This window comes from Ornithodoros turicata, unplaced genomic scaffold (assembly GCF_037126465.1).
Source record: "Ornithodoros turicata isolate Travis unplaced genomic scaffold, ASM3712646v1 ctg00000952.1, whole genome shotgun sequence".
NCBI lineage: Eukaryota > Metazoa > Arthropoda > Arachnida > Ixodida > Argasidae > Ornithodoros > Ornithodoros turicata.
Window position 1 is genome coordinate 434520 of NW_026999425.1, and position 72089 is coordinate 506608.

At 45.4% G+C, this 72089-nt stretch overlaps 1 protein-coding gene and 1 long non-coding RNA gene across 2 annotated transcripts in view; both read right to left on the minus strand.

Moving 5' to 3' along the window:
* Positions 1 to 2370: 2370 nt before the first annotated feature.
* LOC135375891 (uncharacterized) lies at positions 2371 to 45704 on the minus strand. Its single transcript, XM_064608522.1, has 8 exons — positions 45650 to 45704; positions 42651 to 42775; positions 26199 to 26334; positions 20849 to 20973; positions 18703 to 18835; positions 13332 to 13456; positions 10816 to 10972; positions 2371 to 2699 (listed from the first exon to the last, which is right to left on the minus strand). Exons 2-8 carry the CDS (start codon positions 42769 to 42771, stop codon positions 2468 to 2470), a joined length of 1029 nt encoding a protein of 342 aa, XP_064464592.1. The 5' UTR covers positions 42772 to 42775; positions 45650 to 45704; the 3' UTR covers positions 2371 to 2467.
* A 17318-nt stretch (positions 45705 to 63022) lies between these two features.
* The window catches only part of LOC135375892 (uncharacterized), a 14215-nt gene continuing 5148 nt past the window's right edge, over positions 63023 to 72089 (minus strand). The window contains exons 2-3 of the long non-coding RNA XR_010417427.1: positions 67451 to 67575; positions 63023 to 63745 (exon numbers count right to left, since the gene is read on the minus strand). This is a non-coding gene — a long non-coding RNA (uncharacterized LOC135375892). The remainder of the gene's footprint in view (positions 63746 to 67450; positions 67576 to 72089) is intronic.

Here is a 72089-nt window from a genome sequence, read left to right on the forward strand (position 1 = left end):
CGTACCTGCTCTATTCAGTCTGTCAATGCATCTACACAATGTTTACGCCTGCCTTACAAGGAGCACTGCTTTGTCATTCCAATATTATAGAAGCATCAAACATTTTCATTTCATCAGTTAGCTTATGTTCTGTAGGAGACACGGTTGTCAAAAAATCAGCACTCCGTGATGTATTCCATCTCAAATGTCCAGATGTTGCATGGCTATTTCTTTTGAGTAAAAAACACATGCAGCACATGGTCCATGCAACTTGCAATACAGTATTCGCACAACACTTTCAAGCGCAACGCAACTGAGTCAATATGAGCCTTGGAACTTCTCACAGAGGGTTTTAGCTAACCATGTCCCCAACAGTACAATTGGTTTATGGCACCGTATGTTACATAGCATTTTTCCAGCATTTATTAAACTGTGGTACGCAGCACTTGCATGCATTTGCTTATAATAATTTGAACAAACACACATGTGTACAAGTTGAAGTGTAGAAGCTATATCTACTATGCTATCTCTGCTATGTGCCGAGTGCGCCAATATGTTGCAGAAACGCTGAACGTTCACTGATCAATGCAAGAAGTCAGGGACCGAGCTGCCTAGTGCCTTGCAGTGGCAAAAGCTATAGTATTACAAAGTAGCTGCATGGTCACAGCTACAAACAATGGGGTGCTTCTGTCTAGGGGAGTTTATTGCTGTGCCTCGTCCTTCATAGTGTAAATCAATAAGCATGCTTTTGAATCTAGCTCATGCATTTCTGCAAGAAAGGAGAAAGAGCATTTTTAAATCCTCTGTCATAAAAAATAATTATCATGTGATAAACTCTAACGCAGCTCTTGAACGTTGGTCCCGCAACTTCAGCATTTCCAATGGTCATCAAATCATCTTTATTTGAACCAAATCTTTATTGGAACCAAAACATCTTTATTTGAAAAATTATGTTTGGGGAGTTTCATAGGTGTTACAGTCACGTCATAAGTCAATCGCTTTCATACCTAAAAACCTGCAGTTTTGAGCTAACTGCATGAAAAATCACTGCAATTAATATTTCTGACAAACAACCTCAATATAACAGTGAAACATTGCCTTACCGTACGAAGGGTGTTGCCTAAGGACAGGAGCCGCCGATAATTCGAACAGAGACTGTTGTTCTTGTGGGCACCGTCCTCATCATTGGCATGGTACTTAAAGGGTTAGGTGTGACATGTTAAAGGTTCATGCGAATTGTGGGTCAACAGCCCGGAGGGAAGAAAGGGTCCATACGGGCTTCTACGGCCGGAGTGAATGGCTGCTTTGTTAGAGTGTGGAGGGGTTTATGTGAACGTAGTGATCTAGGCTAGAGGAAGGTTCACGAACACGTGGACATATTGTGTCGTGCCGTGCCAATATTGGAAGAGTGACGTGCCAATATTGGAAGAGTGACGTGCCAATATTGGAAGAGTACTGGTTATATTGGGCCGGTATATCAGTTATTCAGACAATACTGGGAAACCACCGGGTATGTCCGGTGCATATCCGGTGCATGACCGGATATGCACAATATTCAGCCAATATCGGGAGGACATTAACAATACTGGTCCAATATTGGACCGCTTTTGCCAATATGTAACCAATATTGGGCCAATGATTTGTGCTGCTTGGGCAACGACGAGCGAATATGGGTCCAATATTGTGTGCTGCTTGGGTTGTTATGGCTCATGCAGTGGCACGTTGTGAGAAGATTTGCAGAAAACGTTTCTAAACCGAAGAGAAATATTCTGAGGAATGTATTGTGGCGCACACCTCAATGTTTTGCCGCTGTTTATTTTTATCTATCGTAATGGCCATTATCTCTTAATGACGCTTACTCAAGCGGTGTAGCAAGCACGTAGTGAAAGTGATATTCGCTTGGTTGGAGTGCACTTCACGAAAATGACACTATATTAGCCCGTGTGAGAGGGGGTATTACTTGCAAATTTCCATGTGTTGTGCCCTGCTCTTTTTTTCTTCTGCTCTGATGGTAAAGTGAATGTTGGGACTTTATGCCATACAACAATGAGCGGTGCTCTATTTGGTCCATTTGCTGTGATGGAGCTGTGGGTGAGGATGTGGAGATGTGGAAACATTGTCGTGCCAGTTTATTTTCCTCTCATGGGTCATTCATTGAGAGCTGTTCTGAGCACAATTATATTACAACATGCAGCATGCATCCAATCAGTACTTGAGAAATAGCTAGCCAATATTTGATGAAGAAATTAAGAGTCATTATGTACAGACTAACTTGTACCCTGTTCGTAACACAAAACGTTGTCACATAGGAAATGTTGCTGTGAACCAGAAAGTACTTCCCTGTCGCCGTCGATATTGGATGTCATGGTGTTGAATATGCGAACACTTACGTGCAGTAGGTCGGTCACACAACCATATTTATTGTGATCAGTTGGCCCGAACAAGCGAAATGGAAACCAGTAGATCCTTTTTCTCACTACAACTGACGTCACACTACCTTCATCACTGAAGCCACAATGACGGCTGCTGCCAGAGTCCATGCTGGATACTTCATGCACCCAGCACTCTTGCTTTTGTCGAATTCACAGTCCAATTTTGACGTACCACACAGATTTGCCATTATCTTCTTTTTCTGCTCAAGAAAAGATGCGCTGAATTCATCACCGCATCGTTTGTCCTTTAGTACTTCCGTAACGCAATTCTTGCTGTATTCCATGGAACTGGGAAAGACAGATTTGACATAAAGACTAAATTAAGCTGTTAAAGTCTGACATAGCGCTTTGCAAGGTTGTAGACAGTATTAAACATAATAAGCAGCGAAAAAATCTTCTGCTATAGGATGCGGCAAACTACGTAGAAGAAGGGTAAAAAAAAAAAACAAACAGTGGAGTCCGTGCTGACGCAATGAGTAGAGCGACATCTATCGTTGAACTACTAAGGAAATGTGGGGATAATTGTACGCAATGGTTAGCAGATATGGGACAATTGTAGGACCTCAACCGCAATCAGTCATGATGATGTAATGCTAGAGGGGATAACGCGCGCTGCGTTTGACGTGAAGAAATAAGATTATCATACCGTTGCCTATGGCAAGTGCCTCGAGTGCATCATGCATACATAGCACTGATTTTTTGTCGTGTATATCGAGAGTCATTGGTTTGAATGATCTGAAAACATTTATATGGAACCTGCGAGGATAAGCACAAGCCTAACTGCAATGCCTAGACAACTGCCGCAAACATAGGAAATCCAAGAAAGACTGTTCCTTCGGTTCTCCGTTCGGCTGGCCGACGTCACGGCGAAACAGCACGTCGCTGTCCCACCTTGGCCGTCTCGCGTGTAAGAAATAACAACATAGCATTCCAGCCGCAAGCTGCCTCGTGATCGCCTCACTCAGCAAACACGGCCGGTGCTACGCCTTACTAAGCACTCCTCCTTTCTCAGTCGCATCATATAAAACTGTGTGGCAGGTATGCGCCAGCGAAGGAGGAGGAGTCAGATTGACAACCCTGTCATAAACGCCTCTGCGTCTATGGTTCACGTGGCGCCATCTATCGCCCGAGCTGAGTTTTATTTGTTATCTTGAAAAAATCACCATGGGCGCTGTCTGGAAGAGATCGAACACGAAGTGAAAGTCGCAATCAGCTTCTGCCATGAACTCTATCGCTAGGGAAGAAATGCCAAAACGCGAACGACGTGAAAAATTAATCAGGAGAACGACGAGGAACAGCGTGTAAAAGTGGATTTGATTGTAAATGATAAAATACGGATAAAATAAAAATGAGAAAAATTAGCCGCCCAGCAATTTCGCTCAAGTTCCTCACTCCTTTCATACTCTAGAATTTCATCGACAGCCTGAAGCATCGCGAAGAAAGTGGACCCCTACTACGACTTCTACGACGAGATCTACAATCTACATTCCTCGCCAGCTAACATAGAAATGCTTCTAACGTCAAAGTATGAGCGGAATTAGACAAAGACAGTTAACTTGAACCCAGTCAGATAGAGACGACATCAGAAATAATGAAGGATCCACGACTCCCTTTATTGCGCAAGAGGCAGAGTGAGGAATAAGAAAACAAGTGGGTTGAAGCGGCGTAGTTGGTTGAAGTATACGTTAAAGTAAAAACTGTAAAACTGCAGGCCTATCTTTCGCTTGTCCGCGTCCCTTCGATGCAGTTTTAACTTTCAGGGATAAAAATACTTCGGGAAAGGGAACGTGGCCCGAAATTCTACTGCATGAGCTGCTCAAAATATTACAATCTAAAACACGAACTACCTGCTTTAAAAAGATATACATGAGGCCGAGGAATGGAAAAATGCGAACGTCAAGCTAACATCCTACGAACATCCGACAGCTGGCTAATCTTTTCAGAGACTTTCATCTTTCATTTCGTAGGCAATTTGAGGCTTTGTATGTGTTTGTCCTTCTGGGTTGTTCCAGTCTTAGAACATCAGTTCTCTCAGGATCAAGATATCATGTAAGGGCAAAGATAAACCGGAAGAAGCTTTCTGCTCATCAGTGTACCAATAGCCCTTCATCGCAACGTATATGAGAAGGTACTGAGTATTTAGCTTAACTCCCCCCCCCAAAAAAAAAACATTGAGCTAGGAAACTGTATATTGATGATGAATGATGTAGTGGCCAATTTGTCTACATTCAATGGCGCAAGAATCCACTACCAATGATTGCAACTGATCTTTTTTCCTCCTGGTCACAGTGAACATGGGAGCATTACCAGAAAAGTGCAGTCTGGAAGAGCTTTGGACCATAATCAAGTTCCTGTTTCTCTAAGGGAAAGGTGCGGAACACATCCATGATGAAATATAACGAACTTCGGATGACACTGACCTCTCACATGTGCAACAGTTAAACGTTGGGTCGTCAATTTTAAAACGTTTCGGTGTTGAAAGAAACCCAGAAACCTGTTGTGAGAACCCCACTGGTATGTCTGGGGAGGGGGAGGGGGTTCTCTCTCTGTGCCGGCAAATGTCAGCCAAAAGTATTGCTATTATATATATCAGGGAAACTCACGTGAGGCAGTTGCTGCCATTATCGACAACGACTTGGAAATGATAAAGCTTGAAGCACAGTGGATCCCAAAATTTTTGACAACCCGACAAAATACGGAATAAGGTCGCCTATTAAATCCCAATCCCATTCCAATGAATCGAGATTTGTAATAATTCCATTCCTTTCAATTCCTCTGATTGACACCGTATGGTCAATCCCCACTCCTGGGATCCATTCCATTCCTCTGACAGGTTCAGCCAATTTATTCCAATTCCATTCCAGGCTCTCATAAATCTGATTCCGGAATCATTCCATCTCCGGAGTGGCAACTCCGCAACTTTGGTGGAGACATCGGTGACTGTTTCAGAACATCTTGCAAAAGATTAGTCATGCTTCCACACTGCAAACTTTTTCGCACCTTTAAAGGTGCGCGCCGTGCACATCAAACTTGGTTGCCTAACATTGTACCTCCAGGCTGATATTTTACAAAATTCAGGAACCATTACAAAAGATCAGGTGTCTGTGCAAATATTGCTTTCGTTATGTCTTAGATACTGTAGATACGCGCTAATGCTTATATGCGTCGCTACCGATATTCCAGCACGTGCACGTGTGTACTATACTGTCCAACAATGACTGAATTTTTGGAGGACAGGCGACATGCGACTAAAATAGTGCTAAACCGTACTTTATTATGTTGTTACAACAATTACACCGGAAAGGGCGTGCGCCATGCACATTATTACTCCTTTAAATGTGTAAAAACGGCTACAGTGCAGGACAAACTGGTAGCTGCTCACGGGGAACTATTCGCCCAACCTGACTCCTTTTGAATATCATTTGTTCCCCAATCTAAAGAGACAACGAATTGAGAATGTTCCGGAGGCAAGGCAACTATTGCTGCAAATGTGGTCTCACCAGCAGTCGGGAGAATTTTATTTGCAGGGACTTTTGCGGGACAGATATCGGGATTGACTTCCGGGGGGAAATGTAGAACAGTGTGGCAGTTAAGGCTTCCTAGCTCAATCTTTTTTTTTTTTCGGGTAAGGCTCAGTACTTATCAGCGCAAGGAACACTGGGTTGGTAGAATAGTAGTAACACCCTTTTAATACTGCTATGTACAACCAAGTTGCACCACATGTGCGTGGTTCCCAGAACCGGCTCCAGTTCCGAAACAGAATGATCTTTTTCACAACACGAGCGCGGCGGATCTCAATCCTCTGCTTCTTCAGCTGGCGCCACTACAAACCTCCCCGTCCGTACCTCTGTGCCGGACGATGATTTCGAGCAGGGTATCTTCGGGCCTGAGGTACGGGTTGAGTGTCCTCATCAGCGACCAAGGTAGACTCAGCGTTCCCACCTGTTGTTGCAGGTTCGACTCCATGTGACCAGTCGATATCCGGCAATTCGGGCAGACGCGGCTTGATGTCGTCAGCATGCATCTTGCGCTGTTACAGATCCTCCGTCATGACCTGATATGTTGGGCCGCCCGAAAAGCGAACAATGGTGCCCCGAATCCAGTGGTTCTTCCGGGACTTGTCCTTCACCCAAACTTCGTCGCTGGTGGCAAGTTCCGCAGTCTTGTGCAAGAGTCATAATTGCGCTTTTGACGATCTCTCGCTGGAGACAAGGCGTTTGGATGGTTAGGGCGCGGAAGGTCCAGCTCTGTACGGTAGTGCCTCTTCTTAAGCATTTCGCACGGTGGCTGTCCGGTTGTTGCGTGAGGCGTTATCCTGTACTTAAGCACAACATGCTTAATTTCTTTTGCACTGTCCCTCCCTTCCTTCTGGCGGCGAAGGAAGGCTTTCAGAGTTCGCACAAGATTATCAGCCTGTCTGTTGGACTTAGGGTGATACGGCGGAGTCAAGATGTGTTTAATTCCAAGGCGATCCAAGAAATCTTTCAACGCTGCCGAGATGAACTGAGGTCCATTATCGCTAGCCAGCTGGAAAGGGAGGCAGCGAAGGTGTCCTCAAGGGCTTTTATTGTGGCTGAAGCTTTGGTAGACCTCATCAACTTCACCTCGAGCCACTTGCTGTACGCATCGATTACCACTAGGTAAGTTTTTCCGCCCAACTCTGCCAACTCAGCGTTAAGGTGACACCACGGTTCTTTCGGAACCTCCCATTGGTGAAGAGGAACTGGAAGTTGTTGATTCGAAGAAGTGGCACATGCTCCACACGACTGACAAGTCAGCTCAATGTCCTTGTCCATTCCTGGCCACCATACATAGGAGCGCGCCAACATCTTCATTTTTGTTTGCCCAATGTGGCCATCATGAAGTAGGCTGAGGACAGTGTTGCGATGCTGGGACGGGACGACAACGCGCATGCCCCATACGATGCAACCCTTTTCTGTTGTCAGCTCAGTGTTGCGCAGGTAGTACGGTTGAAGCTCGGGGTCCCGTTCACGAGAAGGCCAACCTTCTATGATGTAACGGTAGACCTTATGTAGACGGTGTAAGAATCCGGTCTGAAGCAATGGCGTTGGCAATTGCAGACGCTTTCAGTGGAATTTTATCAATACCTACTGAGAGGACGGAAGAGAACATTCGGCGATCCAGTGCTCCCCACAAGGAAGTCGTCATCCGAAATCGCAGCATCGAAATCAGGTTCCGGGCCTGGCGGAAGTCGAAACAGGCCGTCCGCATTTCCGAACTGGGCCGTTGGCTTGTACTGAATGTCAAAACTATGACCAAGCAGGGTCAACACCCAGCGCTGCATTCTGTTCGCCGTTGTGGCTGGAATTCCTCTCTTTGAGCCAAAGATTGACGTCAGTGGTTTATGGTCTGTATATAAGATGAATTCCCTTCCCGCAGATATTGGTGAAACTTCTTAACACCGCATATAATGGCCACGGCTTCCTTTTCAATTTGGGCGTAATTTTTTTGAGCCGACGTCAACGTTTTAGAAGCATGGCAATGGGCTTGTCTTTACCATTGACTTTATGGTAAATCACTAAATCACTGCGCCAACGCCTAACGAGAAAGCGTCAGCAGCCATGTAGATAGTTTGACTAGGGTCGAAATGCGCCAAGGAATCGATGGACGTGAGTCGACGTTTGATCTCCTTGAACTCCTGTCTTGTACAAATTATACGCCGAACTTACTCCAGAGCGATTACAAATCAAATGCTGCAAAATCCTATCCATCCAATCCAATCCTATTCAATCTCAACGGTTTTCGTAAGGAAAGAGTAATCGAAGAGTAATCACAGAAACATGACAGCGTCTATGTGATGCCAACGGGGATGAGACTGTCACTGTCAGAAAAAGGGTGGAGCACTTTTTAGGTAATAGCTGTCGCATACGTTGTGCCTAACCGGCTGCAGAGTTCTACATGCTACGTACGAACGATAAAGTTACCGCTTTCGGCGAGCGAAAGGTCCTACGCCTTTTTGTCGCAGTGTGGATATGTGATAATTTCTTTTGACACCCTTTTACACACTATCAGACGCTATGTTGACCTAGGTGGTAACGATGGAAGTTACCACCTTTTCACGTCCTTTTTTTTTTAGAGTGTGGGCGCGAGTGTTTGAATGGCACAGGCGATTCATGTCGCGCAGGGAGTCGGTGGATGATGCCGAGACCGCGCCGGGACTGGAGCTCAGGAAAACAAAAACCGTGACAATGCAAAACCACACGCAGCTCTAATGGTGATGATGAGACACCACGTCCTTCCACATCCCTCCTACTCGCCTTGCATCTCACCGTGACATCCACGAGAACATCCAGGCTAATAGACTCGCCACGCCGATGGGGATGACCATCTTCTCAGAAAGAGGAATTTTCCACCTGCTTCCAGGATTCCAGGAAACGCCGAAAAAAGTGCCTTCACTGCTGAAGTGAGTATTTCGACGGTGGGAGAGGTCATTAGCTGATAACCGGGTATTCGTATTTTTTACAGACTCGGTCTCGGAACTTTGAGGACAAATATAGTATTTCCGCGTTCGTGGTGTCCCCTCCTCCGCGTTGTGTTTTGGTGCTGCTGCGCCTGACGTTTGAACTATGCAGGGTGTTTCAAGTAAAATGTCACGAAACTTTATTCAAAAATCCAGCAGTCCGAAAATTATACAACGAACGTCGTTTTTCTCAGAGGAGACTTTGCCGCGACTAGGCAGCATTTTTTTTTTTTTTTTGAACTCACGAGGAATTCAATGTTCCGAATTTGAATTTCGCGTTTCTTTTTCGGAACTCAAATTTGCCGAGTCAACCTCGCTTTGTTTTTTTTTTCATAAACAGAAAGCACATGTCGGATTTACCCCGTTCCATTGCAAATTACATTTATTACCACAATGGCAATACCAGGAAAAAAATGTGAAACCGTTCTTTCGATGGGCGTAAATTGCCGTCCGCGCTCAGTCGTCCGAAAGCAGCGATGCGAGTAGGTCGTGGGTCTGCCCTTTTACTTTTCTTTTTCATGCTTCTGTTGATTAAGCCAGCTTGGTTACAAAGCTATCGGATAGAAGAGCGAGAAAAAACAAACAAACAGGAAGGAACCTGTCACCGTTTTCCTTCCGCCACACCTCGCAATGAAGCGAGAACAGAAGGCGGCCGACATCTGCGCCCCCCGAAACGAACGTTATTCTTCTTCTTCCTTTTTTCTATCATCATTGTAGCCGTAACTCTCTTTCTTAACGAAATGGGGTAAGTCCGAGATGCGCTTTCTGTTTATGAAGAAAAAACAACAACAAAGAGACACACGCGATGTTGGCTTGGCTTCAATTTCCCTTCAATTAGAATTATTCAATTCAATTCAATTAGAATTGATAAAAGTGCTCTGAAGTCGTGGTAAAACCCCTTCCGAGGTAAATAGCATTGGCAGCATACAGTTCGAAGAAGGTTATCTTTAAATATAACTTTGAGACACGTTACGTGGAAAACTCTGCGTATTAAATACCCCAAGTTTCACTCCAACACTACACCTACAATGAGAACAAAAGAAGATACGCAAAACAGCATGAACTGGCTTCGAAAACTGAACAAAAAGGAAAAAAGAAGAACGCTAAGTATTGCACCTGTCTTGGCCCCCTTACCAGGCTTACGAAATCGTCGAACGGTGCTGAAAAACGAGCACTGTCCTAAAGGCCACGTATGCAGAGACGTCATATGTCTATGTACAGGAGCACACAAGCTAGTGGAGTATCAACAACAGGGAATTGGAACATGCGTTCTATGAACCTCAAACGTGGGCCGATGAAGCCGAAGGCGAAACAGCCAAAAACTGTCCAGACGAAGTCAAGCCCCCATACTTGCATCAAGGCTAGCAGCGCCCCATCAACCCTTTATTGATTTTTTTTAAAGATCTGGATGTCTGTCTAGATTTCGCCTGTGGGGCCTTATAGTACCTGGCCTATATCAGAAAGGACTATGCAAAGCTGAACCTGAACGTTTGGGTGCAGATCACGGAAATTCCCGCGAGGGCACCTCAATAACGCTATCGCATCAGTTAATACCAAGTAAATGAGTCCGAGTGCTGCACCACAGCCCCCTGAGTTTCTTTAGTCTCGACGTTTTGCTGCCATCCTTTTCGTGCCACGGATTTCCGGTTGGGGGTGCTATGTTCACACCACATCGGCGTGGCTGCCCTTGTATTACGAGGCTCAAGTGCACGGCCACACAAATAGGCAAGTGCTATCATTGTTTCTCACGTCTTTCTCAGTCACATACCCATTCAAACACAAAACGGCGGGAAGCGTTTAATGCGAGACACGCGAAATTGATTATTCCGGTCCTCTTACGGGGATGTTGGGTAGGTACAGCACCGAATACAGGCTGTTCATCACGACTGTGGAACTGCCGCTCACACGTGAGAAAGCACTTACCAGCACCGCTGCTTGTCAATCTCGGGGCTCAGACCTGCCGGCTTTTGCTTCTCATCAGGTTTTCGCGTAGTAAGGCCGTACAACTGCTTGTATTTTGTGGCGCAATCGTTCTCTGCATTGAATACTGCTTTTGGGGCGCACTTCGGTACAGGGACGCCTGGAAGCGAAAGATGTGGTAATGAGATATGTACTAACTAATGTATGTCCAACTAACATGCGCCCACCTAAAAAACGAAAGACTACGGGATCTACACAAACGAGAACCAAGTAAATGTTGCTATCAGCATTTCATGGTAGTCGCGAGTATTTTTCGGTGTAGTTCGTCACCCGGACGACTGGGTTTTAAGCACTAGTGAAAGCGTTTGAAAGGTAAATACCGCATATTCGCGTGAAAGAGGGTCATTCGAGGCAACTGAAAATATAATAATCATAAAATTGTGTGGTCTATAGCCCTTTTTATGTGCGTTTGAATCTCACAACCTGAATCACTTCTACAACGTGAGAACCGCAGCCTCGCAAAGTCCAACCGTATTGGTGGTCGCCATCCTGCGAAAGGTAGGAAGCGTTAGGTGAGATTAGGTTAGCACATCTCGGTGTGGCTAGTCCAGGTTAGGCTAGGGCATGTGTGTGTGTGGGAAGGGGGGGGGGTGCCGAGGTGGTCTCGCCAGCACCAGACTGTGCCGCCGAAGTGGCTTTGCCTCCTCAGTCAACGTGACGGATCATGTTGTGTTTTACACAACATATGACCTTCATTATGTAAGCAACAGGGACAGTGGTATAACTTTCTACCTGGTCATTTTCTATGCTTTCAAAAACACAGTGGTCAATATATCTGTTGCCAAATAAAATGTTGTGCATAAATGTTTTGTGGTCCTCCGATTGAAAATAAGCTGCCGAAAATGCAGTCACGCCCACGAAATTGCCATGCAGGAAATTGCCATCAGCGAACTTATACAAAACAGGATAAGAAATGCCAACACCTCAACTGATCTGACCTGATCATAGACTACCCAACCGCCTGCGTGTCCGCCCAGCTAAGCATAACTAACCTCGTGGCCTCATCGGAACCCTACCGCTGAAGTGCAGCATGTCGCCGCCGCCGGATGGCGCTCGCTTTGCTTTCACTTGAAGATCTCGGCGTAGTATATTCTCCGCGTTGTGATCCATATAACGAAGCAATTGTCAAGTACGACGGTGCGGAAGCAGTCTTCGCTGCACCACCAGCCTGCTATTCCGCATTGTTCAAGTGCGGTCGTGAGCTCGAGGCGCCTAAATCACGACCTTCAGAACAAAGATTTGATCGGCCCGTAATTCACTATATCAGCGCAAACTGTCACACTCCTCCTGATTTCATGGAGTTCCAATAATACACTACTAAAATACTTCAACAATAATCCACGAATTTCATTGCGCGTTCGAAAGTGCAGTCGAGTTTTACGCCCGTCATATACGCCCGTTATACGCCCGTTATACGTCGAGGGACGGCTTGAAGAATGTAACCGCAACGTGACGAATAACCTAAAATTCATTATTCAACTATATTGAGGAAATTTCGGGAGGAAGGCTGGACAATCGACGTTCACCAGATCCCGTGGCATAGTGGTTAGGATGATCGCTTTCCACGCTGAGACTGGGAGGTGACACGGGTTCGAATCCTGTCACCGGCTGTGCTGTCTGAGGCACAGTTCCTCCTGAAGTCGGCCCAGATGAGTACAGATCAGTAATCAGAAAGCGCCCACTGGACAGCGCTGCACACGATGCTGCCTGCTGTCCAATACACACGTTCTGATTATTTTTCTTCAAGTTATATTGGTACTGATCGAACTTAGCCTTCCTGATAAGAGTCCATCGGCGAAGGTGATGCTTTAGTAGGGCGCAGTCTTCGTTCCGGCTCATTCGCATAGTGGAATTCAGCGTTGAATACTTCACGGCACGCGCGAGTGATTTTGACACATAAAACAGTTTTCAGCGATTTTAACACAGATTCTGACTGATTTTATATATTAGTTTTGGTCGGAATTCCCTGAGTAAAGATTTAATTAATTAATGTGAGATAGTTCTGTAGCTACATAATCTCCTCGAGGGGACTTCCGTCTGGTGGAATATTTCAGCTGCAGGAACGACTTCTAAGCTGCTCTCGAATATGTGTCTAAACGACAAAAAAGGAAAAGAAAAAAAAAAAGGTGCCTAGAACTTGCGGGATTTTTTTCTTTTTTACCTTACGTTTTTTGTTTCTTTGCTTACATTTGTTGTGGTGAAGCAACCGATTTTCGATTGTTTTGGCGTGTTTTTGTGAAGTCACTCGTGTTTTGCAGGATACCACTACATGGTGTTACAATTCGGGTACGGCGTTTGCGGTTCTGGAATACTGACTCGTTTTGTGTCATGTTACCATATGCCACCCAAGGTCGCTTATCCCCACTGGGGGCAAACGACCTTTGTGACTAGACTGACAACGGCGACTGTTGTCAGAAGCAATGAGCTATGTTAGTATTATACATGGGTATTGTACTTACAGTCCAATTTAAATGTTCCACATTTTCTATTTATTCGTTGGATGAAGAGCTGAACAAAACCTGTGTCGTCACACCCTTGTTGTTTGAGTAGTTCCGGTAGACAAGTCTTGCTGTATTCCATCATACTAGAAAAGACGGTGGAGAAACTGGTGTTTAATTACAGGGACTCGTAACATATCCTGGTGGATAATAAGAAGATAATAAGAAAAAGAAAACTTTGGATCAGGTCGCGTAAAATAAGCAATACAATGGCGCAGGAGAGATGTCAGCTGTTTCGGCGCTGGGAGCGGCAACCTACGTAGACGAAAAAAAAAACAATGTGTATAGGCAGTGTGCAGAGCGACCTCCGTGCTGCCGTGCGGGAGACAACCACAAACATTCTGGGGGTCGTATATTGCGGCTGCATTGAGAGACAGGGAAATTCACAAGGAGTGATCCAGCTACCGTGTCTGTCTATCACCTTGTTTTATAAAAAAAAAGGGGCTTGGATGCTTCGCGCCGCACGTAATGACACGCTGGAAATTATTTCTGTGGAAGTCAGCCGCCACTCGAGCACCCGACGGCTCCGAACTGCACCTTCTTCATAAAAACCGCCCTTAACATGAATGGCAGCGGCACATATAATTTCAGTTTGCACTTTTTATTTTAATGCGTTAGCATTAGAGTGCTCGCTAGACAAGGATTGCGGCGTGGCCACTCTGTAGCGCGCATTCGCAGTTAGTGCGCATTCGCAGTAGCGCGCAGTCACTAGCTGCGCATTCGCAGTTAGTGTAAAGGGAAGAAGGAAGGAAATGGCGCGACTTCTAGGCAGTGCAACCAGCCGCCGGCTCTAAAGCGAAGCACACCGGTTCCAAAATATCTTCGCCACTGGCGCACCTATTTCAGTATCCCTAAGTGGCTGCGTGATATATGTGTAAATATTAGGATGCTCATTGATCTCCGAGAACTGACATCAGTCTTCCTTCGCGCTGATTGGGTGAGAGTCATTTGATTCAGGCGCGAGGATCCGAACGGTCGGTCGAACGGAGGAAACATGCCTGTCCGGCCATGCGTGTTCTCTCGGTCTACAACCGTTGTGCTCGCAAATGATAGCGGGTAGCTTCGAGGGTTTTGAGTGCTTCAGATTTAGCTTGTGGGGAACAGCTAGTGTGAAATGGAATGGCGCATCCAGCTGATCAACACAATAGTGGAAAGACGAACATGACAGGGAATCCCTGCACCTCCAAAGGAAGCAGAAATCGCGAGGCAGTCACTCTTCTTCCGATGTTCCGCAGGTCAATGGTAAGACAAGTTTGGATGCTTCTTGTTTCCGAAGGAAGTAATACAGGTTTATCGTGTGAAGTGTGTTACGTACAACATTTACGAGTAACTCTGTAAGTTAGGGGTGTCAGTGCAGTGCGTTGCCGTTACTTGTGCGTTTCGGATATGCTGCTAATAAATTATATGTGTGGTTATGCTATAGCTGCCCCTCATGCACGTCGCAGCCGTTCATTCAGTGTGATCTAGGAACGTTTGTGGCAGGTGTGCTTTGGTCTTCAAATACGAAAGGTACATCGATTCATAACAGTGATTTTCGTTCAGACTTAGGCATCATCAAAAAACTTTTATTCTATTTTTAGAGCTCCCGCAGCCATCGGCAACTACGACACACCTGGCACAGCTGTTCTCGAAAACTGTACACCTTTACATACTGTGTGCGCGAACTGCTCTTCGGTGTCAAAGCACCTAAAGCTCCAGTGAAACCTGCGTTACAAGACATTAAAAGATATGTACTGTAACTTTATCTGAACAGTTCGCGAGGATAAATAAATTTGCTTTATGAACCACCACCGCTCTTTGTTTCTCTGCTATGGAGCAACACGCATGTTACTCTACAGCAAGCGCGAAAAAAAAAGGAAAGGAAGGAAAGGAAAAGGAAAAATAGAGGAAGCTGTGACGGAGGGGAGGGGAACGAGAAAAAGACGAAAAGCACGGGGAGAGACGGGAAAGGAGGTTGAGAAAGAAGGTTGGTCTGCGCATGCCCACTTCACCTTAGCTTTTTTCTCGTGCAGCTGATCTTGACCGCTGTGACTTGCTCCCTTCATGCGCAAGATGAGCAACATGCGAAATATAGGTACAGATGAGCGTGGGTACGAAATTTCGTACCCGTAGCCGCACAGCGCATGCGGGAGCACGGCCCGCAGCAATGCCATTGGTGCAACCCGTACCCGCACATCCCGACGTGTACTCGCACACGTAATGGCGGCCAGCCCAATGCGTACGAAGGTTTCAGTTATGCCACATGTTCGTCACAGCGCGAGATGATGTATTGATGCTAGGTATACTATCATTTTGAGAGCCACTTTCCCAACGCGCCAGGCGCTGTGGCGACTGCTGACAATGGTTGCAAGCTTACTAACGCGAAGCGTATGCGGAAAAGTTGCCGCAATTAGCCCCATGCGGCAAGTCAAAGGTACAGTCAAAGAGTAAGCATAGAACGCGTTGCCAGTAAATGAGAAAGCTGTCATCATCTCACACACCACGGAAGGTAGTGGTATGGGGGAAAGCGAAGAACGTTTTGGAAAGTATTTTGGGCCAAACATTCGCAATGAATCGGGTCATGTACGAAAAGTCAACGGCTCGCTTCGCGCCTGCGCGTATTGCGGATTCGAGATTTACCACTTCCTTCACCACGCTTCACACACTGAAGTAGGTCAGACAGCTCTTCGTAGCGGAACATATGAAGAAAGAGTTTTTTTTTTGTTTTTTTTTTGGCACGAAATTAATCGATTTCACTGAATTTCGAAATCGATCTACTGATATATAAAGCCTCCAGGTCACAATGCCAGCACAACTGGCGGCCGCGGCGCCGTAGAAGAACGTGGCGCGCCAGGCTAAAATGGCGTGGCGCGTTGTTCCAGGCGCTCCATGGGTTATTAAGGTTGTGCGAAGGAGCTCCCCCTACTAAGCAAGCAAGCGGCGGCAAAAGAAGGCTGACGCAGCGAGATGACGCCGCCAAGCTGAATTGGTGGAACCCCGAAAGGCTCGTTCGGCTGAGAATAATGTCTTGCGTTCGCGTTGTGTACGGTCGTGTGAAGGATTTTGCAGCATTAACACATTTTCGTCTGATCCACCAATGGATCGACCATATTTTCCTTTGAAGGAAGTAGAATTTGACGTCGTGTGGTAATTTGAAATCGTGTTTGTCTGTTATCGTCCTCTATACCTCGGTTTTCCGTTTCCCGACAAGTTAGGAAACTAAAAAATCTCATCACTAAAAAAGGAACAGTGCTAGGGACATGATAAATAACGTAAAATTGTTTCCACTCGATCAGTGCGAAGGCATACTAAGGAGCCTTTTTAGCTTTTCTAATAACCGCGACTTCTCGAACAATGGGTTCGCTCACAAGTCTGGAAATAACTATACGGAACCCAGGAAGATTGTTGCCAAGAAAGAACCTATTTTTTCACGGGTTCAGGGATTGCGGCAAATGGGTCAACATCGGGGCCCTCTACATCTAAAGCTATTGAGGCACTTTGCCTGAATAGAAACGACACACGCGTTATGTGGTAAAAATTACATACGTTTTACCCTTACGAGGAAGCGCCTGCTCGTAAACTGGACACACTATATCTAATATGAGGCAATCCCACGAGAACGCTTGCACGAAACGTAAATGCAAACGTGCGCGGCGTAGTATGCTTGCGCCAAATTTCTCCTAGAGCAGTTGTGCAGTTTCTTCACAAGGGGGACGAGCAGCAGCGCGCCTATAGGCGCTGCACGCCGCCCATAGGCGCCAGGATTCATCCTTTTACTCTCATTGTTTTTGTTTAGCGATTGTGCTTGTGTAGCCTACCGTAGTGGCTTTTACGTAATTATCGTCCCTCAATTGCAATGTTGGACACCTCGGTCATGATTCCCATTCTTCCGACTGTTTCACTCATTCCTTTAAAGGTTCAACCGTATGAGCCGTTCTGTGAGCGGCAGAACGCGAGTTTTTCTCGGTGGCAACCGACGCTGTCGTAAAACGCCTCAAGCTAACCTCACGCAACGTTTCTACAATAACGGATTGACGGCGTCCCCAGCGAACGTTTCCGTACCCTCTCAAGGAAAGGAAATCCTCATAATTTGAGAAACACTTTTATTACTTGTGAAATTCATGAACACAGGTGATGATGGTGATGAGTTGGATTGTTCTGGTCTATATGGCTATGATGCGCGAAGCTAGGTAAGTGATGGTGAAATTACAAGGTGGAAAAGAGTTAAACGAGAACTAAAAACGTATCTATAACTTTGCAGAACGTGCTGTACGAACTCCTTCCCATAACAAATGGCCATAAAACATTACATACTTTTAAAAACTGAAACACAGATATGGTATAAGTGCAGGGGTGCGCACTCACAGAGCCACTTGTTGTGCCTCGCTATTCACAAGACATCCAAATACACGGGGCGAACACAGCATTTCATTTGATATTAATCTGTAGCACTCTTCTCTTCGTGTTTTGCATTTTGCACGCTCACACAAGAATCACGTGGTTAACATCAGCAGCATCTGATCCTCTGCTGAACGCGATCCACGCGAGCAATCAGGGCAGTTCCGCGTGTCGCCATCCACGGCTAATCCCTGATGGGCAACTTGCTCGCGCCGCTTCCGACGCTTCCTTCGTCCAGCAGTCGCCCATCCACGATATCCGCACCCCTCGGAATTCGGTAGTGTCGCTGCTTTTCTATCGTTCTGCCGCTCTCCAAACGCCACTGCAGGCCGCTGGATAACGCGCTGACCAGTGGCGTAGCCACGGGGGGGCAAGGGGGGGGGGGCTCGAGCCCACCCTACCTGCCACGGACCGACCCACACAAATCGTGCAAATCCGAGAACATAATATATGGGGGGGGGGAACCACTGTGACGATCGCGAAAGTTCTTGCAGTTCATGGCGTCTATCTAAGAAGCACTCTTGAATGGTTTTCAAAGTACGTGTGTGAGCTTTTCAAAATACTTCCAACCTCGTGACACCACCTCATTGGTCATGACAGCCTATACATGTAATCGTACTGTGGACGTCTCAATAAACTATTTTCGCTCCTTTTTTTAATCTTCAGTTTGCAGTGTGCACAAGTATGTGTGTGTTGTCGACACAGGATCAGCTGGGGGGGGGCGAGTTTTCGTATGGAGCCCCCCCTACCTTGGAGGTCTGGCTACGCCACTGGCGCTGACTAATGCGGTTGGGCCTTAAAACACGAGGTGAACGGCATCTGAGGCAGACTTCCTCTGGTGCACTATGTGGTGTTGGGTGAACACAGGCGCCGTCTGCTGGTGCTGTTGTGGTCTGACGCTTATCACAAAAATGCTATGGAACTGCGGTTTGCACGTAAAAGAAAAAGCGCTTACCAGCAGTAACGTTTCTGAGCATCCGGGCTCAATTGTCCCGGTTTTTCAGGATTCAGCACATGGATCTGCATATATCTCTCGCTGCACGCAAACTGGGCATGGGATAACGTGTTGTTATTACACTGAGCAGAGCCTGTAAACAAAAATTATAGTACATGTAAGATGGCCCAACCAACATACAGGAAGGATTTCAGAAGGGCGTACGCTGTACGTGAAGGAACCCCAGTAAACTGCTACTAGATGCCCAGTGCTAAGAAATGCTGCTACGGCATTGCACCGCAGTAGCCATTATATTATTGCTCTGCTTGTAGGTTTCTGCGCAGCAGAAGAGGGCGAGGGTGTAAAATCGAGTTTGTGGTGACATACCGCTCTCACATTCGCTAGGGTCTCGGTCCGTTCCACGTCATAACAGCGGAAAGGTAAACAGTGGGAAACGCGCCATACGCTCCGTGTGTTTTCCGTTTTGTTAGGGGGATACGGTGTTTCATACCTTCTGTATTTTTTACTGTACTTCGTCGTACCTGAAATGGGTGTAACGTTCTTCGTTTCTGAAACACATACAGATGAGATGATTGTGGGAAAACGCGATTAACATCCGCAAGTTGCTTGAAGCCGCCACATCTTCTGTGAGGAGGGCAGCGGAGTGTTAATGTGATTGCGTGCTGTGCAGTCTTTTATGGCGGCCAGGGAAGATAGAAAATGCTACTTTGTGCGCGCCGCAAAGCAGCATGATAACTTTTTGGAACACTGCTGTGTCGTGCTATGGTTTACCCCGGCTGACGCGGCTGCCGTGCACACCGGGAGTGCCGTTCTTCTTCCTCTACCTCTGCATGTTGCAGTTTCGTAATGCTTCAAGGCACGCTAGTTCTCATAAGCACTCGTGCACTCAATTTTTGAGGACAGACAACACTCGAGTAAAGAAAATTTGTGCGAAACCGTGCTCCATTATGGTGTTATGAAAATTACACCTAAAAAGCCATGCGCCATGCACGTTATTACACCTTTAAAGGTGTGAAAAGATAGAGAGTGTAAGGTACTGCACGGACTTGCAAAGAAGAGGTTGCGTTACCTATGCACGTACTAGTTCGCAAGGTACCATTCGCTGCTACCCTCTGACTCTGAGGAAGGAATGCGCCAGAGCGTCTTCCGTAGACCTTTGCCCAGCCCTGTGCGTTGTTACGCGCTTCAGTAGCGAGACAAATGCGAAATAGTACAAGTGGGAGGCTTTACCTCCTGAATAGAAGACTGCAGTGTGAAAATTTTAGGTCTCTCTCAATAATCATTTTCGCAGTACGTAACCAATAATGTAATGTGATGTAAGATGATGTGAGCCACTGGAAGGCTGCGCACTATCTGCGAGAGGATGGTCTGTCGTCTACAAACACGGCGTCGACGCTTCTATGTGTTTCCTTTTCTTAGAAAACAACTACAATGAATAAAGTAAATGCACATTGTATGTGAAATATGTGCAGCCATCGGCAGCAACATCAAATATGGAAGAACGTGATCGTGTGCGAGAATCAATTATTATTTTTTCCCCTCCGTTGAGATTAAACGCGTATTCTACATAAGGAGTGTTGTGTTTGGTTCCCGATGGCACTGTTCCTTATTCTCCTGCGCATCCTTGTCATTTGGTAAGATGACGCACTTCCCTTGTTTCTTTCTCTTCTTTCATGCCACTCTGTACTAGTCTCTGGTACTTCTGGGTGCGCAACATAAAACCGCTAAACCATCTGACATTTTTGTTTCAATAGCGGAGTAGCTATTCCGCTAAGATTTAAATTCCTAGAGGAAAAGGTATTTCCGCTAGAAATACAAGCAGCTGAGGGTCGTTTAATGCAAGTGGGAATGTAAAACATAGCCGAGAAAAAGAAAGCGAGGCCCCCCGATAAAACACTTTTTATCAGTTTAATTTCTTGCTTGCATATTGATCTCATTGTCATTGTGATTTCGTTTCGTTGGCATTCAGCTTGACAGTCTGGCGATCCTCCTCGATTTCAACTACCATTAAGTCCCACTGCAATGTCCCAATGTAATGATTTTGATCGCCGGATGGATATTTATCACTGGACTTACAAAGACTACTGTTGTCCCAAGCCTCGTATTATGTGTTATCCCTGCTTCATTCTTGTTTTATTGTACTTACAGAACGACTTGGACGTTCCACATTGAGTCTCAACTTTCCGAGTGAAACCCTGCAAAAAGTCTTCGGAATCGCATCCTTGTTGTTTCAGCGTGTCCTGAAGACAATTCTGGCTGTACTGCATCATACTGGAAAACATCGTGCACAAATAGCTGTTAAATTACAGGGGCGCGTAACATCGGTTCGCGCCGAATGAACAACGCAGTGAGCTGCGCACGACCGAATAAGCAGCTTTTTCCGCCAGTTCGTAAGCGACAAGTAGTATTCTGTCATGCCAAAACTACGGCAGGGCGAAACTACGACATGGACCCCTGGGCCCTGCCCTGAGCCCTGCGCGTATTTTTCCCCGCGCGGCGCGTGTGTAGAGGGTTGTCCACATGCTTATCACCGGGGGGAGGGCTGCATGCGCGCTTACCCTCACATTTTTCAGCCTAGGTCGACTTCTTTCGACATTTTTGAGGCTTGGCCGACTTGGGTCGCGTATTTTTTTCCGCACCCGCAGGGCGGCGCTCGGGTGGAGGCGCTTACCGGTGGGTAGCGCGTGGACGGAGGGCTGCGTGCGCGCTTACCAGCTCACACTTTTCAGCCTGGGTTGACTTCTTTTGTCATTTTTCAATCTGTGTCGACTTCAATCATAATTTTTTTTTTCAGCTACAACAGGTGTACAGTAGGCTGTTTACATGCAAAGGATAGCCATACACAAAAGTACAAGCGAAAATATATTTATTAAAGTCATTAGTGTCAGGAATTATGTTATGACTCTGCGTGAAGGAGAAAAACCTAGCCCAAAGGGGAGAGCTGTGTGCGCGCTTACCGTCTCACATTTTTCAGCCTGGGCCGACTTCTTTCGACATTTTTGAGCCTTGGGCGACTTGGGTCGCGCATTTTTTCCCGCACGCGCCGGGCGGCGCTCGGGTGGAGGCGCTTACCGGTGGGTAGGGCGTGGCCAGAGGGCTGCGTGCGCGCTTACCAGCTCACATTTTTCAGCCTGGGTCGCCTTCTTTCGTCATTTTTCAATCAGTGTCAACTTCAATCATAATTTTTTTTCCAGCTACAACATGTGTGCAGTAGGCTGTTTACATGCAAAGGATCGCCATACACACAAGTACAAGTGAAAGTATATTTATTAAAGTCAATAGTCCTAGGAATTATGCTGTGACTCTGTGTGGAGGAAAAAAACCCAGCCAAAAAACCTGAAGCAGAAGAGAAACAATACGCGTAACAAAGAAATATTTATTACAGGTAAGATATAATAGCATTGAATAGGTATCACAGATCAAACACAATATTTCTTATTAACTGTAATCATACACACAAGTTTTCAGTGAATCAGAAGGGAGAACACGTTTTAACCAAAGAAGATGTTCTTAACCAATACGATTACAATCAAAATTCCAAGTTTTATTATAAAAAGCCTGAGATGTGAGAACACGATAGATGTAAGTAATTTCGAGCGCAATAGGAAATCTAAGTTTCATATTCCAACATGACACAAATTTAATTAATCAATTTCTATTGAAGTTAATAGTGCAGACATCCACATATCCAGAAATCCACACATAGCATTAATATAGAACCAATCATCCAACATGTAGGGAAATAATAGCAAAACGAGAAACGATCACCACATTTAATCAAATAAGATATGATTATATTTCATTATATCATATATATCAATATATATTTGATATTATCAATATGATTATAAACAAAAGTGTAAGTTGTGCTATAAAAAGTCTAATATTCCTATACGTGAGAACCATCAGTGCAATAGTGGGAAGTTCTGATAGATAATTAACTGTGAACAGCGGAGACCTTGGAAGACTATGGGACACGAACACAAGAGGAAATAAAATCTATAGCACTAGAAAGAAGTTATTCTTAAACAAAAAAGCAAAGGAGAATAATTTATCATTTTAATTATCATAAAATCATCCTCGTGACATAATCTAATAGAACACTATACAATTTTCATTCTAAGAGACACTACAAACACTTTGTTTTATGAATCCAACACAGAAAATAGATATGTTAAAAATGAACTTCACCACATAGCACGCTCCTAGCCAACAACCAGCTCTGATGATATCTGCCCTGATTTGTTGAAGATGGGTGCCGTTAGATCTATGGAAGACCACGGAACACGAACGACAAGAACACAAGACGAAATAAAATCTATGCCACTACAAAGAAGATATTCCTAATCAATATGATCACAATCAAATTACAAGGTGTATTATAAATATTCCTACATGTGAGAACCATCATTGCAATAGACGTAAGGAAATAACGAGAAAAAACACAATCAACAGCTACAAATAATAGAAAGCCAAACCTGCACACCATCCAACACATAGAGAAATAATAGCTAATCAATCTGTCAAGAGGAGAAATATTACAATATAGCACAGACTTAACGTTGAAGAACAGAGGAACACTCTAAGCGGCGACATGTAAACAACAACAACAACAGGAAAACAATCTATCATTGAACCATCATGAAATCGAACAACATACAATTTTCATTCTAACAAACACTACGAACCTTGATGGAGGTATCCAAGACATAGAAAATATGCAATGTTTACATCTCGGTTTTCACTCTTTTCCTTAAAGCCTGGAGACTTGATGTCTCTATCTAAATGACCAAGACGAAGCAACTCCCATGCTTTACCACTCAAAGGGTTGGGGGCTAATTCCTTCGTCCAGCAAACAGGGCGTTCTAGAGGTCAGATAAGATAGTTCAAAGGCGATATATTTTATTGTGCCGCGCAAATAGATGTCGATATTATTCGCGGGAATCACTATATTTTCGTATCCTTTCCTTGAAACGGAAATATTTACAAAAAGATGTGATGAGTAAGAAAAAAATGTGCGCTTTCAATGATTCTATGCACAAGGCCATACTAGAGCCCGTCCCTCCCTAACTTGATGTTGGTGTTGGGGGTCGTCGGGTTTCATCACACTTTATCGCTTGAATCCACTAGTTGATCATGTTTATTCATTGAAAATGGCAAGTTTCTGTACAGATTCTACGGTGTGTTCACGCTGCTAGCTTAGAAATGATTTGTCTGAATTAATTATTGTTTTGTTTCAGGTTCGACTGATATTCTATGAGTTGGACATTATGTATGCATGATGAATTAATTGTGTCATATTTGTTTCAATTATTCACTCGATTGAGATAAGTAAAAATAATGTCTGAGTTGGGAATGCCTGATATTTCTGAGTTGTGTTTCACATTTGATTTTTCTGTGTGGTTCATCTATATAGAACTTTCTGCTGCAAGATATTACCAAACTTGATGTAATTAAATTTGTTTCTCGTTTTTTGATTGAGTATTGTTGCTACCATTTAATAATTTGGACTTTCTCTAGATGTTCAATAACAATACCGCATCAGTACAAACTTAGTCGACTTCTCCACCACTTTGATTGAAGATTTCCGTTTCAAGGAAAGGATACGAAAATATAGTGATCCCCGCGAATAATATCGACATCTATTTGCGTGGCACAATAAAATATATCGCCTTTGAACTATCTTATCTGACCTCTAGAACGCCATGTTTGCTGGACGAAGGAATTAGCCACCAACCCTTTGGGTGATAAAGCATGGGAGTTGCTTCGTCTTGGTCATTTAGATAGAGACATAAAGTCTCCAGGCTTTAAGGAAAAGAGTGAAAACGGAGATGTAAACATTGCATATTTTCTATGTCTTGGATATCTCCATCAAGAATCGTACTGTTTGTTAGAATGAAAATTGTATGTTTTGGTCGATTTCATGATGGTTCATAATAGATTATTTTCCTCTGTTGTTGTTTACATGTCGCCGCTTAGAGTGTTCCTCTGTTCTTCAGCGTTAAGTCTGTGCTATATTGTAATATTTCTCCTTTTGATAGATTGATTAGCTATTATTTCTCTATGTGTTGGATGGTGTGCAGGTTTGGCTTTCTATTATTTGTAGCTGTTGATTGTATTTTTTCACGTTATTTCCTTGCGTCTGTTGCAATGATGGTTCTCACATGTAGGAATATTTATAATACAACTTGTAATTTGATTGTGATCATATTGATTACGAATATCTTCTTTGTAGTGGTATATATTTTATTTCCTCTTGTGTTCATGTCCCATATTCTTCCAGGGTCTCTGCTGTTCACAGTTAATTACATACAACCATCAGAACTTCCCGCTATTGCACTGATGGTTCTCAGGTATAGGAATATTAGATTTTTATAACACAACTTATAATTTTGTTTATAATCACATTGATTAAGAATATCTTCTTTGATTAAATGTGGTGATCGTTTCTCGTTTTCATATGGTGTAGCTATTATTTCCCTACATGTTGGATTATTGGTTCTGTATTAATGCTATGTGTTGATTCGAATTATTGCCTTGTGCCTGCGCTATTCACTTCAATAGAAATTGATTAATTAAATGTGTGTCATATTGGAATATTAAACTAAGCTTCCATATTATGCTCGCAAATTACATCTATCAGGTGCCCACATCTCGGACTTTTTATAATAAAACTTGTAATTTTGATTGTAATCGTATTAAGAACATTTTCTTTGATTAAATGTGCTACTGCATTTTAATTTCAGAATCTAAGGACTGGATATAATTAATAAATTATGTATATTATTCATATGTACTGCCTTGTGTTTTTGTTTCTTCTGTTACAGGTCGTGAAGTTTTCTCGGCTGGGTTTTTCTCCCTCACCTGATCGGCATCACAATCGGCACAATTCCCAGCACTATTGGCTTTAATAAATATATCTCAACTTGATTGGCATTACAATTGGCATTAATAAATATATTATATTTATAGTAAAGTATAAAATAGTACTTTTTGTGTATGACCCTTCTTCGCATGCCTCTGCATGTTATAAGCGCGCGGAAAACCCTCCGCACACGCGCCGCGTGGGGAAAAATACGCGCAGGGCTCAGGGGCAGGGCCCAGGGGTCCAGGTTGCTGAGTGGACCGGGCGTAGCCTGGACATGACTGAATACTACTGCGACAAGCTACGTCAAACGACAATTCAGGAAAACGCCAATGCGCGTGGTGGCAGGGTTCGAACTTTCACTCTCCGGATCTCCGTCAAGCGATGTCACCTTTGTAGCACGTCAGCTTGGCTTTCACCTGAATTATCTGCCTCAAGTGCAGGGCCGGACAAATCAGTCATGATTCCTGTCTCGTCACGCGTTTCTAAGTCACTCATCCAGTGAAACACGAGGTGGGCGGTATCTGTGGCAGACTTCTTCTAACAGGGTGTGGGGTGAAGACAGCCTTGGTCCGGATAAGTATCTCAAGAAGACTGTGGAACCGCCAGTTGTACGTGAAAAAGTCCTTACCAGCAGTACCATTTGTTCGCCTCTTTGTTCACATATTCGAGGGGAAGGACGAGGCCGTGTTCCCTCATAAAGCTTTCTTCGCAGACAGTCTGTGCAAGTGATAACGTTTTGTTCGGGCACTTTGATGCAACGTCGCCTGAAAAGGGAAACAATTATGCATGTAACGTTGCCCCAACTAACTTGTACAAATAATTTCAGAAAGTCTATCTCCCTGCTTTCAAGAAACCCAGTAGAAGATTCATCCAACAGTGTTTACGTGGTAGTCAATTTTTCATATGACTTACGTTTTAAGTTCCTACAGTTTGAAAGATTACTGTTCTCTTGCAGACTTTTCGCGATGACCTGTCTAGAATACAGACAGGTCATGGCGAACAAGTGCATTCGTGTACATTTGTGGTCGTTGCCAGTGTTTAGGGCTTGATGCTTCTTCCGTAAAATCGTTCCGGTGCGACGCCGTTTTATTAGGAAGAGCTCAGAGTAAGTGCCCCATTACACTCGCGTCGTGCAGTTTTTTTAACATGTGTTATCTTGCAGAATTCGAGAACTCCTTGTTGACATGAGAAAGTAGATTGGAAGGCTTGTACAGGACATCCCGAATTAAATGACATTCAGGACAGGTCCAGCACCCCCTCCCCCCCCCCCCCCCAACGTTTCCCCTACGCGCTTATGAAGAACTTATACGACTTAATAGCCAGTTTGTGAATTGTGAATTGAGACACAATCGGTTTAGTGTTCACGTCTTTGCAAGTGTGCTTCCTGCAGCATATGGATCTTCATTGCATCTAAAGTATCTGTATGGTATCTGGATCCGATTGCAAAAATATTCCACGAGGTTTGTACGGCTGGTCATTTGTCTGCATTATAGTCTTTCTTAAACATAATTTTCAATCATTGGTGAGATAGCATATTGCCCCACGAAGTTACAGCAGGCTCACAACACTGGGCACACCACCAATCAGAGTGCGACGTCGTAGATATTATGCATAGCAATTGGGCCAATCAGGAGCTTCAACGTTTTGGTGAACTTTCAGCCGGTCCTGGCCACCATGAACTTCTATACTGGATTTCACGCCTCCCGCCGTTGTACGTTATTGAGTAACTGAAGCGACCTTTGGCTAAAAGAAACATTTTATCCACACAAAGCACAATCGGAGAGCGCACACAGTCTCGGCCAATGAGCTTCCAACGTTGTAGATGGGCGCAGTGGTCCATATTCTACAGCCGCATCCTCGGGTACCTGAGGAGGACTGGCTACAGTACGTTTTCAGCTGTCACTTCACCTCTTGTGATATCATTGCTCTTAAGGCCTCCTGTCCTTCCCCAGTGCTCTGATGCTAAAGACTTTGATTCTCTGTTGCGCACTTGTGTATCTCTGTCAGGAATATATTCATCCAGTTGTGTAATTGTTACGTATACATAATTCATCATGTCTTTATAAAACGTTATTCAGATTGCTTCTGCTTTTCGTTCATCAATTCGTATAAGCAAAAAAAAAAAAAAAAAACACCGGAATGCGTGGAGGGCATGGTAATGGGACACTGTCGGGGAAAGAGTCCGGAGCAGGCATCGGGAATCCTGATCGGGCCTATGTCTTCCCAGTATTGCCAAACGTGCGTAGGACCATTGCCTGGAGGCGGCACGCGCCCGATTTGTCAGGATCTTCGCCCGTCATCGGTCTGCGCGTCTGCCGATGGGCTGTGCTGCTTGGGCTGTATCGCTCAACTGCAAAAAGGCATCTACACTGCTCTATCCTTACGATCTTTTTTACAAAAATCTATTACGAATGAAACACTGTATGTGACAGGTGTAGCCATTGGCACTGACATCATGGTCGTTATCATCCTTGAGACTCAATGGTTCTTTTGGATATTTCTCTTTGTTGAGATGAAGCGCGTGTCCTTTTACCTCGCCTGTTCTTCTACACTCTTCTATTCACTCTATGTGGCTTCCTCTATCTCCTGTTTTTATATTTCTCCGCACTGTGTCGTGATGAAACACAGAGGAAAAACAAAGAGAGAGAGAAAGCGAGACACCAATAAAATGATCTCTGGAAAGCTACTGTATCAACCCTTATTATGTACAGGGTGCTTTTATTGTTTACAGATTTTGGTTAAAAAAAGAAGCAAAACTGAGAATAACAGAGACGCCATCTTGCAGGCATGTTATACGAGCCGTGGACATCCTCTCAGGAACTACAGGATGGCTGATTACCTGAAATTCAACTTATTATATTTTGGGGGGTAAAATGCGTGATGTACTACGTATCCTTAAACGAACACTTACTTTGAAACACAAATCGCTAAAGTTTGCTATGCATATGAGGAGTAACTGAATCCCCAAAACTCTTGTGTCAAAAAAGAGCGACGCCCATTCCACGTCAAAGGGCCACGTGGTTTCGGGCGATGAAGCTGATTGGGTTGAGGGGTGATCTGCTGTTCAGATAGATCGGCCCTATTTGTGGCCCATATAAGCTGCCGACACCGAAGGTCATGCCGATTCGGATTATCTCTCGTACGTGCTTGTCTTCAGATCGCAGAAAAGGAGCTAGGATTTAAATAACGGCTGGCTGAAAATCTGCTATCTTTTACTTCTCCGAAAGCAGTCAATAAGTGAACTGACGTATTTTAGGCAATTAGTCGTGCAGTAGATGCACGCGTTCTCCCACAGGTCGTACGCCTGACCGCATAACCCCGGTGCAAAAACCATGCTTACACCTATGCCGCTCCACAGCCTTATTGTAAACAAATTCTGTAGCGAATAAAACCATCGGGTTGTTGAACAAATGCTGTCTCGTAAACGGCATGTTGGGTGCAACTAGAGTATTTCATGTCGCACGCCGTGTTATTGAGGAATATAAGTAACCGACCGTCGACAGACACGCATGAACGCCGAGGTAAGTAGCGGGATAACAGCATAACAAAAGCATTTGCGTTACTTTGATTTGGTACAGGTAGCGGTCTCGAATTTCTTTGTGCGACCAGATTCCTTACTGTTGAAAGTACACCGGGATATTCGTTAATGATTGATTGGAATTTGTAAATTCTTTTTTTTTTATTCTTTCTAATTCGAATTCGAATTCCTTTTTTATTCTTCAATCGAACTTTAACTCCGTAAAGGCAGGGAACAACACCAGTCTTACCTCATTTACAAATTTCAATCACTCATTAACGAATATCCCGGTGTACTTTCAACAGTAATGAATCTGGTCGCCTAGATGGGATATACTTTCCCTTTTTTCCTCTTTTTTTTTTCTTTTCAGCTACGCCCTCAGTACAGCTCACCCTGAGCTGGCTCACTAAGAAGAATGACATCACCAAACGGACTTGAACTTGCGGAATGTTCCAGAATATGACTCACCGACAACTACCACGTGGCACATCTGCACCGATTGTGAAGTCACTTACCGAACCTATTTAGGCATTTGCAACCCTTGTACCTCTTTCGTCCTGACGAAGACAGTGCCACTGTCGAAACGTCGACCATTCTTTTATAATCTATGTTTTAAATTACCCATTACATAAATTAGTTTTTGTTAACTTTCCTGTAATCTGTCGTCCACATCTTATTGTTTTACTTATATATATATATATATATATATATATATATAGGGTGTCTCAGAAAACGTGTCATTGAATTATAATAAAAAAACTACACCACCTAGGGTCATGCGGTCAATGGCATTTGTTCTTGCTGGGATTTTTGCCACCTCCTCATGTGAATGTCGTGTAACCTAAGTTTAATTTTGTAAATTTTTGCTAGCTTAAGTCGAAAAGTTGCCTAGTAAAGGTCACTTTTTTACCCCACCAATGTGAAGAGCGTGTCTAATTTAGTCAAATTAATGATAATTGACAGGGATATTCAGGAGCTATCCCATCGGAAAAAATAGCCGAACATCATGCTCTACGGAGGTCGCACAGAATAGCGCACGATGAATTTTTCAGCGCAATCTTTGTCAGTCCGACGAAGGGAGGTTGGAAACCCAGCCCTCCCCGACACCGCAGAAAGAGATAAAACAGGCACGGCTTATCACGTCCAACTTTCTCTGGGATAATGCTTTCCCTCTCCCAATTTTAGGAACTGTTACTTTTTCTACTATCACTCTGTGGGCTGGCTTCGGAACCTCCTTTCGTCGCACTGAGAGCGATTGCGCTCAAAAAGTCATCGCGCGTTATGGTCGGGTGCCCCGAAAAGCATGATATTCGGCTATTTTTTGCGAGCTCGTGAATATCGCTGTCAATTATCATGAATTTGAGTGAATTCGGCACGCTCTTCATATTGGTGGGGTAAAAAAGTGACCTTTACTTGGTAAATTTCCGAGTTCAGTTCGCAAATATTTACATATTTAAACTTGGAGTACATGACATTCACATTAGGAGGTGGCAAAAACCTAATAAGAACAAATGCTGTTGACCGCATGATTCTAGGTGGCGTAGTTTTTTTTATTATAATTCAATGACACGTTTTCTGGGACACCCTGTATATAGATACTCATGGAACGATGCGACAGCACCAGGGGACACATGTTTCGCCGTGTTTGCGGCTCGTCAGCCCTGGGTAGCTGCGCATCGTTCGGGATTGGCAAACCAGGGGTCACTCACCGAGCGATATACACCTGGGAGGGTGTCTGAGCACTCCTCAATGCCACAGTGCAAGCCAGTGAATTATAAAAATGGGGAAAAAGCCATTAAAGAAATAAGTCATTTAAGTCGTCATTTACTTATTTCTTTAATGGCTTTTTCCCTTCTATATATTGTTAGGAGAAGAATCGCAAGAGCAGGCACTTGCTAGGCGGTAGCCCAAAAGAATGATTTATTCTCGAGCGCGTTTCCCGCGCTTCAGACCAACATCTTCTTCCTCACATTACCCCCCCTCGGCGAAGGCGGCTATGTCCTCATGCCGCATGATATGGTTTGAGCCGGATAACATGCACGGTCTGGATGGCGGGCGTTCTGCGGTCGGCGGGGGGTGTGCATGGCTCTATTTGATAGTTCAGCTCAGATATACGGCGGAGGACCTTATGAGGGCCTGTGTAGCGTGGGAGGAGCTTCTCGGAGCGCCCAACTCGACGCGTTGGCGTCCATAACCAGACCAGATCACCGGGGTTGTAAGATACCGGGCGATGCGACGCGTTGTATCGGGTAGACTGCAGTTGCTGAGAGTCGTGTGTGCGGATTCGTGCGAGCTGACGTGCGTCCTCGGCGTTGCACAGAGCGGCGGCGGAAACGGGATCGAGCGGATCGTCGCTAACCCGTGGGAGGAGGCAGTCAAGAAGGGACAAAGATTCGCGGCCGTACAGTAGGTAGTAAGGGGAAAAGCCTGTGGTCGCTTGGCGGGCGGTATTGTAGGCATAGGTGATGTATGGCAGAATGACATCCCAATTTGTGTGATCCGCCGTCACGTACATGGACATCTCGGCGAGCGTTCGATTGAGTCTCTCAGTAAGACCGTTGGTCTGCGGGTGGTACGGGGTGGTAGTGCGGTGGACGATGTTGCTCAGCTGAACTACATTCTGGACAGTTTCGGAGAGAAACGCTGCACCACGGTCGCTGATCAGAGTCTGAGGTGCACCATGCCTTAAGATTATCCGCTCGAGGAGAAAAGAAGCGACGTCAGCGGCGGAGGCGGAGGCTGTCGCTCGAGTTTCTGCATACCGCGTAAGATAGTCGACAGACGTAATTATCCATTTGTTTCCGGTTGACGACAGAGGAAAGGGACCAAGCATGTCGATACCTATTCGTTGAAATGGCGCGTCGGGGGGAGGTATGGGACGCAGGAGACCGGCGGGTGGCGTGGTCGGAGGCTTTCGTTTTTGGCATGGGGCGCATGATCTGATATACTTGGAGACAGAACGATACATTCCTCTCCAGAAGAAACGACCACGTAGGCGGCTGTAGGTCTTGAACAGCCCAAGATGACCAGCTGTTGGATCGTCGTGGCATGCCGCAATTACATCACGCTGCAGTGAACGGGGGACTACTAATAACCACTGTTCACCGTGCGGCTGATAATTTTGGCGGTAGAGAATGCCATCTCTGATGGTGAACAGTTTGGCTTTCCGAGATACAGGGCCAACGGCGGAAGAGAGCTCATTGATGACGTCAGCAAGTGCGAGGTCTCGGCGCTGCTGAAGTGCAATATCAGAGAACTGGAGCGCAGCTACAGTGGGGGACAGCTCCGTAGTGGTCGGAGCCGGGTTCCGCGACAAGCTATCAGCGTCCAGGTGTGTCCTGCCGGACTTGTAGCGGATTGAGAGGTCGTATTCTTGCAGTTTCAGAGCCCATCGCCCAAGCCGACCCGTAGGGTTCCTCATCTTGGTCAGCCAGCAGAGCGCATGGTGATCCGTGATGACGTGAAACGGGTGGCCGTAGATGTAGGGACGAAACTTGCTCAATGCCCAGACGACTGCCAGGCATTCTTTTTCGGTTATAGAATAATTACGTTCACAATCTGACAACGTGCGGCTAGCGTAGGCGATGACTCGCTCACTATGGTTGACGAGCTGGACTAACACGGCTCCTATGCCATGGCCGCTGGCGTCGGTATGGACTTCGGTTGGAGCACCTTCCAGAAAATGGCCAAGGACTGGTGGGGAACTCCGCGATGTTTTCAAAGACATAAAAGCCTCTTCTTGCTCTGAAGTCCAGGTGAATGTCGCGTCCTTCTTTAATAGGCGCTGTAAAGGTTCGGCAATGTTGGCAAATCCCTTGATGAAGCGGCGGAAGTATGAGCATAGCCCAAGAAATGAGCGTAATGGCTTTTGGTTCTCCGGAGGAGGGAAGTTTTGAACGGCCATTATCTTGTCTGGGTCAGGGTGGATGCCGTCTTTGTCAACAAGATGACCCAATATTTTTATTTGTTGACCTCCGAATGTGCACTTCTTTGCGTTCAGTTGAATCCCGGCTTTACGGAAGCATTCGAGTACGGCCCTTAGACGCTGGATATGGTCATCAACGTTTCCAGCGAAGACTATTACATCGTCGAGGTAACACAGGCAGAAGGTCCATCTGAATGATCGAAGGATCGTGTCCATCATTCGCTGAAAAGTTGCTGGGGCATTACAGAGTCCGAATGGCATAACTCGAAACTCGAAGAGCCCATCAGGGGTTACGAACGCGGTCTTTTCACGATCCTGCTCGTCGACTGCGATCTGCCAGTACCCTGACCGAAGATCCATAGAAGAGAAATATCGGGCACCATGCAAAGAATCTAATGTGTCGTCGATGAGTGGTATAGGATACACGTCCTTAGTAGTGGCGGCGTTCAACTTCCTGTAGTCAACACAGAATCGCCATGTCCCGTCCTTCTTACGTACAAGGACCACCGGAGAAGACCAGGGGCTGTTGGATTCCTGGATGATGCCCTTGCTGAGCATATCCTTTACGTGGTGCTGTATGACGCGACGTTCAGCGGGAGACACACGATACGGACGGCTATGTACGGGAGGAGAGTTCCCGGTCAGTATCGTGTGTTTTACCGTGGTGCACGAACCTAGGGGAGCCCCGCTCACATCAAAGAGATCTGAGAAGTCCGAAAGCAGGTGTGAAAATCGTGCCTTGTCCTCGTGCGGAAGATCAGGGGATATCCTATCTTCCACGAGGCTTATATTGCCCTTAGTCTTTGGAGTACCATCCGTGCTTGACGCCGAACTGAGAAGAGCAGAAACCGACAGATCGCCGAAAGAGAATGTTCCGAGCCGTATCCCCGAGGGGAGGAAACGATCTTCATTGGAAGAGTTTGTTACCCATATTACTCCAAGGCCTCTGTCAGAAGTAAGAAGCGAACAAGGCGAGCATAAAGATGTCTGAAGGAGAACGTCCGTTTTGTAAAAGAACATGCCATCAACTTGTGGGAGGGTAGTCTCAATTCGCACACGTACAGCCGCCATGGTGTAAGCGGGGACTCTACACGCTGTCAGTACAGAGACGGGAACTGCCATAGGGACGTCATCACCACCGCAGGGCACGTCAACTCCAAGGTCCAGAATTTTGCCAGAGCAGTCGATGAGGGCTTCTGTAGACGAGAGGAAATCCCAGCCCAAGACGACGTCAGAGATGCACCGCGACAGCACCAGGAACCTAACCACATACAATTCCGACCCAATAGTGACTCTCCCTGTGCAGTACCCCAAGGGTTGAACGGCGCTACAGTCGCCAAGTCTCACGCTGTGCTCTGCTGTAATTGGTGTCAGTACCTTCCGTAATCGTCGACGTAGTGTTTCAGAAATGCAAGATATCGTCGCTCCTGTGTCAACAAGTCCTTCCAAACGGCTGCCGTCAAAATCCAACGTAACATAATTTTCAACGAGTGGTGGGGGGTTTTGAAGACATGTCCAGCGCGCAACCTGACCCCGAAAAGTGCCACAGGCTGCGGATTCTAGTTTGGAGCAGTAAATGTCTTCGGGATAGTTTGATGCATGGGGGACCTGGACCTCCGTCGGGGATGCAGGGATGGTGACCGCGTTAGTCTCTTCCTTGGCTGGTCTTCGAAATCTTGCGTATTGCGTAAGTCGTCATCATCAAAACGGTTGTTCCCGAAAGGAGGTTGGCTCCATCTACTAGACGGGAGTCCTGCATCATAGGCGGGTGGAAACCGCTGCCCGTAGTACGCTCGAGAAGATGACGCATAGCGTTCGCTGCGCAAGTCCTCTTGCCGACGGACACAGTAGCGTGCAATGTGGCCAGCCGTCTGACAGTAAAAACAAACCGGTGGGGGTCTGTAATAGGCCCGTGGCCTCCTGTACTGTGTAGGCTCCCAAGTGTAACGAGGCTGGGCTTGGGACAGGAAAGGCGCGATCGTAGACACAGGTTCTGGCGGTAGAGTGCTCGTACGGGATGGCGGTGGGGATGGAGCAGGAGGCGACCTGCAAACTTCGGCATATGACCGTGGCTGTGCAGAAAGAGCCGATGCCGCCATGTGAACTTCTTGTTGTACCATCCTACGTATATTATTGTTGTCGCCGTTCTGATGGACGGGGTGAGTCGTCATCAAATCAGGACGCTGGTTATGACCAAGGGCGGCTCGTTCTTCCCTTACAACCCTCCTCACGATGGCCAGCAAGGACTCTGAATCGACATTAGCACCATTGCCGCAGTGCGGCGGACCCGTGAACGGTAAATTAGGTGGAGGAGAACAAATACGTCGTCCGCGTAGGTCTTCAAGTCGTCTGCAAGCTTGGCTGAGTTCGGTTACGCTACAGAAAGCTTGTGAGGCGACACCGTTGAATAAATATTCCGACAGCCCCTTAAGTAGATGATGAATCTTTTCGCTTTCAGCCATACCGGGATCTACTCGTCGGCACAAATACACGACATCTTGCATGTAGGACGTGAAGTTCTCCTGGTATTCTTGGTGCCTAGTGTTTAACTTCCTGCTGGCTTCCTGCTTCCTTTCTTCCGATTTACCGAAAGCAGCCGATATCGCTGTTTTAAAGGCATCCCAGGTGCGCAGACTTGGCTCATTATTTTCAAACCACTGCAAGGCGGTAGACGAAAGGTAGAATACTACGTTTGCCAGACGCATGCTGTCGTCCCAGTTGTTGTGGGCGGCGACACGATCTACTTGTGCCAGCCAGTCTTCGACGTTTAAGTCGTCTGTCGCAGCGAAAACCGGCGGGTCGTGCTGCCGAGCAAGGAACCGAGGGGCTGGAACGGGCTGGGCGGGTTGTCCGGAACAGCCGGCCGGAGCTGACGCTGGGGGGGGGGGGCGTCATGATTTTCCCACTTCGTAGCAGCAGGTTGGGTTTAGGCGAGAGGAAAGGAGGACGGTGAAAAGCACCTCCACCATATGTTAGGAGAAGAATCGCAAGAGCAGGCACTTGCTAGGCGGTAGCCCAAAAGAATGATTTATTCTCGAGCGCGTTTCCCGCGCTTCAGACCAACATCATCTTCCTCACAATATATATATATATATATGCTGATGATTCAGGGGGGCCACCTAGAATCATGCGGTCAACGGCATTTGTTCTTATTAGGTTTTTGCCACCTTGTAAAGTTAATGTCATGTCCCCCAAGTTTAATTATGCAAATATTTGCGAACTGAACTCAGAAATTTGCCAAGGGAAGGTCACTTTTTTACCCCACCAATATGAAGAGGGTGCCGAATTCACTCAAATTCATGATAATTAACAGTGATATTCACGAGCTATCCCATCGGAAAAAATCGCCGAATATCATCCTTTTCGGAGCACCGGACCATAACGCGCGATGTCTTTCTGAGCGCAATAGCTCGCAGTCCGACGAAAGGAGGTTCCGAAGCCAGCCCACAGAGTGATAGTAGAAAAAGTAACAGTTCCTAAAATTGGGAGAGGGAAAGCATTATCCCAGCGAAAGTCGGACGTGATAAGCCATGCCTGCGTTATCTCTTTCTGCGATGCCGAGGTGGGCTGGGTTTCCAACCTCCTTTCGTCGGACTGACACAGATCGCGCTGAAAACTTCATCGTGCGCTATTCTGTGCGACCTCCGTAAAGCATGATGTTCGGCTATTTTTTCCGATGGGATAGCTCCCGAATATCCCTGTCAATTATCATTAATTTGAGTAAATTAGACACGCTCTTCACATTGGTGGGGTAAAAAAGTGACCTTTACTAGGCAAATTTCCGACTTAAGCTCGCAAAAATTTACATAATTAAACTTACGTTACACGACATTCACGTGAGGAGGTGGCAAAAACCCAGTAAGAACAAATACCGTTGACCGCATGACTCTAGGTGGTGTAGTTTTTTAATTATAATTCAATGACACGTTTTCTGGGATACCCTGTATAAGTACAGAAAAGGTAAAGAAGGGATTCAGAAGCCTTGAGGGAGAGTTTAAAAAATTTATTACAACTAATTACGGGAGAGAACTAAGGTTTATTTACATGTTACAGGGGTCGACGTTTCGGCGACAGCGTCGCCAGCCCCCCACAGCTCTAGCAAAATCTGTATCAAAATGCGTGTTACTGCGCACGAAGCAATCCGTGCCTCTCTATTGGTCGGACGCCACAAGCGTGTCCGGATTGGTTGCCAGAATTTGAAAGCGGCACTTCGCGCTTCCTCGCCTGCGTGCTGCGTTCTCCTTCGGCGGTTTCATTTGAAATCTGAACGATGGGCGCTGCGTTGGCGGTGTCTTTCGTTGGGAGGCAAGTGCGTTCGCCGATCGCCTTTTTATCCGTGTATTATGGTGCCTTTGATCGTGTTGTACTGTTTCTCGCCACAAGCATCGGTCTACGAAGAGCCAATCGGATTTCAAACTGAAGTGTTGTCGTGAATTCTGGCTTGATGAACATGTTCGAGCGCCGTCAGATCTGCATAGCGGTGACAAGAAAATACGATTCATGAAGCAGCATTTTATGTTTGACGTGTAGCAGGCAAGGACATGATGATCAAGCGATTGTGCGCAAGTATGTGACAGTTGTTCGTTGCTGGGAATAAGCTGTGTCGATATGCGTATTTTGCAAGTTTGAACTTTGTTCCAGTGTGCTAGGAAGCGCTACGCAATGGACTCAGTACGCTCAGTGCATGTATACGTGTCAACCTGCCGATTGTGTCAGTATAAATAAATTTGTTCATTACGACACTTTTCACAGTTGTCTGGGAATCACGGAATGACTTTACGACGTCCATGAAAGCTAGTAGACTTAGAGGTGAGGGGTAGCCGGTACACGTCAGTATGGAAAGCAGAAGTCAGCAACAGCCAGAACCGGTCGGGCTGCGAGCCAGACGGAAAGACTTCTGATTGGAGGATTGAGGAAGCAATCGCTGCACTCTCATTGGTCGTGTACCCAGTGTTGTGTGAATTTAGCTATACTATGGGCTCTATGGGGAGTTGTGGAGAGCTGGCGTCGCCTTCCACAGGACTAAAGGGGATTGTAGTGGGTCATCGCTTATAGAAGGGCGGGAAGAGTTACGAGAGAGGAGGAATCCGCACGTGGAACGGGTGCTGGTCTTGGGGTTTTTTCCAGGAGCTTTGTCCTTGGTCGTCACTGGGGAGTGGGGATCTGTAAAGATAAAAGGAAGAGGCGGCAGAAAGACCGGAAGTGGGTCGATGTGCTCAAACCTGATCATGAGCTGAGGCTGCGGACTGTGGACAATATGCCCGGGTCTTCGTTTATTGTGCATTGGAATTTATGGATTAAATAAGACTCACGTTGTTGTCTGCTACGGTTGGATGTGAAACTTGACTGTAAAATGAATACAGTTATGTCACTGAAGGAATGGCCGGGTTCGCGAAAGTGGCGGGAGACTGGGAGATTTGGTTTCTTTGTCACATCTGATTTATGATCGTTGAATCGAATTCTGAAACTTGTTGTAGTTTGGCCAATGTACTGTGCATTACAAAAATTGCACTGTAATAAATATACGACGTTAGAGGAGTTGCAGTCGTGGTCGCCACTTATCTTTATATGGAAATTACAATTTGTACTGTGAACTGTATCCGCGGTCTGCATCAGGTTACAAATTTGACATCTACGTCCCATGCAAGGGTGGCAGCCTTTTGCTGTATGTTCCGGTTTGTTAATCTTAGCGTGTACCAAGTGATCCTGAATGTTCTGCGCACGACGGTATGTTATACGGGGCGGTGTAGGGAATATTTCCTTCAGACGTTCCGACTGGGATAGAAGGGGCTGGTGCCGTTGTAAGATATTCTTAAGGTCAGGGATATTACCATTAAAGGTTAGAGTGAGGTTAACACATTCTTCATCTTTAGGTTGCTTTGATTTTTTCAGGAGATCCGTGCGGTTCGTATGGCGGGCTTTACTGAGTGCATTTTTCACTAGGTCTGGCGGGAATTGTCGATTAACTAAAGTTTCTTCAAGGCTGTCAAGGTTAGCATCTAGTTCGTCATCGCGGGAGCATATTCTTCTGTAGCGTATGGCCTGACTGTAAGGGATGGCTAATTTAGTATGTCGCGGATGACAACTGTTGAATGACAGGTACTGCTGGGAGTCTGTTGGTTTACGGTGTTGGTTTACGGTTGGTGTCGTTACGTTGTTTTAATTCAGAGAGGCTAAAACAACGTAACGACATTGTCATCAAAAGAGCCGACAAAGGAGGAGCAATAGTAGTTATGGACAAAGAATTTTACCTCACAAAAGGCATTCGACAACTTAGCTGCGAAACATTCTACAGAACCATGGATAGCGACCCCACCGTTGATATTCACAGCAAAATTACTAAAACACTAAGGAAACTTAAATCAGAAAAGAAAATTGATGACACCCTGCTCGAATACCTTTCCCCACGGGACCCGAAACCCGGTCGGTTTTACATGCTTCCAAAAATTCATACACCCGGAAATCCCGGACGCCCCATAATATCATCCAATGGCACAGCAACGGAAAAGATTTCCACCTTCGTCGATTTCCTCCTAAAGGATATCCCTCCCAAATTACCATCGTACATCAAGGATACTAACCACTTCCTTCAAATAATTTCCGATACCAAGGTCCCCGCGGCTTGTCTGTTAGTTACATTGGACGTCACCTCGCTGTACACTAACATTCCACATGATGATGGCACCAGTGCAGTAATAGACGTTTTTAACAAATTGTCCGATAACCCGCTTCACTCAGCTCTCCTAGGAACTCTGATCTCGCTGATACTTACGTGCAACAATTTTGAATTCGACAACAAGCATTATCTCCAAATTAGTGGTACAGCTATGGGAACGAAAATGGCCTCCAACTATGCTAATATGTTCATGGGCTATCTTGAAGAACGCTTCCTAGAAACATGTTTGCTCAAACCCCTTGTCTACAAACGCTACCTCGATGACGTATTCATGTTGTGGCCCCATTCTGAGGAAAGCCTTTTGTCGTTCATAGATAATTTTAATAACGTCCACCCGACTATAAAATTTACCCACACTTATTCTAAAGAAGCCATAAACTTTCTGGACGTTCATGTTAAGATTTGTAACAACTCCATAGAAAAAAACTTGTACCGTAAACCAACAGACTCCCAGCAGTACCTGTCATTCAACAGTTGTCATCCGCGACATACTAAATTAGCCATCCCTTACAGTCAGGCCATACGCTACAGAAGAATATGCTCCCGCGATGACGAACTAGATGCTAACCTTGACAGCCTTGAAGAAACTTTAGTTAATCGACAATTCCCGCCAGACCTAGTGAAAAATGCACTCAGTAAAGCCCGCCATACGAACCGCACGGATCTCCTGAAAAAATCAAAGCAACCTAAAGATGAAGAATGTGTTAACCTCACTCTAACCTTTAATGGTAGTATCCCTGACCTTAAAAATATCTTACAACGGCACCAGCCCCTTCTATCCCAGTCGGAACGTCTGAAGGAAATATTCCCTACTCCGCCCCGTATAACATACCGTCGTGGGCAGAACATTCAGGATCACTTGGTACACGCTAAGATTAACAAACCGGAGCATACAGCAAAAGGCTGCCACCCTTGCATGGGACGTAGATGTCAAATTTGTAACCTGATGCAGACCGCGGATACAGTTCACAGTACAAATTGTAATTTCCATATAAAGATAAGTGGCGACCACGACTGCAACTCCTCTAACGTCGTATATTTATTACAGTGCAATTTCTGTAATGCACAGTACATTGGCCAAACTACAACAAGTTTCAGAATTCGATTCAACAATCATAAATCAGATATGACAAAGAAACCAAATCTCCCGGTCTCCCGCCACTTTCGCGAACCCGGCCATTCCTTCAGTGACGTAACTGTATTCATTTTACAGTCAAGTTTCACATCCAACCGTAGCAGACAACAACGTGAGTCTTAATCCATAAATTCCAATGCACAATAAACGAAGACCCGGGCGTATTGTCCACAGTCCGCAGCCTCAGCTCATGATCAGGTTTGAGCACATCGACCCACTTCCGTTCTTTCTGCCGCCTCTTCCTTTTATCTTTACAGATCCCCACTCCCCAGTGACGACCAAGGACAAAGCTCCTGGAAAAACCCCCAAGACCAGCACCCGTCCCACGTGCGGATTCCTCCTCTCTCGTAACTCTTCCCGCCCTTCTATAAGCGATGACCCACTACAATCCCCTTTAGTCCTGTGGAAGGCGACGCTGTCGCCGAAACGTCGACCCCTGTAACATGTAAATAAACCTTAGTTCTCTCCCGTAATTAGTTGTAATAATTTTTTTAAACTCTCCCTCAAGGCTTCTGAATCCCTTCTCTAATCCACACAAACGTTGCCTGCCTGCGTACTGTTGATGAGGCTCAACAAAGCCGAAACAGCTGTCCAGTACTGGCATGGCGACGTTTGAGTTACAAACATATGCTATACGTGCAGCCAAAGAGCTCCGGCTATTTTGTTTTTCATTTTATACTTCACTGGCTTTGCACTGGGCTTTCAGTGAGTGAGTTATCTCACCCTGACGGGAGGAATCACGTGTTACGTGACCTTCTGACGCCATCCACACAAACGTTGCCTGCCTGCGTACTGTTGATGAGGCTCAACAAGGCCGAAACAGCTGTCCAGTACTGGCATGGCGACGTTTGAGTTACAAACATATGCTATACGTGCAGCCAAAGAGCTCCGGCTATTTTGTTTTTCATTTTATACTTCACTGGCTTTGCACTGGGCTTTCAGTGAGTGAGTTATCTCACCCTGACGGGAGGAATCACGTGTTACGTGACCTTCTGACGCCATCCACACAAACGTTGCCTGCCTGCGTACTGTTGATGAGGCTCAACAAGGCCGAAACAGCTGTCCAGTACTGGCATGGCGACGTTTGAGTTACAAACATATGCTATACGTGCAGCCAAAGAGCTCCGGCTATTTTGTTTTTCATTTTGTACTTCACTGGCTTTGCACTGGGCTTTCAGTGAGTGAGTTATCTCACCCTGACGGGAGGAATCACGTGTTACGTGACCTTCTGACGCCATCCACACAAAAGTTGCCTGCCTGCGTACTGTTGATGAGGCTCAACAAGGCCGAAACAGCTGTCCAGTACTGGCATGGCGACGTTTGAGTTGCAAACATATGCTATACGTGCAGCCAAAGAGCTCCGGCTATTTTGTTTTTCATTTTATATATATATATATATATATATATATATAGTTGAAATAAATGGGAGGCAGAAGACGAAAGTAGGGGAAGTAACAAAAAAGGGGTTTATTAAAACTTAGAAATTATAAAGGTTAGGGAGGATGTCTACGTTACGGCGGAAGCTCCGCCTTCTTCGGGACGGAAGAGCTAAATGTGGCCACGAGGCTGATAAGCCTTATCAGCCTCGTGGCCACATTTAGCTCTTTCGCAGAATAGAAGCAGAATTTAGCTCTATTGCAGAATAAAATACATAAATGTTGATTTCAAATTTTTCGATTAATATTGGAACGATAATGGAAGCCAGCAGACACAACTGCGGCTGTAGGATGTGGCAACTTCATCGCTGGAGCTAGAAACACGACTGTTGAAACATGCCGTGCAACATGTGTTATGCCCGCGGCATTCTTTTTGTTATTTGATACTCACAGACTGGCTTCGATGTTCCACAGTCAGCGTTGATGTCCTTGAAGAACCGCTCAAGAAGAAACGTCTCATCGCATCTTTGTCTTTCAAGTATTTCCGGAACACAAGTCTTGCTGTATTCCATAACACTAGAAGAGATAAGACCTATAAGTAATCTCCGAAATTACTGGGACATTCTGACGCCATCTCATGACATCCCTTGCTTGAGTCACGCAGAATAAGCAGCACAGTCAACTGCACAGGAGAGATGGAACAGTTTTTCCCGGCATTCGAAGCGGCAAGCTACCTCAAACGTAAATCCAGATAATTCGGAAACAGCCAATTTGCGTGGTGCTAGGAACTTGACTATTATTAGGAATTTTAATAACGTCCACCCGACTATAAAATTTACCCACACTTATTCTAAAGAAGCCATAAACTTTCTGGACGTTCATGTTAAGATTTGTAACAACTCCATAGAAAAAAACTTGTACCGTAAACCAACAGACTCCCAGCAGTACCTGTCATTCAACAGTTGTCATCCGCGACATACTAAATTAGCCATCCCTTACAGTCAGGCCATACGCTACAGAAGAATATGCTCCCGCGATGACGAACTAGATGCTAACCTTGACAGCCTTGAAGAAACTTTAGTTAATCGACAATTCCCGCCAGACCTAGTGAAAAATGCACTCAGTAAAGCCCGCCATACGAACCGCACGGATCTCCTGAAAAAATCAAAGCAACCTAAAGATGAAGAATGTGTTAACCTCACTCTAACCTTTAATGGTAGTATCCCTGACCTTAAAAATATCTTACAACGGCACCAGCCCCTTCTATCCCAGTCGGAACGTCTGAAGGAAATATTCCCTACTCCGCCCCGTATAACATACCGTCGTGGGCAGAACATTCAGGATCACTTGGTACACGCTAAGATTAACAAACCGGAGCATACAGCAAAAGGCTGCCACCCTTGCATGGGACGTAGATGTCAAATTTGTAACCTGATGCAGACCGCGGATACAGTTCACAGTACAAATTGTAATTTCCATATAAAGATAAGTGGCGACCACGACTGCAACTCCTCTAACGTCGTATATTTATTACAGTGCAATTTCTGTAATGCACAGTACATTGGCCAAACTACAACAAGTTTCAGAATTCGATTCAACAATCATAAATCAGATATGACAAAGAAACCAAATCTCCCGGTCTCCCGCCACTTTCGCGAACCCGGCCATTCCTTCAGTGACGTAACTGTATTCATTTTACAGTCAAGTTTCACATCCAACCGTAGCAGACAACAACGTGAGTCTTAATCCATAAATTCCAATGCACAATAAACGAAGACCCGGGCGTATTGTCCACAGTCCGCAGCTTCAGCTCATGATCAGGTTTGAGCACATCGACCCACTTCCGTTCTTTCTGCCGCCTCTTCCTTTTATCTTTACAGATCCCCACTCCCCAGTGACGACCAAGGACAAAGCTCCTGGAAAAACCCCCAAGACCAGCACCCGTCCCACGTGCGGATTCCTCCTCTCTCGTAACTCTTCCCGCCCTTCTATAAGCGATGACCCACTACAATCCCCTTTAGTCCTGTGGAAGGCGACGCTGTCGCCGAAACGTCGACCCCTGTAACATGTAAATAAACCTTAGTTCTCTCCCGTAATTAGTTGTAATAATTTTTTTAAACTCTCCCTCAAGGCTTCTGAATCCCTTCTCTAATCCACACAAACGTTGCCTGCCTGCGTACTGTTGATGAGGCTCAACAAAGCCGAAACAGCTGTCCAGTACTGGCATGGCGACGTTTGAGTTACAAACATATGCTATACGTGCAGCCAAAGAGCTCCGGCTATTTTGTTTTTCATTTTATACTTCACTGGCTTTGCACTGGGCTTTCAGTGAGTGAGTTATCTCACCCTGACGGGAGGAATCACGTGTTACGTGACCTTCTGACGCCATCCACACAAACGTTGCCTGCCTGCGTACTGTTGATGAGGCTCAACAAGGCCGAAACAGCTGTCCAGTACTGGCATGGCGACGTTTGAGTTACAAACATATGCTATACGTGCAGCCAAAGAGCTCCGGCTATTTTGTTTTTCATTTTATACTTCACTGGCTTTGCACTGGGCTTTCAGTGAGTGAGTTATCTCACCCTGACGGGAGGAATCACGTGTTACGTGACCTTCTGACGCCATCCACACAAACGTTGCCTGCCTGCGTACTGTTGATGAGGCTCAACAAGGCCGAAACAGCTGTCCAGTACTGGCATGGCGACGTTTGAGTTACAAACATATGCTATACGTGCAGCCAAAGAGCTCCGGCTATTTTGTTTTTCATTTTGTACTTCACTGGCTTTGCACTGGGCTTTCAGTGAGTGAGTTATCTCACCCTGACGGGAGGAATCACGTGTTACGTGACCTTCTGACGCCATCCACACAAAAGTTGCCTGCCTGCGTACTGTTGATGAGGCTCAACAAGGCCGAAACAGCTGTCCAGTACTGGCATGGCGACGTTTGAGTTGCAAACATATGCTATACGTGCAGCCAAAGAGCTCCGGCTATTTTGTTTTTCATTTTATATATATATATATATATATATATATATAGTTGAAATAAATGGGAGGCAGAAGACGAAAGTAGGGGAAGTAACAAAAAAGGGGTTTATTAAAACTTAGAAATTATAAAGGTTAGGGAGGATGTCTACGTTACGGCGGAAGCTCCGCCTTCTTCGGGACGGAAGAGCTAAATGTGGCCACGAGGCTGATAAGCCTTATCAGCCTCGTGGCCACATTTAGCTCTTTCGCAGAATAGAAGCAGAATTTAGCTCTATTGCAGAATAAAATACATAAATGTTGATTTCAAATTTTTCGATTAATATTGGAACGATAATGGAAGCCAGCAGACACAACTGCGGCTGTAGGATGTGGCAACTTCATCGCTGGAGCTAGAAACACGACTGTTGAAACATGCCGTGCAACATGTGTTATGCCCGCGGCATTCTTTTTGTTATTTGATACTCACAGACTGGCTTCGATGTTCCACAGTCAGCGTTGATGTCCTTGAAGAACCGCTCAAGAAGAAACGTCTCATCGCATCTTTGTCTTTCAAGTATTTCCGGAACACAAGTCTTGCTGTATTCCATAACACTAGAAGAGATAAGACCTATAAGTAATCTCCGAAATTACTGGGACATTCTGACGCCATCTCATGACATCCCTTGCTTGAGTCACGCAGAATAAGCAGCACAGTCAACTGCACAGGAGAGATGGAACAGTTTTTCCCGGCATTCGAAGCGGCAAGCTACCTCAAACGTAAATCCAGATAATTCGGAAACAGCCAATTTGCGTGGTGCTAGGAACTTGACTATTATTAGGAATAATTTACCTTCTGACAACATGGACAGACCCCCTCGCTGCTTTGTTCACCAGACCTGTATCAGCGGCCGTGTTTACATTAACTCGGCAGAGCAGGTCCAGTTGACAGTCGAGTCGGGTTGAACTCATCCGACGCGGTTTACATGAACTCTCTTCAGCGAGAGCCGATCGCAGCGACGCTCCGCGTCCAGTCGAGTCGAGCCGTGCCAGCGCAGCAAATGCGTCTCTTCGCTTCTGTTTCTGTACCCGTCTGCCCGTCCTACGTTGAGCAATTGCTGTCTCGGACGCAGCGACACGATGTACTCGATCCCGCAGATCATTCGTTCCGAGCTGGACCAGTCGTCGTTTACAAGCACTTCGCTGGTCGCGTGGAGCGAGTCAACGCGCCCCTGTTGTCGCGTTGACGTGACTCGACCCGGCGCGGAGTCAACTCGACCGAACAGCGTTTACACGAGCAAATGGAACTCCGGTCGAGCTCATGTAAACCTGGCTAGTGTGACACGTGAGGGGTGAGAGCTGCCACTGATCTGTTTGATGTCGAGATAGAGGAGGAGCAAGCACAACAACTATGATACCGGGGTCTGTTGTGGTTGTGGAAGGCGCAAGGTGGACTACTATTCTTGGGTTAGTGAATGCTGAGGACAACTCAACTCGCGGTGTCGCTCCGGCAGCACAGGGACGTAATGGTTGACGTACGTAAAGCTGAGGTTGTAGTCAGATTAGCCTGCGGAATCATTAAGCCTGGCCTCCCTGCAAATTGCATACGATCACAGAGTACGTCAGCACACAAGCTAAGTCAGCTACTACTCCTCTGTGCCAGAGCGCCACCGCGTGTCCAGATATCCTCGGAATTCACTAGTCCAATAATAGTATACCTTACGCCGACCAGTAGCTCACCCGCTTCTACTGAATCCCCGTTCTAACAGAGCTGTTCGCATACTTGTGTATATATACCGTTTCTCTTCTGTAACAGTTAAGGGTATTTGTTCGCAACCATATCTCCCAACATCAGGAGCTCCCCAGGACTCCAACCGCGGGCCACTCTTCAACGTTTTTGTCAACGATCTCGTTATGTGTATCCAGCATTTTAACTTGCTACGGTATGCCGAGGATGTGAAATTGTTGAAAGTAGTCTCATCCCCATTGGATTGCGCCTTGCAACAAAGGGACATCGACCGTGTTATCCAGTGGTGTCGCACGAGCAAACTTCTAATCAACACAGGTGTGTTTCTCTCGTAAAGCCAACATAACCTGTTATAAACACTGTTCCAGCACAAATGTCATCTCCAGCGCTAACTTGGTTCGTGAGCTCGGTGTCACGTTCGATTCGAAATGCTCCGCATTGCGCACTCTAGGACTCTGGGACATACAAAGATATTCCCAAATCCTGATGTTGTTGTATGCCCAATATAAGGTCTATGTTGACCCTCGCATTGCATACGCATCCATAATATGGAACTGTCTAAGTAACCCTCAGCGCCTAGAAGCTGACCAAAAGAAAGCGCTCCACATTTCACGCTACCTATATTTCGGTTGCACCCCGGGATTCCAGACGTACAATTATGAATATCTACTCAGACACGTTGGTCTCATTCCCCGTTCAACTCAGCGCGACATTACCGATGCCACTTTCTTATACAAGTGCCCTCAGTCTCGAATTGACCGTCCACAGTTGCTATGATCTCTGCCTTTCGGTATTCCAGGTGTGTCCCTACGGAAGCATCCTACCCATTTTTTACCCTGATGTATTTAAAGGGGACACTACCTCGCGAGGCAAGACCCTCGTAAACTCGTGATTTTTTTTTTCTGTAACACTTCCCGTTCTACTCCAAAAGAGGTCGTATCTAAAGTTTTCCATTTGTGAAGTTCACTCATTTTGCTTGTGCCCATTTGTCTTTTCCTGACATCCTGCAGTTCTTCTGATCAGTATTGGACATAATTCCTTCGATCTTTTACTCAGCTTTTTGCCGTCCTTTAGTCCTGTAATTTCACGTATGCGTAATGTAAAATATGTTATGTAAGACGTGCCTGTTATTTTAGATATAAGCAGTCTATCCACCAACGCTATTGTACATATATTCTGTGGCCTACGTGTGTATTGTGTAACCTGTGACTATATTCTCCATTTCTTGGGTACCTGTCGTTTTCGGCATTATGTAGAACTTTGTGAGTGTGCACCAATACCGAGGCCCTCGAGGCTGTTTTGGGCACATAATAAAAATGTGTGGCTGCAGTTGTTCTGTTTTCTACCATGTCCCTGCTTTCATGCTGCTATTCGTCATCATGAACATAATAAAAATATTATTATTATTATTATTATTATTTGATAATAAAAAGCAAAATGAAGACAGCTTTTTCACCAAACCACACAAACTTGGCTGCACTAGACAGAACAGAATAGTAACTGTGGGTGAATTAAAGGGGAGAAGAGCAAAACACAACGTTCCATGTATTCACATAAGCAAAGTCCACTCCTCCAGGAGAAGATGCGAAAAAAGTCACCGATTCTAGCTACCCCGTAAATACAAGTGATATACGTCCCCGTCCTGTCCCGTCCGTCCGTAGTCTTCTCGTGAATATGGACATGGGAGAACTGATGTTCTGAGGCTGGAACACCATAGAGGGTACAAATACATACAAAGCCTTCGTTAGTCTTCTCGTGCCGTGCTAACCTGCGGTAAATATCATGGGGCGCAGCCGAAAGATAATTCATACCAGACGACACGGAGATGCGTTCCCACGACAAGTCAATATTCATGGTTTGAATGCTCAACATAATGCACGGCGAAACTTTTGCCCCCATGCGAGTATTTTCTATTTCCATTTTTCTATTTTTCTTGAGTTCTCCTCCACTAGAATGTTCCGCGGGGATGACGGGAAGCGCCTATTGTATCAGAATTTGTGATATATAGCATGGATGTGCAAGTGGATGCAACCCTGTAGGACATTCCGAGGGCAGTTGAAACAAAAAATCCTACCCGGTTCGGCATCCCGGGATCCGCATTTCGAAATCCTGATACCACGGGATTGTAAAAACGGCTCGGGATCACGAATCCTAGGATGCCGATAACCCCGTCCCACTTTTTTCTGCTAAACGCCCTCGCTTTATGGCCGTTTGGAACGCACATGGAAAAGAGCTTACCAACAATGCAGTTTGGATGCGTCTTGCAACTTCTGATAATTGTTGTTGCACGTATTCTTCGCACTGTCTAGTAATCCTGTAGGACAGATGGCACCTGAAAACGACAGATATGATTTCGTTTCATCGATGTTTTCGTGGCGCGGAAACTACGGATTCCATGTGGAATGGTACGATGACCGAAGAATACCAATGGGCAGTCCTGGGAAGTAATCTAATCAGAAATAACTATTTTCTTTTTCTTTATCATGGGGCTCCAAGATCCTTGCGGCTTTAAATGGACAAATCAGACAAAGTGAATCACAGGGAACAGTACTGCAAAGCAACAACACGGGAACGCAGCAGAATAAAAGTGACGCGGATTGGTAGCACTACAATCGAAATGAAGAACGGAGAACAGTGCTGAATGGTGCATGATTTACAACAGAGGTGATGGATGAAGGTAAATAATTCCACAGTCTAAGTGAAAAGAGTTTCTATGGGAAATGTACGGTTCATATTTGTGAGCAGCAGGAGCAGCATCGTCAATGAGTTTTTTCATTTCCAGATATACTCACATGACTCGGTACCGAGCAAAACCTCAACTCAACATCTGACTATTTTACTGGCCACACGTTCGGCTCTCAGCACCAGAAAGCTTTTCTTGGTCCGTAGATTGCATGTTCTTGGAGGCAGGCACAGGGTGCCAATGTTGTATAAATAACCGTGCAGTTAATGAGGTGTTGCAATAATAATCAATAATAAATACAGATAATAATTATAAGTGAATAATGGTAATAACAATGATTTCCATAATCGCCACATAAATTTCAGCACTGAAGATTGACATTGCCCGGTATGGGATGTCATCGCAGACACGTCTCAATTACAATTGCACATGTTACTCGTCCTTGTGTTCTTGACGCGTGCTGCATGTTCTTTGAATCTCTGACTTAAAGCTGCATGCTCCTTGCTTTGAAGCTGTCATGGTTTCTGTATTTTGACATATTAAACGGCATATTACGAGAAAGACTCTCATCGCCTGAGCTGAATAGATTGTTTCTCTGGAGAATTTCCGATTTTTCGAGAATTCCCGACATAACTACTACAATGTAACTACACACGTGCTCACCCAGCACCTTGACCTGCTCCCAAGGAGTCCCATTGAGTTGCAAGAGGAGTATCGAAAAAGTATGATGTTCTCCCTGAATGGTTTGTCCCCTGTACTACTCTTTTCTCGAAGGTGAATTAGAATTCATCGACGAAACAAAATTTTCCCAATATGCCTTGTTAGCTTAGTGACGCGTCCACCTGGCTTTTGCAGACGATTTTTAAAGGAAAACAGGTTTTGTGCAGTTGCATGCCTGCGGAAGAGATTTCCGAGATCGGTTCTGTTCCCTCGTGATGAAGTCATTCGCCTCATTAACACTCATATCATCATTGGACGATGGCAGACTAACAGCTTTCGTTTGAAAGGGGTTGTAGAGTGCGCGTCGTTAAATTATCTGTTCCCTGATACGACTTTAAGACCACAGAAAGTAATCGCAACCCCGAAGATTCTGATCTGTTCATGTACTGGATTCTTCTTATTATTACTGGACCATTACACTGAAGTGGACCCTTATATTTATAGTGGCAATGCCCCCATACACTTGATGGGTTGCACAGCGTGAAGTCAACACAACAGACACATTGATTAGCACTCTTCACAGTACCCTATCAAGGTAAATTTTAATTGCAACTGCCTCAAGAGGTGGCTTCAGTAGATGTATTACAGCAATTGTTTTAGACTTAAGGATTGTAACACCACCAGGTGAATATGTTGCATCTGCACGATCTTTTTGGAACAGGTTATAACACCAGAGTGAGTGTGTTTGTTGAGGATTCAGGTAAGTTTCTTGTAACAGAGAAGAGGAATGTGCCATACCTGTCTGAAATATCATTTAAGTCATAAAGGTTGGCGAAGAGCCCTCGACAATTCCACTATTTTGACAAGGTTGGTTTATTATTACGCCGATTATTATATCGACGCGGATCGACATAGTGCAGAAAAAAGAGATGAAGCGTGCAATCCGGGTCTGCGTTAATGAGAAGAGTGTGCTGTTCAGAGAGAATATTTCTTTTTGGGGGTTGTTATTTGCTGCTTCTGAAGCTTTCTGTTTTTTGAGCAGTTTCGAGTTTCCAGGCGGTATATCAGGGAACGAGCCACTCCCCGATAGATTACCCATGGGCTGTCTTTTGACTAGGCGCTCGTGTTTGTGATTCAGCTTTACGAGCTCGCCTGCCATCACACTCCATCGAGGTAACGTCAGCAGGTGGTGCCTGTGAGAATGACACCACCGAAGAGGCTTGTGCAACAGCAGGCACTTCTGCAGGAGAAGCTGGCGTTTGAGGCAGAGGTGAGTGTTTCGTGCTTTGCATTATCCTGTTTGTCTGTGTTGAGCAAGAGATAATTCTGGGTATCTGGGAAGTAGGGCTGCAAAGGATTTCTAGAGCTCAAACGAAGACAGCTTTTCTTCGCTTCTGGATCGCTTACTCTCTGTAGCCTTGACGTGCGTCACCTCTTTCTCGAACTTCCGTTTTGAACAAGAACAGTGATCACCTGCGCAGTTGACGCAGTTACCTGGCCCTCCCCAAGCAGCACACAATTTTGGACCCATATTGGTTGGTCATCGTCTATACGGGTCCAATATGGGACCCGTTTCGTCAAGGTTTTCCGCATATGAGCTCAAACTGGGCAATATGGGGCGCATATTGCCCAGTTTGAGCCACTATTGGGCAAATCCTGGCAATATTGGCCCCATATTGCCCGTGTAAACCACGTATTGGCTGAAAATGCAAAAAAATGGTACCTTCCCGCGTCGACAAACGGCCAAGCAGCACGACAAGATTGGACGTTGAAGTGTATGAAATGCCCAATTCAATACGTCGTTACATCCAACAACTTCCCGCAGATCATAGACATTCTTGAAAATAATCAACATACGGGGCAATCCCATTGTACCATTCACTAGAACTTGACAACTCAACTTTCCATTTTCTGGAAGCAGGCGACATCTTGCTTCGCATGCCAATGCCAATTGGTCGAACCGACTGAGAGTAAGCGTGGCCGTTTCTAAAAGCTAAATCACGCGTCATACAACTAATGCGCGACAGTCGGATCGGACGTTTCATACGGGCTAAAATGTCACAGGCTCTAATGATAATGGAATTGTGGCTAGGTCAAGTAAAAAACACAATGTTTGATAGAAAGGGATGGATCTTCTGTAAAGTTAGGTGCTTTCAAGTTACTGCACGCTGTGTGAGTTGCTGAGGCGTATGACCGTCACTGTCACCGTCACGAAAGTGTTTCGCTCCTTCGTACTCTCGGAGCTGGTTGGAAATTCTTGGCTCATGGACTATCGCGATACCAATGAAAGCTCCTGAGGGATGTTTGGCATTATTGGCAGTTCAGTGGGACTGCCTGCCTAGCACTAGTCCATCCTGCTCTTCATTTTTAGGACGAGAGGTTTACTTTTTTCTAAATGTAATGTGCGCAAGCTTTCTGGGGCGATGCTGTGTTGTTTTTATAATTGTATGCAACGTGGTTCAATGAGATCTGCAGAAATGAAAAAGCAAAAAGGAGAGAGAAGAAATATCAGTGCTCAATATTAAAACGGATAATGCTTTATTATTACACGGACTCCCCTTTGGCGTTGCCACATAAGTATTTCCAATATTGGCCCAAAATGGGCTGCCCAATATGGGCAGCCCATATTGGTACAATATGGGGTCTGGTTGCACTCCCCATATTGAAAATATTGGCACCCATATCGGTCCAATATTAGAGCAATATTGGCGTGCTGCTCGGGTCCACACTCTTTGAAATCATGGCCCTGCTTCGTGCATATACACAGCATGCAGATCCCTACAAGCATCGGATGGGTGGCCGAAGCTATAGGAATTGGAACACCCGAGGGAGTTTGGCACATAAGGGCATAGATCGGTACAGATATAGTCTACCTTCACTTTATCTGGAAAAGTGTGGCTATTGAGATTGAGAACGGGGTCTCTATTGGTGACAATCATTACTTTTGCATATTTTATCTTTTAGGTTCTCCAAAATTTCCTCAACAGAGATATCGATGATTTCCGGAACAGCTGTTACCACACAAACTATGCCGGGATGCAGGGATGTTTCTACTCATTAGTTCTTTGGTTTTGAGGATGTGGTCGCTGCACACCCCCTGATGCACATTTGATCAATATGCCCCTGAACGATGTTTCTTAATTTCTGTAATATCTGACGAAAGATATGACACTGCATTCTGGAGAAAGAACGACGACATCCTTCCAGAGGTGTGTGACCACTGTACAGTATCAGATATTCCTGTTAAAGAGGTTGGTATTCATAGTTGTCGGGATAGCTGGTTCCGGCACATTTATTGTGTCTGATCAAAGCATAAGAAGTTTTACCCATTTCAGGTTTACCTAATGAGTCTTCCGATTGGTCACTCACACCCCGTAGTCACACATGTGAGAAGCTGCCAGAGTTATGAACAACCCCGATTGAAAAAAAAAAAAAAAACAGAATTATTCTGGTATTTGTGATGTTCCTAGACTCTTTATGGTGTTTGTAATGTGCACATCAAAACTGTCAGGTGCGACACCAGGCGATTCTGGTGATGTGAGGTTCTCCTGAAGTGCACACGTACTGGCATGCTGTTTTTGATGTCCACATCAGAGTGGCCAGCTGTGACACCAGAATGCTTCTGGTGCACTCTAGTATGCTTCGTGAACGAACCACAGTGACATAGTATTTTAATCTAACCGTTAGCGCAGCAATACCAAACTCACTTGAAGGTCGACATGCCGTGCCAGACGCCGCATATTAGTGCACTAACCAGATAACATCACACCTGCTCTGTTTACAAGTGCGATGTTATCTGGTGAGTGCGCTAATATGTGCCATGATCGAGCTCACCAATACGTGATGTCGACCTGCATGCGATTTCTTAGCTAGGCCTGAACTCACGCCGTATCAGAAGATTGTGATCATGAGTTTCAAGACCCGAAATGCCAAGCTATGTCAGACATACAGGCATAGGGTGATGGTCCTATTGAAAGAAACAGACTGACCAACGAAAACCCCCATCACCCCATCAGAAAAAAAAAACCACCGCCACCGTTCAAGGCTTCTACCCTTCGCCTCACGTTCTCTCGGCAAAGTAGGTATAAGACCTTGGGACTAGGGGGATAGGGTCCGCAGTGGCGCCACTCAGCAAGAATCAGCGAACACTAATGCCCTGCTGACAAGGGATAAAGTAACATGTATATCTTATTACACAGTCTATGCCCCTTTTATACCATGTGTAAGGCACAGATCATAGATGGAAAGGCTCTTATTCTAACTGAGGGTATAGTACGGACTTCTGTGTACGTGATGTGTATAGTTTCAGTATTTTATGAATTTTGACTTATAGGACGTCTTCTACCACATGATTTTTATAGAGAGACATAATCGCAGTTAAACAGAGTTAGATGATAAATACAGATGTCAATAGCAGCATCTTAATGAGAATGGTTAGTGACTGATGGTAGCACGTTATCTGTGCGAAATTGTCAAATTTAGGCAACATCTCAAGGTAGCCTCACCGGTGAAGGCGGCTCCGCGATTGTCGAAGCCGCAGCATACCATATCAGTATCCATTACCCAACCTATGCTAGAGCTACCCGTCCTTGGAATATAGCTCATTGCTTTGTGTTTTCAATCAATCAAATCCGTTATTGTTCGCAGGCCAATACTACTACGAGCGGTAGTGCTGCCCGGATAGTTTTTGGTAGAAGCTTTCCCACATGTTTTTTTACGTGTGGTGTAACGTGCACAAACTTTTTTACTGCAGTTCACACACATGCTTGGTGGCTATGCAAACATATTTGACGTGAAACGGCCTTCGAATCTGACCGACACAGGGTCAAAATGAAAACGTCTATATAGTCTCGTCTTTGTAGGTCCGGAATTTCGTGACATCGGAGATGCAAGACCGGTGTCGTTCAATTAGATATATAGCCAACTCGGTCACACGAGCATGAGTTCACGTCGCAGTAATTCATGTCTATTTGTTTAGAGCTTGTGGAGATCAATCGCCTTAAGTAAGAATGGACTGTCGACAATACGGGCAAGTGGCCTCTAGACGATATTTATTTGCGAAGTATTAAAATAAGTGTGCAAAAAGGTTAACAATTCAAAATATCAGCCGCAGCCCACGCAAGAGCGAGCCCGAAATACGGATGGTGCATATCACTGGAAAGAGTAGCCGATGCGCTCTACACCCGCAAGGTAATCTCCAGCGCCGAGCAAGCGAGACCGTTTCGGGTGCGTCTCTAAGTTGAGGCGACGTGCGCGCTAAACGACGCCGCATCCACCTCAATGGACGCACGCCTATACATTGACATTCACCTTTGCTTTCATGTTATTTGACGTTAAACCAATAGCCGTGCACCCTGACACCGTCCCTGCCCAATTTATACCCTTTTCTTTCCAATGCGAAGTTGTGTCTAGATGTAAAGTAAAAAAGCATTACCATCTTCCTGCTTGTAGTCATTGTTGCTATTAAAAGTCGTTTTTTGTTAGCTAGATTAGGAAGTCAACACCCTGAAATACGTTTCAATACCATGGTTCACGTACCACTGCAGTATAAATTCTGTTCGCCCACAGGCATAAGAACCATTTCACCTTTTGTAGAGGTATACACAAGACTGCACAAGTTATAGCACAGGCGATTTACACCCTGAGAGGTATAAATACTTCTAACGACGTTGGCAAGTGCATCAAATACCAGCACAGCCTGTAGCTTTCTATACCACTGAACATGCATACCCAATCACCAATGTACCAGTCAAAATCCACGTTGTATACTGTATTCAATGTGTATACTCATGTGGAGCATACTAGATAAGGAGTGCCAAGATGATGTTCCTACCTTATCTGAGTACCTGATATATACATATAGCAGCTGTAAACCCTATGATCTGTTAGTTACAAGTGCTGTGCCTTTGGAGTGGCATACCCTACAGGCACAGTACCATCTATGTGGTGCCTAACAAGGTTTTGTACTTGTGTAAGAAATAAAGCGAACCGGTAAAGACGTACAAAGGGAATGCCTCAGGACAAGAGCCGGTATTTTGAACAGTTATGTTCGAAATATTGAGGCTCTGAGGCTCTTCCTTTCTTAGTTTTTTTTTATTTTAAATTTTTTTTAAATTTTTAAAATTTACCTCTCAACAGGGGGTTGTGAGGGGTTCAAGGTTTACAATGTACGATAATATTTTTTGTACTACAATTGACATTTATTTAGAGGTCTCCAGACTAAATTTCTGGGCTGTGAAAACCGTAACGCAACAAATAAGAAAACACAATTGTGTTGAGAAACTGTTGATGTAAATGTATACAAGTTTTCCATTTTATTCGACACAGGTATTTCATAAGAAAGCTGTGAGAGCAGCGCTGATGCCATCTCTGGCAGGTGTCTTATTCGGCCAGGTGTACTGCGTGCAGCACAGTGTATGCTACTACTGCACGAGAAATTGATAACAGTACGTTCTGCATAGATGTCTATTGATTTTCGCGATTTCTGGTGGGAGCCTAGCTTACGTTAGGTTATGTTAGATAATTGAAAAAATCGCACAGATTCCAACGCTTCCAAACGCAGATTCCAAACTGCAAGCTGGAAGCTGTCGTGGTCAAGAACAACAACGTCCCAAAGAACACACACGGTCCTCATGATGTCCCCACAGTGTCATCGTGTCCTCGTCCTTGAAGGTGTATCCCTAGAACGTCCAGAGGATGACACTCACGGACTGTCCGTGAAGAGTCATTCAGGTACGTCCTGTGCCCGTCCCTGTGGGTAGCTAGCGGAACGAGAAATATTACTTTGTTTACTTTACCTGCTCAGACTCCCTGAACACATTTGTTTTGTTTTTAGGCCGATCCTTGGACCGGATCGACATTTTTCTGAAACAAAGGGTGGTCCAGCGTAAAATTCTCTGCCTCCGAAAAGGATCACTGTCTACGATACATGGAGCATTTCTCGTGGTAAGGACAGAAATGCGCGATTCTATCGCACTGCTTTTGACTTCCAAAAGTCCTACCTGAATGTCTCAAAACAAAAGGAGTAATAAACATAGACTTTGCAGTGATTCAGACCTCATACTTCAATCAATTCCTCACTTGGCGTATTTTTTCTTTGCGTAATCGAAAGAAACGTGGACAGCTCACCCTTCGTTTTGTGTGGCAGGCGAGGGTCGACGTAACCCTCGCAGGGAGGGTCGCGTAAAAAGCAACAAATAGTATCTGTTTTCGCTTCGGAAGAGAATTCTAGTACCTTTCGGAGTGGGTTTTTCTATGTCTTTTATATTTATCTGTTTCTTTTTGAAATCGCTGCGCTTATTGTCCGCTATGGAATGCGCTAGGAATGAACAGCCAGACTTTATGGCGGCAGTTAACCAATATGAATGGAATCCGTATGCAACTGTTTTCTGTGCATGTGCAATAAAAGACGTTGATATCGGTTGAATGTGTTAGCACATAAAAAATAAAAGAAAAATAGAAAGAATGGTTCATCCTAGAAGTGCTCTGGCGCTGTTCTAAAGATGTCCTCACGTAGCGTCTGTGGATGCTCTGAGGATACCGTGGGGACGCTATATTAGTGTCAAAATGACATGTTGAGGATGATTTGAGGATCAGATTCACCCTCCTGGGGATGTCAACCCCGTTCATTCATGATGCTCTTAGGATATCCCTGGGATAACACTATGTTGTCGGGGGGTGATACGCGCCACTACAAAGGAATAAGGGGCTTGGCTCATCATAGTTTCGGAATGGGTATCACAAAGCCCTTCTGATCTGCTAGATGGCCAGTTTTAGTACATTGGATGAACTCTACCAAAAACATACGCGCGAGAAGTAACATCCCCATTTCTGCCTTGGACTCGACTGTCTTTTCGCAGAACGCATGGCGCTGGAGGAAGGGTACACGTGCTAGTGAGGGAGGCAGGTGTTCCTAGAGATGGTGTCTGTGTGTTCTCAGTCGAAGGATTTCAGAATGACTTGTGACATCATTTTAGAACGGTGTGTGATTTTCTACAACCAGAGCCTTAAGGGAACTGTATCGGGTTCCGGGAAACCGTGCTAGAAAATACACGAGTCTTTCACGAAATTATGTGCTTGCTATGAAATAGATTTTTATTTCCGCAACTAGCGGAGCTGATAGAAGGAAGTGTTCTGTTGTGAGTCAAGTGTGAAGGTCCAAAAGTTAACTCTGTTTAAACAGTAATTTTCATTTACGGAAATTATTCTGTTGCTCGCAGATATCGTTTACTGAGATGTGCCGGTTTTTGAAAGAGGGGACCTCCAAATGGCTTTGTGTTTATAGCTTAGAGGGCGTAAACACAGATACGCACAGATACCCACAACCCCCTAACAACCCACAAAAGTCTAGAAGACACCCCCTTCCTAAAATGTTGTGAGGTTACCCAATATCTCTTCAAAGAGCATAAAAATACATGGAAGCAGTGACGTCGCACCCCCTCCAGAGTCCAATACACCCCCATGCACAAAATTTAGGGTGAACCAGTGATGATGTTACTTCACTTCTCTAGAAATGACGTCGAGCACTGTACTAAAGCCAGCGTGCTATTGATCCAAGAGGTGTGTCGTGTCATATCAACGGACACATCCGCGAGAAGATAAATGCTGGAGCTTCCTGGTTGATCGGTAGCGTTGTATTGCCAAGCGATCTGTCTGTTGCGGTGGCGAAAGCCATGTTCCAGGGCAGCGTTCATGGCTGACCGCACACGGAAATGTGCCAATCCTTGACTTAAAGCGTCGAAGGAAAGCACCCAGCGAGAACGCACAGCCGGTACCGCGATCCGAACCTCGGGCAGATTCCAGTTTCGTCGTGTAAAAGCGTTCGTCTTTTCCACGGAGCCAGGAGAACTGGAGATGTCAGACGTGAGACACGAAAACGAAAAGAAAAAAGGAAAGAAAGAACATGACAAGTATTTGTGCTAGTCCCACAGTGAATAACTCTTGTAATTTCCTTGTAATTTCCTCTGTAATTCCTGTAATATATATTTTTTTAATCCTATGTTATATGAATGCTCTACTGCAACAAGAGAGACGGGTCAATATGCTTGTTACCTGTTAGGATTTCATTTTGTGTCGTAACGTTTTTTTGTTAGGAAACCGGTTTAAATGACCAAGTGTGTGTTTAATACGCACATGTTGGCCGATGTCGCTGTCTTCACTACAACCTTTATTGTGGGCGTTACTGTTTAGAAAAATGCTGTTAAGCGAATTGAGGCTCTGACGTTGGCAACAGTGAAAGATCAATGACAGAACACAAAACAAGCTGTGCAAGATGGGGCTGATTTTGGTAGCAAGCACAATGAAAAGAGTCGATTTAGCCGATAAGTTTGAACGCTATGTTTCTAAGTGTGAATGAATCCGCGATAAAATATAATATCCGCATTTTGGAATCTTCATGATGAGCTAAGATGGCGACATTTGTTTGCGCTTCCGTTTCCCAACATCGACTGCATTACTCGCAGTTATGGGTTGCCATAAGGACAAACGCCTGGTATGCCACTACTGTCCCTTTCGTATGCCGCCCATTAACGAATAAGATAAAAAAAAGAAAAACAGCAAAATGAGCGCACACGAAGAACATGCATTGTTCAGATGTGTCCTGTTTGCTCCCAGCTTCGTTTTTGTCTATTTCTTTTCTTTTTCTGCGTGTATCGCACAAGCTCATGGGGGTGGGCAACGTCACGACTACCGCTATTGGAGAAAGTGCGTCCTGGGCCGACTTCGAAGGGAACTCTGCCGACATATATATCACAGCGTCTGAGGGACAACCCACGAAAAACAGGGACGGCAAGCCTGACACCTGGATTCGAACCCCAGTACCTCCCTGCCTGACGCCACATGGCCACCATACCCAAAGTTGACCAATCGCCGCCGACAAAAACGGCACTGGCGTAGTGAGTACGTAGGCACGTGCGCAGTCCTTGTTTTGGCTCACTTGCATAGCAAACGTTTGTCAATTCATATATCAAGGTTCGTTCGCTTCTCGGCTGTTTCATAAGGACGATGGATTTCAGTAATGGACGTTTCCCAGAAAACATGCAATGACTTCGTTGATTAATGAAGTTAACATTTTTCGTCCAGTACTTGCACACACTGCCCTACGAGTATCCGCCTGACCGCATAAGTCGCCTGTGAAGATGACATCGAATAAAAAGCACCTTGTACATATCGAACAATTCTACTGTTAAGAGGAAATAATAAAAAAAACTACTATGCAGAGAGTTCTAGAAAATACACCATTTGCTTGCAACTATCACTAGTGTGGAGCCATTGATTTTCTGCGTTTTATCTCATGTGCCTTATTGGGTTTTATACTGACGCATTCAGTTTGCGCATCTGACCCAGCAGGGAAACGTCATCTTCTGTTTGGCCTTCTTGTGGCGCTTCTCCAAACACAAGCTGCACCGCTGATCAGGTCCTGCCGATAAGCGTTGCGTGTCGAAGGAGTAATCTCACTCACAAATTTCATGCCACGCCCTCAATTCCCTGCGCTAACGATACGGTTCTTTGAATTCGGTCGATTGTCAGTGCCATCATGTTGAATATGTAAATAACTGTGCGACAATGCTGGTCACACTACCACCTTAGTTATGATCAACATTACTAATTAACTAAATATTAATATTAAATAATATTTAATATTAACATTAAATAATATAATAATATTTAATAACTTAAAAAATATAAAAAATGTAGCAATCCTTAAAACGACAACGGAAAACAGCAGAGGCTATAACCAGTTAGAACACACTCCGCCTGAGACACAGTGACCTTTGCCACCGACGTCATCAGAGCTACTGTTCCCCAAACACATGCAGGATGCATTATGCGCCAGCGCTCTTCCTGTGGTTATACTCACACATCGAGTTCGATGCTGCACATTGGTATCTCATTTCACTCTGCATCTTTGCAACATAATTTTGAAGAAGTTGTTCACCACAGCCTTTTGGTTTTAATTGGTCTGGAACACAATTCTTCTTGTAGTCCAACATGCTGCAAAAGATAGCAGACATATCAGTTACATGACCCTTCTGGACCTTCATGTGGACCTTCATGGACCTTCTCGTGGCTAATAAATTCTACTATTACTATTCGCACTAATTACAAACCAGCTCCGGATTGTAAGACAGACAACACGTGACATTGAAGCACAGCCCTGCAGGGAATACAAGACGTGATCACATTGAATTCTTCCCACAATTTTAATTAGATTCAATGAGAAACAGGACTGCCAATTCGTCCAACGTGTGCAGGACGACTATTTATCATTGACTGAATTGGATGTTTGCAGTGGAGCTGCTTTCGCGAAACCGGGTTCCGCTGCGTTGTGTGGCGAAGCCGCATCCACGGAATGACGAACCGAATGGATGAATTGGTTTAATGGGTGCCAATGGGAAAGGCTGATTTGTAATTGATTTAATGAGATTCAACATTTTATGTATCACAGACTCCGCCAATACAAGGAATAAGAAGTCAGTTGGAAGAATTGTTCTAATGGGTATCAATAAGAAACTGCTTTCCAATTGGTTTAACGAGATCAACCATGCTGCTTGGCATGTTGGTAATACAATAAGTGAGACGCCAGTTGTTGGAGGAATGGACGTAATGACCGACAGTACATGCTCATTCTAAAATTAAGTAATGATATGATTAGGAAGAACGCTGTACGTACGTGCAGAAAATTAACTAATTCGAGGAACTGGTCTTATTCGGACAAATGAAATTCCAGAATACGCATTGTATCGAAAAATATGTCACTTAAGGAAATGGCAATTGAATGGAAATCTGTAATTAAAATTATTCCTAACAAATCAAATAGCTGTTGCCCAATGTCGCGGAGGCTGGCCGCTGGCGCCTAGCCAAGGAGGGCGCGTTGTAACACGTTTTCAACGCCGCACCACATAGTGATCCGTGCGCCTTGAAAACTGTTGAATTTTTTTGTAAATATTTCTTCAAAAGTGCATGTGCCGTGGTAACTTCGTATTACTGCTCTTACTTGGAGCAATTGTTTTTGCATTCCGTGCAACATTCAACAGGGCTTAAGAGGAAGCGTTTCTGCAAGTCCCCGCCGACATATTCATCAGTCTGTTACCAAACGTCGAAGCGTGAGAATGTGCGTGATGAATGTCAAGCAATTGGCGCTTTTGGGGATTTAATTTTCAGGATTTTTTCCTGTTTTTAAGGTATATGTAGTCGATGTGTCAGACATTGTCGCTTTTCTACGTTGTTACCGATGCTTTTAGCTTCTGCTCGCAGGCGAATATGAGGCTGGAGAGAACACAGCCAGATGTGCGTTAAGGTCGCTATGAACTGCGCTGTATGTAATGTGTTTTGTGCATACTTCATACTGACATGCCCTGTAAACGTGCAGTTGTTTGTTGTATATCCCATTCAAGTAGTTGGTTATATTTAAACTAAATAAATACATATAGGATGCATGTATGAGCGTGTGCGATTCCTGCGATGGAAATAAAATGGATGCTGCAAGAGTGCTGATGCGAGCGACTCGGGTTGGATGAAACGTAGACATTGTGTTGAAGGACGACAGGACGCTAGGCAGACAACCGGTTTGTGTGCTTCGTGTGCTGCATATTGCGAGTTAATGCACACACTTCCGTCTATACCCGGTGTGTGCCTCATATGGTCGTAGAGTTGCATTGTTGCAAATGCAACCGTGCGACCTGCCGGTTTTGGAAGTTTTTTTAAGTCTGGAATCGTTTTGGAAGACGCGAGGAGACCTTGCACCCAGGATTGTATTGTCCAACCACCTGTAACTGAGCAACTTTAGGAATTGCATTCGTAAAAACAATGAAAATTAAATACAAATGGAACGCATGCCATAACAGATTCCGCGCAAAATGCGCGGCCGCCTCAAAAAGCCGCATCCCATGGCGCTTACCTAACTCCAGCGCTATCCATGTCGCTGCGATCGAGAAAAGCGACTATTCATCCATCCATCCACAAGGCATGAGGAGACTAGCGGATTCTTTCCTCTCCGCAGACGCAACCGTAATGTCTCAGCTGGACCCGACAGCTAGGGCGCTTGGTGAAATGACGCGAAGTATTCGCGTTAATGTTTCTCCAAACCAAACCCCACAGCTCGTTGTCCTCTCTAGCAGTACACCGTAATTCCTTGGAGTGCTGCCAGTGGCTTATGAGGAACCGTAGGCAGCTTGAAGTATATCGACAGGTGTCTGAACCTAAAACAACAAAGTCTTTGCCCTGCACGGGGGGTGTCAAGCATTCTTCAGAGTTCTGCTCCTACATTTGGCCCATATAAGCAAATCATTCAGCAAAATTTAAAATTGTTCACGCATTTTCTTATTTATCATAATGCCGCTGTAAAACCGCCGGACGCACGCGACGAAGTGCTTACCAGCACAGTCGTTTGTCGTTGCCGGACATCAGGCCTCTAGAAATGATGCCGTGTTCCTGTTCGTATTTCCTCAAGCACACATCTTCCGCATTTGATATTGCTTTTTGATTGCACTCCAAGCCTGAAAACGAACAGTATGATATATTTGGGTACTCATAATACAAAGCATGAGTCCGCCTTTGATAACTTGCCTAGGGAATATCCCCTGTTCCCAGCTTGACTTGTTCCACATAGATATATCAGTGGTAAAAACGGGTGGTGGATCAAACTGCTTATATTTTGCTGCCCTCGTTAATTGCCTGCAGCCTTATCCACAGCGCCACCGAAACGTTAACGAGAAAAATCACGCAATAAGATGACGTTGCATCACGTTGCGTGCACCATTCGGCGTCCTGCTGGGGGTTAGGCGGACGGCGCTGGTTTTTGGGGCAGTCTCCCCACGGCTGTGACACATTGCGACATCGCTTGCGTTGAACGTACCGTTGACATCGTGCAACTCTCACCGAACTTGCCAGTCGGGGCATCCGTGGACAATTGGCATTCGCCGGGCGGTCATGAAAGTGCCGGTAAGTATACCCTTCGAGCATGTTTACGAAATATTAACCATGCTGCCAGCACAAACAGCTCTCGTGGTCGCCTCAGAGGAAGGAATGAAGCTCTGTACATCTACAACGGTATATCACCTTTCAGTGATTGTGTTGTTACGTTATGTTGCACTCTCGTTTAGTTTTCCTCCCTGTCAAACTTTTCCTTCTTTCATACTTAACTGTTGACACTCCGTCCTGCAACCACACAGGACAACGACAGAGAACCGCCAACCAGCAATACCGCCAGCCCCTCTCAGACAGGTACAAGCGCCGTTTATGGGACCATTTTTTAACGCGCTAATCGCTCGTGTGCAGGTTTTGAAGCAATTTTTTTTTCTGTGGTAGACAAAAGATCTAAGGTCTCGCAATGTATTGGCAAAACATGATTGAAATACAAAGGGGTCTTTTCGGGAAACGGGCGCGTAAAATTCCGTGTTTTTTCTTTAATTATGTCTAAACCTTTGTCTGTTTCAGCGGATACGTGTAGGAGACGCACGCATGGTAGATAAAATATGAATGATAAAATCAAAGAGCATTAAAATATGGAAATAAATGATATCAAATGCAGTGGGGACACCTACAACCAGCGAAATCACGCGTCGAATTGGTACAATTGGTCGATTTGGAACAAAATTCCACTAGAGAGCATATTCGCCACTTTCTATATCACAGAGCGTTCGACCTGCGCACAAACATTTGCGATTGTCCTGCTGGCCTGGACGCATACTAAAGGATGCATACTAAAAATTTCGCAAGAATGTCTTCCAAAACTGGGGAGATATCGCTTCCAAAAACGGCAAAAAGTGAAACACCCAAATTCAAGGCCGGATTTTTTCAATTTTTTTGCATAAAAACTATTCGGTAGAAACCGTTCGATTACTGTTTATCATCATGTATGATGAACTTCTAAATATAAAAAAAATCTGGAGGTCAATGGGACCTGCCTGCATGACCTGACGTGAAATCGGCCTGGGGGAACACTCATCTGAATATTTCGGGGAACGAAATTCGAACGAAATTTCGAATCATTCGTAGCAGCAGGCGTTCATTTTTGACCGCTTCAAACAACGACCTTGTCAGATCGTATCTATGCGACATAATTCAGGTCTCAATAACAAATTAGAAACAGAGGCATATTAACACGATAAAAATGACGGCGCTTGTATGTAGAAGATTGTGGACATGTGAATGAAAGAGTGTCACCAATAATTCGAATAACTGCAGAAATCCTTGAATGTCTGCGCTGGTTTTTTTCACAAACCTGAGCCAGAGAGACTTATGCAAAACATAGATGCCTCTTATTGGGATCTCGAATAATGTGGAAATCACCTGCGAGCTTTCATTTTACTGCAGGATATTTAGGCGATTTAACGGATGTGTCCTTAATATCTTGCCATTCTAACTGTATGGTAGCGTTGATAACTATGCTCTTATTCAATTCTGTTGTTTATGAGGTACTGTGCGATATTATGTACACTGCAGCCCACTAGAGTGAGAATGGATGGGCATCATACCCACATTGGTTTTACCATGGTAATCCTTGTCCCTCAACTTCAATTGACTTATCCACTACAGTGTCCTACCGGTTCATCAGAAATTTGTGTTCCTGGTAGAGTACTGTTACGTGCTGTAAAAATACTTTGTCGAATCGGCAAGGGAACAGCATGTTTAGGTAGATTGCTCAGCTTAATGTGTCTTGCTGTTGTATCTAATTTGCCATCTGGCCAATGTATTTCGATTCAAGCATATCAAATGGAACACTGTTATTCTGCATTGCACATATTTCCACCAAGATCACCTGCAAGAACCGCACGGGCATGTTGTGAAAATGCAACAACCTGCCTGCTCAGAAATACACCAGCAGGCCTCATACGTGCCAAAAGTATTGGTGCTGTACATGATCTTTGTGTGCCTTGGGTCAATAGAGATATACCGAATTTACTTCCCACACAGGTGAGTGAAGTGTGGTGATTGGAGGCATAGCTTTTATTTGAAATAGCGTATGCTGACTGAAGCCAATAAAGGGCTCAGCGCATAACACTGGGAACGTACAGGAGACGCGGCGCATAGATTATATAAGCCGTGGCGGTTAACCCCTCTGGCGGATATATCCGGTCATGAAGTAAGAGTTATAAATCTTCAAAATAACGGCGCTTATTTATCCGCCATCGTGTTTAGCGGCGCGGCGCAGAAGCTGCTTAACACAGTTTTTTTTCCACTGTTCTCACATCTAATAATATTTATGCACTTGCAAAAGAGGAATATGAAATGAAATAAGTCATAAGTTTTCGAGAACTGCGTATACTTCTAATTTCGATTCATTTGCACAGAAGACACTTGCGATTTATTTCTCGAGTCTACTCGTCTTCGGATTTTAGAAAACGGGTTAGGATTTAAATAACGACTGGCTCAAAATCTGCTCTTTTAACTAACAAATAAACAAATTTTAGGCAATTAGTCGTGCAATGTTGTGTCGTAAACAATGACAGTTATCTTATGTGTAACTTGTATATTTTATGTCGGGTTATTGCAGGAATTTAAATAACCCACCATCGACAGATACGCCTGGTCGCCTTGTAGCACGTGTAGCATACGTTGTAGCACGAAAATACCGGAAAAGTATTTGCGGTATTTTTATTTCGTAGAGATAAGGTCTCTAATTTCTGTGCAGTCATTTCTGCTTTGCAGAATATGGTCAAGGCGTTTTTGTCATGGTCGGAGTGGTACAGTTGTATACATTGTCTGGGTATCCGGAACGCTGTCTCGTTCTTTTTTTTCTCATGTTCTCATGTGTTTACTGAGGGCTTTTGAGTGGAATAATAGTCCAACATTCTGGGTGTTACGAGAGGTTCATTCACGAGTTGTATATAGGTACTAACTGAGACAACTATTTCATGAAGTGTTGTATCTTACGTAAAGAGTGAAGCCAATGTTCCTCTGAATTCGGCGCAAAGTACCTACCTGTCGTTGTTACCAGCAGTGAGTGTCATGTTGTTGAACATGGTGGTATGAATGGCCTTGGAATGGAAAGGCTGGTCACACCACCAGCTTTATTAGGATAAATATTACAGAATAAGGGAATTAAAAGTATACTTCAAATTTTTCGATTATTATTGGGACGATAATGGCCGCAGGGGCAGGAGCGCTTGTGAAAGATGGCAACTTTATCGCTTTACTTAGAAACACAATTGTTGACAAAAGTTTTTATGCCCCTGGCATTCTTTTTATTTGATACTCACAGACTGGCTTCGATGTTCCACAGTCGGCGTTGATGTCCTTAAAGAAATGCTCAAGAAGAAACGTCTCGTCGCATCTTTGTCTTTCGAGTATTTCCGGAACACAAGTCCTGCTGTATTCGATCACACTGGAAGAGATACGACGTATACCAGAATCTCCTAAATTACAGGGACATTTTGACGCCATCTCGTAACATCCCTTGATTGAGTCACGCAGAATAAGCAGCACAGTGAACTGCGCAGGAGAGATGGAACAGTTTTTCCCAGCACTCGAATCGGCAAGCTACGTCGAACGTAAATCGGAATAATTCGGAATCAGTCAAGTTCCGTGAGAAATAGCATGGCGCCTTTACTGGTCGACTTTTTCTGACAAAACAATACATACTCCCCTCCCCACCCACTGCCCTGTTCATACAGCGGGCCTACATCAGTAGCCGCGTTTATATAAACTTGACAGAGCGGCTTCAGATTGCTGCTAATTCGAGGTGAACTGGACCCGACACTGCTTACATGAAGTCGCTCAAATGGGAGCCGGTCGCAGTGAATGCGTTTTCCAGTTTCTCTTTCTGGACCCGCCTGTGCTGGCCTGCACTGACCGTATGGCTGTCTCGGACGCAGCGACAGGATGGACTCGGTCGCACAGTTCGCTCGATCAGAATTCGGCCGAGCGCATTTACATACACTTCGGTGATCGCGTCGAGCGAGTCAACCCACACCCGCTGTCGAGTTGACGCTACTCGGCTCTGCGTGGCTTCAGCTCGACTCAACGTCGTTTACATGAGCGAATTGAACTCGACGCTTCGATCCGCTTATATGAAGTTGCCACTAATCTGTATGCCGCCAATATTGAGGAAAAGGAAGCACAAGGAGCTGCAAGGAGAAAGAGCAAGAAGGAGGGGAACAGTCTATGAGCTCAGCCTGCAGAATCATACATCTTGGCCTTTCTGCAAATTGGCATGCAGCCACCGAGTACGTTAGCACACCCGCTAGTCAGCTAGTACGAACCCTTGGTAGAGCGACGCCGCAAGTTTAGATGTCCTATCAAGGAATAGTATACGTTGCACAGACCACAGGCTCACTCTCTTCTCGCTCACCTGTTTACATATTTGTGCTTCGTGAAAAGTGTGTCAGCACGCGCACAGATATGGAATATCCGCTCACGAAATGGAAAACATTTCGTGAGATGTGACGGCGTGCAAGTCTTCTTTTCTTCTTTAGAAGATATAAGCTAGAGAGTTCAGTGCATCGTATGCTATCGTTTTTACGTATCAAAGGGATATCGTTAGTGGTTCTGCGCCAGCGCAAAAGATGGAGAGCTTCGCGCACTGAGAAGAACCAACACGCAGCCCGTTACGTCCGCAAACCAGACAGCATACGTCAACTGTTTAATTAACTGTCTAGCTAACTGTCATCCCTATTTCCACAAGTATCGGCGACGAAAAAAAACGAATAAGGAAAGGGAGGAAAGGAAACCATTCGTAGGAGAATCGTCGTCAGCTGTACTCTGACCCGAATTTTCATTCACTGAAGCAGTGCAGAGTGCTACGGAATACCTGTGCGGGTTCACAAACCAGTTTCCAGGTGTGTGCCAACGAAACAACGACAGCGGTCCTTATCAGTTTCTACTAGCATGTCTCGGGTACACGCATCAAAAACCAGCAAACGCTGCATAGACAGCGCGAGCTCACTTCCGCACTCGCCATAGTACAACAATGGACACCCGCCAACACACAACTTAGTCTAAACACGATTTAATTAGCAATTAGAGTTAAATGGGACCCCCCCACACATTAATCAGCACCCTCCAGGGAGTCATAAATGCGTTTCATTAATTGCGGAGCATCTAACTCGTGCCCAGACCAGCTGTGTGTCGGAGGCAGACTGTGTCCGTTAAAAAAATAGATAGAAATAGAGTGGAGAGAAACAATTTATTCGATAATCAACGATGCCGCGGCGAAGAAACCGCTCCGGAACACCCGAGTGACCAGCGACCACCATGTTGCTTGTTGACGGGCGGTAGTTGCAGAGATCGACGACAGGTGGCCACCTAGTTGCAAGGCATCACACCAGATGGTGCCACCATCATAGCTCTATGCGAGAAAGACAGAGAACAAGATACTAGCGGCAGGTAAAATTGCAACACTGCTCAACAAGTCTAGGCATGCCAGAGCGCGTGGAAAAGGCTTAGGGGCGACCGGTTAGGCCTAACCTCAGCGTCACCGCACAACGCTACGAAATTCAACAGGTAACACAAGACGACAACCACAAAATGCTAAGCTCACAACGCTAAATGTGCATCAACAGGCTTGGTACACTACGGGTCACTGCTAAACAACTCTAAACATGCGCGTACGGGGAATAAGGCCTATCCGTTACGGCAAACATGCGAGAAAAGGCTTAACACGAGCGCGGTAACATCGGGCACGGCAAATCACTCATCTTTGCCCCCGCGGCGACGGTACGTCCGATCCCGAGGAGTCAAGGATCAACTGACGCAACACAGGGACGGCGGAGCGACCGACCGCACATCCTCACTCCACGAGAGCCAACGCGCAAGTGAGTGGAGCGCCTCGCCGCAGCCGCTACGCATGCGCGCGCTCCTAGCGCCCTCTGCGTCGCCAGCATCCAGCGGTGATCTCGTCGCGGGCCGTTCCCGGTTTCGGTTTTGCTCTCTTCTCCTTCCACTGCGCGCACGCGCGCTCTGCAACGCGTTTCTTTGCGCGTGTTTATTTGTATCAAGGCAGCGCTCACTATGCTCACGTCAACATACTGACCGATACGTGGAAAACGTCATGTGTGGTTTATTCTCCTGCGTTTCTCGCCGACGAGGAAATACAAAAAACGAAGAACTTCGCAAATTTATTCGCGGCATCGTGGCGGAAGCCTTTCAAGTGCACCGACTGAAATGGTTGCAAGCACGTCAAGAAATGTGGGTGTCAGTACAAGATGAAGACAGTCGACCGCATCTTAGCAGCAGCCTGGATAATCTGCATTGGGAACGCAGTTCTGATCTAGAGGACGACGACGACGTCTAAATAAAAGCGGTGCTACGAGTCTCAGTCTCTTCTTTTTCTTCGTTCAATGTGTACGCACGCACACAACATGTCTTCCCCCGAACCTTTTCGTTCCCGCCACCGTTTTCGCTGTATCTTATGCGGCCTCTCCATGTGCGGTAAATCTACGTTCATTGCGAACGTGCTGAGGAACCTGAACGGCGTCGTGGACAAGCCTCCGTCACAAATATTCTACGTGCAGAAATATGCTTCGCAAGGCATGCAGGACGAATTCGGGGACTCTGTCAAATTTACCAAGGAGCTACCACGAGAGTGGGAAACGTCGCGCGCTACACTCATCGTCGTCGACGATCACATGACCGACGCTGATTCCTTGAAGGAGGTGACTGATCTTTTCATTCGGGGTTCACACCATGCCAACGCGTCGATGTTCTTACTTGTTCAAAACATCTTTTTAGAACTATATATCCTACAACGCCAGTTACGTCGTCCTGTGGCGCACCGTGCCCAGCGTCCACCAGATGTAACATTTCGGGTAACAGCTATTTGGCAGAAAAAGATTGGAGCATTTTCTCGACGCATACAGACAAGCGATGTCGTCGCACCACGCTTATTTACTCGTTGATCTTCACAACTATACGCACGAGGATCACAGGTTGCGTAGCAATATCTTTCTGCGAGAACGTCAATATATCGATGCTCCGAAATGAATCTCCACACTCACCTCACTTTATTCAAAGTGCTCTCTACTCTACCCACTCCGCGCCGTCGCGACGTCTTGAGACATTCTTCTTCATCCTACATAGAACACCTCTCCGAAATTTGTCTCAATGTATTGAACGGAAAGGTAGCACTGGCTCCAGACACGTTCGCGCGTTTGGAGAAGCACAAACGCTTCTTACGTCGGCTCGCCTACAAAAAGATTCACAAGAATCCGCAACGTTTGAAACGCTACCTGTCTCAGCAGCGAGGGCAGGGCGTTCTTTCGTCAGTGGTTCCTCTCCTGCTTTCCGCCGTGTTGAACCATTTCGCCAATGGCCAACAGAGCTGAAGTAACCGCCTCCATCGGAAACATTCTTTTCTCGAAGGAGAGTGACGACGTCAAAGTGAAACCCATACTACAGGCACTGTATCGCATTCTCAAGCAGTACGGATTCGATCCCTACGACAGTAAAAGCAAGGCGTACCACTCTACAAATGACTGACTATCCGCTCCTCTCTCCAGAGGTGGACGAAGAGGAAGCGGAAAGGGTCGTCTCAGAATTAAAAAAGGTTATTTCCTGGGATCGCGAAGGTTGTGTCTCTGTGTCGGGCAAGCCCATCAGGCACTCCTTCGTTTAGGAACTCATCAATTATTTGTTGCAACGTAAGACTGGAAAGAAACCTTCCTGGTTCCCCAAAGTCTAGAAACTATTGCGCCTGATTTCTCTGCCCAAATCTCGCGAGCCTCAGCAGCAGCAGCAGCAAGCCTCCATTTGCATGGACGACTTATGGAGGGATATGAGAAACCAGAGGGTGGTTTGGGGGGGAGTGGACAGCCATAGAAAAGCGCATCACATGAGCAAAAACAAAGCTCTCGCCATTCTCAGAAAGCTGGACGCCTACACGCTACACCATCCGGTGAGGAC

Coding starts and splice junctions, on each gene's coding strand:
- LOC135375891 (XM_064608522.1), bottom strand. CDS start 42,771: ATGGAATACAGCAAGACTTGTGTTCCGGAAATACTTGAAAGACAAAGA. Junction 20,974..26,198: donor GCGAACAAATGGTACTGCTG/GTAAGGACTTTT, acceptor GATGTTTTCCAG/TATGATGCAGTACAGCCAGA. Junction 18,836..20,848: donor TGGAACGTCCAAGTCGTTCT/GTAAGTACAATA, acceptor TTTTGTTTACAG/GCTCTGCTCAGTGTAATAAC.